This window comes from Hoplias malabaricus, chromosome Y (assembly GCF_029633855.1).
Source record: "Hoplias malabaricus isolate fHopMal1 chromosome Y, fHopMal1.hap1, whole genome shotgun sequence".
Lineage (NCBI taxonomy): Eukaryota > Metazoa > Chordata > Actinopteri > Characiformes > Erythrinidae > Hoplias > Hoplias malabaricus.
Window position 1 is genome coordinate 2367808 of NC_089820.1, and position 72089 is coordinate 2439896.

At 38.4% G+C, this 72089-nt stretch overlaps 1 protein-coding gene across 1 annotated transcript; it reads right to left on the minus strand.

Annotated features, from left to right (window-relative positions):
• Nucleotides 1-5245: 5245 nt before the first annotated feature.
• On the minus strand, nt 5246-50586 carry LOC136677835 (filamin A-interacting protein 1-like). The gene is made up of 5 exons (XM_066655501.1): nt 50266-50586; nt 43440-43613; nt 41632-41810; nt 12390-15192; nt 5246-5530 (listed from the first exon to the last, which is right to left on the minus strand). Exons 1-5 carry the CDS (start codon nt 50584-50586, stop codon nt 5348-5350), a joined length of 3660 nt encoding a protein of 1219 aa, XP_066511598.1. The 3' UTR covers nt 5246-5347.
• Between the last annotated feature and the right edge of the window lie 21503 nt (nt 50587-72089).

Sequence of the window (72089 nt, forward strand, 5' to 3'; positions counted from 1 at the left end):
CATCTCCTCATTTGCCTCTGGAGACACCTGAGGTAGCCCTTCATAAAACTATTGGAATAACGTTTGGTCCTTCATTTGCTCCCTGGGAGGGAGAGAGAGAGAGAGGGAGAGAGAGAGAGAGAGAGAGAGAGAGAGAGAGAGAGAGAGAGAGAGAGAGTTGAAGAGTTGTTGATATGGTTTGGAAAAACTGCACTGTCATATCACGCCTGATTTTTTATTTATTTATTTATTATTACTTTTTTTTTAAGTAGGCATGTAATTATAAGTTAAGTCTGAATAAGAGCATCATTCCATTGAGCCGTGTTATTTATTTTGGATGCAGAGGTTTGCCATCCATAAATATGACCTTCACACTCCCTTTGAAGTTTTCTTTGCTCCAGAATGTGCTTTGGCCATCTCCTCAGGAAAAGAGTAATAAAAGCAGGCTGTTTTATATTCAGGAAGGCACATTATATGTACTTCTTTTCTGTTGGAATCTCAACAGTTTGATAAATAAATGAGGTCCAATTGTTACTGTTTAATATGCAATAACTTCTCGTTTGCTCCAGGGGTCAAACAAGCCAGGTGCTCATGAATATTGAAAGAATTAAAGATGCGTGAAGTTATTAATTACAAGTTTGGAATCCTTTTTTTGTTTACAAGGTTATTGTGTGTTTTCAGTTTCCGCCTGGACAGACCTGTCACCACAGAGTTACTTTTGCCCTCCAGGTGGTTGAAAGCTGAGAATCTGTCTGTGTGAGTGTGTGTGTGTATCTGTTACAATGAGGCTTAATTATCTACTACTACCATATAGAGTGGTTGTGGTCACTTTGGTTCTTAAAATTTGCTATTAATTGAACAGTGACACAACAAAGCTCAACTCATCTTAATGGCGTTGATTTGTATCCTTGACCAAGCAGAGAACTTGAAGGGTGTTGTGTTGTGTTAATATTACACACCAAGCTACACAAACCACACACTTACCAGTTCTTCAGTATTCCCAGCCCGTCCAGTGAGTAGGAGTGTGTCCAATGTTAAGTTTGTTTCAAAACAAATTGAACCATTAATACTGAGCAAAACCACATTAACATTAACGTTAATATAGCCTGGCTATTTGTTTTAACTGCCCAGTAGATCATGTGACTTATTAATGAATACTCCTGGAGTTGTACAGAAAACCCTCCTCTGCTGTGCAGAAACAATGACAGAGCTAAACATGGCAAAAATCCACATTTAAATTCTATAAAAATATTTGGTCTCACAAACAGCTTAGAATTGTTATTAACTCATCAAATTTAGGTGCCCCATTCTCAACTGGAAAATACTGACTCTTTCTGGACTAAACTGTTGGGAAGACTTGAATGCTTAAAGAAATCAAATAGGAAAGGTATTACATACTAAAATATTTGATATATGTTTACTTCCTGTTTTTTTGAAAACTACATTTTTATTTACTTTGGCACGGCACTTTTATTATGTGCAGTTGACTGTCACCACCGTCACATTCCCGAGCACAGCACACAAAAGACACAAATACCACTCTCAGTATCACACAGGAACAGAAGTAAGCTTTTGATTGACAGCAGTGAGTGGCTAAAATCAAATTACTGGAAGCTGTTGTCAAACCCAGAGCTACATATGGCTGCCTGATTGCACAGCATGAACTGTGTCTCAGTCATCATGATCATTCATAGCATGCAATCATATACATCTCTCACTGCGATTGCCAGTTAAAGTTGAAATGTAGGTAAATGTTTGGTCTGTGGGACATCACATGATAAGCTATTTGAGCAGGGTAGTAAAAGTGGTTACATGAATTTCTGTCCTTGCAATCATCAGTCGCCTAAGCTGAAGCTGGAAATGTTTCTCTCTCTAAAAAGCAAGAAATCAGCTACTGTTCCTGGCTTCTCATTAGTAAGATCATCCTTAAATAGAAGAGAGAGCATTGCAGTGAACACATTCTCTACCATTTTAGGTGATTTCAGGAACATGGGGCCTGACCTCATTTTTTTTTTTAAGTAATTTTGGGGCATTTCTATTGGTCCATTCATCATGGAATTTTCACAAAATATGATAGACAGATGCTGTGTTCAAATGATGTAGTTAATTAAAAATCAACAAAATTGAAGATACATATTTATTATTGGACCGTGACAATATATATTCCATTCCAATAAAATTCCATTTGGTGAGCATGGGTCAGGTCTGTCAGCATTCTTTTACCCAAAATAAAAAACAGTTGAAAAAACATGCAAAAGTTCAGTGCACTTTCAGTAATGAGCAATGAAGCACAATAATGAATGGGGCATTTTAAGAGGCACAAATAAAAATTAATATAATTATATAAATCAGGACATTTGTAAATGTTTAAAGGGGACAATATCCAGGTGTACCTTTCTTGTGTTTTATTTCTATATTTTTAAATTATTATTACTAATTTATTTAAATTTAAATTATTATTATAAATAAGAATTCTGAAATGTGATGGTAAATGGATTTTGGATAATGAACTACAAATAAAGTGTAGCTCTACAGCAATGCTGCAGATAATCCTGTTCAGGGTTGCCAGAATATGCAAATAGTGCAAAGACTTCATAGAAGACAAATCAATCTCTTGAATGTTCCTGGATGTAGTAGAAAAGGATGTAATGGAAGAGCATTTAATTTCACAAAATTACAGTTCCTTTATCCACTCACTCTTGCATCAAAGTGTTTGGTAGGGAATGTATTAAATGATAGTTCTGTTATTGAACTTTGCTTGCAGCCATGGTTTGTTTTCAGCTGAATCCTGTTGCACCTGAACCTCTTACGTTAAATCTTGCATTGCAAGTTGCTTGAAGGAACCTGTTGGTGGACAGTGGAGGTACTTTTGACCTATTTTTTTTTTTGGCCTTTAAATAAAGCTGCATTATGATACAAGAGTTTATATTTCTGTCACATTTTAATGATTAAAGCTGGGTGTACTCACTATTGATATACAGTCTGTATAGTTATGTTGACTGACTTCTCATGGTCATTTTAGGATAATGATCGGATTATGTTAAAAGATGCTATAGTCTGTTTTAGTAAATGTGTGAGACCACCTAGGTACAGAGAGTGAATAAAGTGCTACTATACTGCATGTAGGCTGCCTGAGTAAAAATAACACATGGTGATATATGAGCCTAATAACATTTAATAAAATGTGAAAACTTCACTAGGATTTTACATTTTCAAATCTCTTCTAATTTTTATTCATAGTATAAATTAAAATATTAAGATGTACATGGACCATTCATACACCACTAGCACATGCTCTTGTTCATCTCTGCCATTGTGTCCTACTGTGCTTTTCTATGGAGTTTACTGAAACTGCAGGACAGACTATCTGTGTCCACAATGGGTGCCAAGAACTCTCAGATTATAAGGATCGTCTGAACACTTTTGGACATATAGGTTAGTTTTTCAAAGACCAGGGAGCCTGTAGTAATCTTGAACCCTCTGGGAAACCAGATATTCTAGTTCAATTATTAAACTTCCACATGGGCATTCTTTCTTGGAACCAAACACTGATCATTTAATTACATTTCAATATTCTTTTTTCGTCGACTACCACACCATCCTCTCCATAAACTGTGGTAAATGTCTAAGGAGCACAGAGTGCACTGGATGAGGCTGTCATTGAAATCATAAACTCAGAAGGAGCAACCAGAGTTACCAGAATGCCTGATGGACTAAAGGAGGATTTACTTTCAAAGCCAAAAAAACAAGACAATGGTCATCTTAGTCTTTGTATCATGTCACAGAATTAGGCTATTAGGCATAATTGGATTGTTAGGAGTCTCGGCCAAAAACACTTTTTGATATATCTTCCTGCCTGAGCCGGGAACTGAACTTCAGTCTGCCACATGTGGAAGGTGTATGAGCTGTATGGATAAAAATGCTTCAGAACTAAGTCTGTCTTTGGTTTGGGGAGCCAGAGGGTTATTTTTACATGCATGCTTAAATTCAGTAGTTGAACCCTCTAAAATGGGCATTACATAATTTAATGCTGACTCATAGACAGAGAGAGAAGCAGCATCCTATGAGGTTGTGTGGCAAGGACAGAACAAGTGGTGATGTGAAAAAACTAGAAGCAGCTAGTACACAGGGAATGAGAGAGAAAGCTGTGAACTAATAGCAAGCTAAATTAGATAACTGTAATACTACTAAGTACCTCATCATTTACTAATTAATAACTAATGCTTAATGAATATATAACACATTTATTAATAATGTAAGCAGTGACTCATAAAATAACAACTCATTCGTAACAAATCATTCATTAATTATTTGCCACTATTAAAGTGTTTACATAACTTTCAATATTACATTACTTCTATTAGAAATGGTTTTGTGATTATGTCTTCAACATCTTAAGGTAACACTAGCCTGCTGTGTATGTGTAAGTCTATGGGTTTTTGCCAATGGCAGTGTTTTCTACAGTCAATGGTGTTTGCAAATGAACTGACTAATGTGGTCCAGCATTGTCTTGGAAGACAAAAAAAATATCCACAAGATGGTGCTGTTCCCCTTCAATGTTCAAAAACTACATTTGATGTAGTTTTACAATCTTGGTCAAATTAAAATGTTTGTAGTTTTCTAAGGTGTTGGCAATTTAATGTTTGAAATAGTTAAACAGGCTAAATTCAGTTTGAACTTTTTTCAGTTTTGATTCAGTTCTTTAGAGGGTTTGCACTGGCAAGCACTGATCTTGGTCTCTCTCTCTCTTTCTCTCTCTCTCTCTCTCTCTCTCTCTCTCTCTCTCTCTCTCCAAAATTAAACAACAACAAAGCAAATATGCGGTTTCAAACTGTGTAAAGTATAAAAACAAATCATTTTATTAACAACTAAATGACAGATTTTCAACAAGATAAACAAAATATTTGAAAAGATATTAGCTGGGTCAAGTGTGCTGGCAAGCATACTGCTAAATGATGTAGGACTCTCTGTAATAGACTATATCTCTATATGCAAGACTACCTGACTAGCCTGCTAGGATCAATGACAGCTTAAAAGAAAAAGGTACAGTTTTAAGATTGTCATTGCACTACTATGTAAACTATTAGCATTTTATTTAGATGTATTATTAGCCTTATCTCACCAGTGTGCGAATATAGACACTGTGCCACACAGACAAACATTCACTGTAATATTGGAACAGAGAACCCATGTGAGACCTGTCTCAGTGGATTGCCTCCTAGAAAAAAAGTAGAATTTAAAGAAATACAAAGTTCACATGAGTGAATGGAAAATTGTGTGCACCCTCTATCAGAATTAGCACCAAAAAATAAAGACAACTAACTGATTCAAAAGATTTATCCTTTTCTCCCATCAAAACATTGTGTGTTCATGTTTTTGTAGCAACGTTCTCCATGTTCTCATTGCTTGACACAGTCTTCTCAGAGCTGAGGAGAGACTGGGCTCCTCCTTTCTCTGGTGTGGCTATGCCATTTGTCCCTTTTGCCATGCCGCAGCCTTTGGGTTTGGGGATCCTGGTGGGGCCAGACTGACGGAATGCTTCAAGAGGTATCTGTCAGGAAAGAAAACCAGAAAAAAAGGCAAATCAAAAATAATCTATTAAATGAATTTTCAGGGCTGGGTTTCCCAAAGGCTTCCTGGAAATATAAGACTATTGTTAAATGCTAAGTACTACTGCCTAAAGCTCCAGGGTCCTGGGATTATGGGTTTGATCCTCGCCTCAGGACACTATCTCTGAGGAGTTTAGTGCATTCTCCCTGTGCCTGCATGGGTTTACTTCAGGCATGCTTTGGTTGCCTTCCAAAAAAAAAAAAAAAAATGGACTCTGTGTGTTAAAGTGTCCATTGATGTGAGTGTGTTCAAGGTGTGTTCCTGCCTTGCATCCAGTGATTCCAAGTGGGCTCAGTATCAATGATAAAGGGAGCAGCACCACATTTAACACTCACTGTAACAGGTATCATGACATTAATACTAGATTTTTTGGGGGGCAAATGGGGCCTAATTCATTAGTTGTAAACTACATAAAGCTGAAGTATATGTGTGCAAAATACTTATTCAATAACTAAGCATTGTATAAGATTCATTCATTCGTTGTCGGTAAACGCTTATCCCGTTCAGGGTTGCGGTGGGTATGAGCTAACCTGGAATCAATGGGTGCAAGCCAGGAACACACCCTGGAGGGGGCGCTAGTTTTTCTCAGGGCGACACACACACCTAGGGACACATTTGAGTCGCCAATACACCTACCAAAATGTGTTTTTCTTTTACCGTGGGAGGAATTCAGATCACCTGGAGCAGGGCTCAATCCTACAACCCCTGGACTCAGGAGCTGTGGCTCTACCTGTTGTGCCACTGTGCTAACCCCTAATCAATGACTTTGTAAGATTTTGGGGGTTTTGCTTCTGAGGCTATACTTAATGTAATTCATATTTATAGCACTATACTGAAATCGATGGTGGAGGGAGGGAGGGAGGGAGGGGTTTCTACCCACCTCCAAAAGTTACAGAGTGCAGTTTCTGCAGTGCTGAGTAGCAAAGACTGAGGCGCTATTCTTCCTTTTACAGACTGGAGGAGCGTCACAAAATAGTGTCCTTTAATGTCTTATTAAATGATTATGTGCATCTATTAAATAAAGTGGTTCAAAAGGTTTAAACTGTAATTAAATACAGTGTAAATAGGCGATGACATAGTGATCTCACAAACTTCATGCAGTAGTGTCAGGTAATTTTAATCAGGCTGTATTTTGACGCATGTGGTTCAGCAATACACATAAATGTCCACAAGAGGGTGATGTTCCCCTTTAATATTAAACTCATACTAAAATATCTAGGGCATTAAACATAAGTGGAAATTTTTTGTGTTGTAAATAAATTTTTATTAACAACACATACTGATTTACTGATTTTCAAACATTTGGTTGGATTTTAAGACAGCAAATTACAAAATAAATAACCGAGAGAAAATTTTGCTTTAGAGAAAATACTACTACTCATTCACAGCAATAAAACCAACAAATAGAACAGGAACTCATTGGAAGTGTAATGGTTCACTCTAGTACATAAACAGCCTGACCGCCTGTGTCTTCTAGCTGGTATTTTTAATCCTAGGGCTTGATGAAGAGCGCGAGATGATGAAGACAAACTTGTGTTGGACTGTTTCAGCAGTAATATTTGAGGAGAGGTGCTAAATGACTCTCCCAAGGGTTGTTTGACAGTTCTGTTTACTGCACAATCAACTCAAACCGTCATCTAATCCCAGCCAGGGAATGATGTCATTGTAAAAGCACTGAGAGAGTATGTCATCACCCCTACATTCATTATCAAGCTAAGATCAGAAACCACAACCAGAAGTGCATCTAAAACCTCTAAAACAGTCCTGGGAACTGAACAGATGAGAACAAAGAAATCTCATAAAAATGTTCTAGATATTCAGCCAAATTATTCCATGTCCTGGATCTCCAAGCTTTAAATGTCTTTGGCAGTTTCTTGGTGTTATGAAAATCCACACAACACTGTTGACACTAAGGCTACTTTCACTGTTTCCAAACTGTAAGCATTATGTCCTGAGTACAAAAATATTCATGTAGAATATGGGTTATGCTTCTGGCAAAGGCAAGGCACCAGAAAACCAACAAGGGGCTTTACACATAATGGTCATTAATTAAAAGTGTCCATTTGGAGTTGTAAAGCTTTGAGTGAGCATGTCCTGTGGCAGGAATGACCTACCGACTGGCAGCGCTTCAGCTACTGTTGCCACGGCCAACCAAACACAGGGTTTGTTTGGGGTTTGGAGCATTGGATCTCCCAGGCCTTCAGGAATCATGGTAAATCACAAAGCAGTCAATGAGGACATTTTGTGCTTCAGTGGGGTTTTTTTTTTTTAAGGACCGCTTGCAACAGCACTAATGACCTAGTCTATTTTGGATATGTCTGTTTAAGGAAAGTTCACAACAGAAACAATGTCTGATGTACCGTTTCAAGACACGACAAATCACATGTGCTTATAACCTTATTCGTTTCCTTGTGATTATGTGGTCTTTGGATATGAATCTTGCATGTGACTCTTTTTGGAAAGGCATGGTTATTTACAGGAAATGGGTAACATTCTCAGTAGTGCTACTGTTAGGGAGAAGCCAGTCATGAAAATATACAACTAATGTTGGACATATTGCATCGGATTTCCAAGGCATGAATGTCTGGTAGAACTGAACATTTGAATAATTAGTCATGATATAGTAATGAGACAGTTCGGAAAGTGCTTTGCTTTTTCATGGACCATCACAGCTGTTCTCATCGCCTCAGTGAATGACAGCTCCTTTATCCAGACGCATTTTTGCCCTGAGTGTGCAGTTAAGTGGATATAGACTCCAGACTGTAAAAATTCCAGCCTGAATCAATTTAACACTTGATATACTCAGCATTGTACATTAATGGTGAGTCACAGTCTGTGTTCTCTCAGCTTTGGTGTAAGTGTGTGTGTGTGTCTGTTAGTGTGTGTGTGTGTGTGTGTATATACCTCTTTTTTCTGGCCCAGCATACAAGACCGTACCACCAGCTGCTGGCTTTATTTCACTCAAATCCTGCCATACTAATGCACTCTATATTTAAAACTTCATAAGAGTATGCGGAAGAACCACAGACAGTAAGAAAAGGGGATTTCCTCTTGGGTTTGACCAAGATTTCAGTAATAATGACGTCTGCTAATTATAAATAAAGATTGAAAATGAGTTTAAACATTAAACAGAAGCAGATGGAAACAAAGAAAACCAGTGATCATAGTAGAGACATCTCCCAGAAGTGTTTTATATCTGTATAAAACAACAGTGTTTGGGGCCAGTTGTGAAGATGCGTGAGAACAACTGCCCTAAATTTCAAGGCACTGCTTATTCCAATTTATAGTTATTCTAACATGAATTGAAGGGGTGAGGGTGAACAGAATGTCACAATTTAAAAATAGTATATTTATGCATTATCATACAAATGTCAGATATGTAACAATATAAAAACGACATTAGAAAAAAAGACATTTGAGCAAAAGTTGGAGAACATTTGGTGACACTTAAGGGTTAGTATCACTAATTTGGCTCTGGTCCTTCTGACAAGAACATTTTATTTGGCAACACTCATAGTCATTTTGCAAGCTAGAGAGCCACTCAACGGTGACTGAAACAATGCAACTGAAGATTGTTCTTTTGAAGACAATTATCCTTTTCTAGCCACTGCAAAAAAAGTCAGTCATTCCGAGAGCATGATTTCTACACTTCAATTTCAATAATGAATTCAACTCCAAAACAAACGCTGATCATCAATGTAATGTAATGTACAAGTGAACAGAATGGTAATTGGACTGTCAACAGGGAATCAGTTTACCACTGCAGCTGGAATTGCTCACTAATTCAGTGCTAATACGGCAAGGCTGTGTCTTGGCATACAGTGTCTGAGAGAATTCAGACTGAACTCTACCCTGAAGTAACCAAGCATCTTATGATAGGCTAGACTAACATTTGTTATGGACCATGTTGTGTGGATGAAAAATTAGTAGTATACATGAGAATGAATTCCATTTAATTAGGTCAGACTGACAATTATATTTGGTATCAACCTGGGTAAACACTGATCCCAAAGTGTTAATATGTCACTAAATTTTGGCAGAGGAAGTGTCATGATTTGGGGGATGCTTTCTAGTTGGACTTCTTATAAGTTATATGGCAAGGTGAATGCAAACATTGTCATTCTTGCAAAATATGGGTACTCCCATGAAGCCAGCAACTCTTATGCAAGGCAGAGGCTCTTTCAAAACCATTTCTTAAAGCAGTTAACATTGAGATATTGATTGATTGATTGATTCATGGCCTTATCTGAACCTGATCACTGATGTTAAAGTTACGACGAATAAAACCCTATAGTTACAGAAATATGGAAGAAAACTGGTACAAACAAAATGTCCTGGAGGTGCATATGTGCTCAAGTCATTCAGAGTGAGGGTCTTTACATTTCCTGCAAATTTTTGAAAGCTGTAACCATACAAATGGCTTTTGTTCTTTTCTTTTGGTATTTTTTTCTGCTAGAATTAATACTGTTCCTTAATTAGTTTTTAAACTCTGATTATATGATTTTTATTTACATTGTGAAATATGCTTCCCCTACTTCCATTCTATTCATGTTGGGGTAACTTTAAATAGGGATGAGCAATGACTATGAAATGTAACAAAATATAAGTTGTTCTCTAAATTTGTATTTGAATGAAGAAAATGTAATATACCCACGAAGAAAACATTCATGAAAAGAATGCAGGGAATAAAATAAATGTTCATTGTTCATTTATCCAAAGTACAGCCATGATTAAACTTCATCAAACTCTGAGCAGGCTTCCACTCTTTCATTGAAGATGACTGCCATTTCAGCCATGCACAGACTTCCTTGCAGATTATAGTGTTTTAGATAGAGGCAGAAACTGTGACATCAGCCTATGATTTTACCTCAGCCAAGCAAACGCTTCAGAAATTTCAACATTTTCCACCTGACTTGTAACATTGAACATTAACAAAGACCTCTCCATATGAATCTGCTCACAAATTGATTACATTCTGTACAATAGAACCACCTCCTTGTTCCAACATTCACTGAGTTTTCATTTTCTAAGCTCCACTGACCATATAGGTACAATTACTGACTGTAGTCCATATTTTGCTTTGCATACTTTATTCCACCCCCCCCCCCCCCCCCCCTTAATCTGTTCTTTAATGTTTAGGACCACCACAGAGCAGGTATTATTTGTGTGGTGGATCATTTTAAGAACATCAGTCATAGTTGATGTTAGTAGACGATAGTAGACGGGGCCCAACCCAAGTCAAACCACGTGGTGTGTGGGCCAGACATAGACCTTTGGTAAAGTTGAGGTGACCGGACTAACCCTGAGTCAGCAGTGTTATTCAGGGCCAAATGTGGGCCATAAGAGAACTACAGATGGGGGCAACATCTGAGCCAAACATTCATTGATATCAGGGATGTAGTGTGTGTGTGTGTGTCACTACTGAAAATGATTTCACAAACACCCAAATACTACCTGCGCACTGGTGGACCTGACAAGGGAAAAAGAAGGGCTTAAATTAATAAGGACCTAACAAAGAATGCAGAGCAACAGATGGACTAGAATCTGCAATTGTAAAACTACAAACTGCTCCTGAGTGCAACTTAAAAAAGGACAGTGAGTATAGAAACAAGAAGGTTGGTTTAATGTTTTGGCAGATCTGTGTATATCATTTCTTCAGTTGTGTGAATCAGATAATTACTGGAATGGATTTCATTTTTAAATTGTACCTTTATAATCAGTTTTAGTGATTAATACTTAGGATACAAAACTGGGAAACTTTACCTGAGTATTTTTTATTAAAATATCACAAGTGTAAAAGAGCACACACAGTCCAAACATAAAAAAATGTCATGCAGTTGAGCATTTCATGACTAAATCACACCTGCATGCTCATTGCATTAGAATGGCCTGAATGCAACATATCACACATGGTATGAATGAGAAACATGTTAAGGTTGATTCATTTTAATAATTATAAAACAAAATCATGTGGTAAATGACAAATACACAAAGAAATGCTAATGGTACATCAGTGAACAGTCATATTACAAGTTGGTTTGCCATTGAGTAAATACAGTAAGTGCACACATTAAAAGGTATGTTAAACCAAAAGTGAAAGTAAATTCAGCACTAGTGCTCTAATTATATATTTGTTATATTATTAGTCACTTTCCTGTTTTCAGTCATAGATCATGCACCCGAATATTGATAAAAACCCCAAATGAAACAGAAACCAATGTCCTTGCATTTTTCTGATGTTAGACACGAGACAAAACGTGCCAAAAACAAAATACAAAGATCAGATTTTATTAAGGTGTCTAGAGCAGTGGTACTCAAAAGTTGGACTCTGTTTTCAATTCATTTAAATTTAGTGTGATCTGTTTTTTGTTACTTGTTATCTGGTCAAAGAGTTTGTAAAACAGTGTTCATGAGAACAATGACATCACTCAGCACGCAGTTAACTATAAAACTTTGCTTGCCAATAACTGATTAGCAAATGTACCAAGGTAAGCTAATACCATGTCCAATAACATAAAAAGCAAATTAAAATTTACTCTGTATAAAGAAAAGGTAGACAGTGAAAACTTCTTGTTTAATGATGAATGAACTGAAGGTTATGGATATGTTTTGTTGTCTCACTAATTTGTTCTAAATGGACATTCAGCTCTGAGAAAATTTGGTAAATGGACCTCAAATATTGAGTACCCCTGTTCTAGAGCAAAGGATTACCACCGGTGGCCACCATTACTACAATGACCACTTGGTGAATGATAGACCAGCACACAAATCACTCTGGGTCACTCATATATACTACTTACTGTAATTTGTGAGGGTCGTGAAACTGGGGAGGATGTGGGCTTTATCAGGATGCTACTTGTGATTTTGTTGTTGCCCTTAACTGTAGAACCATTAGGAAAAACTGGAGTCCTTTGCTCCTGTCCAGGGGAATAGCAAGGGCTGACAGGTCGAGGACCACTGTTTATAGCTTGTATATATGCATTGCCTAAATGAATATGGATCTTGTTGTCTTCAGTGGTGATGACATTAGGGCCTGAGCTATTGGACCTCTGTAGTTGCCAGCTGTTTTGTCTCTCTGGGGTTACACGGAAGATAGTGTGACCAGCTGCGACTTCTACAGGCTCTATTGACTGTGGCCTATCAGGGGTTGCTGTTGTCACAGACACTATCTGAATGGGAGACATGGCTCTGTCTGGGCTCAGTGAACCAGAGAAGTCAGGGCTCATGGTTTGGGAATAAGTTGACATAGTAAGAGGTGACATTGCTTGGTCAGGTGTGCAAGGGCTTTCAGTAGAAGGACACCCCTTGGTTTTGTTTTGTGGAGAGATGGAAGCATTCTGGATTATGGTGATTCGTTGTTTTGGTGGACCTCCACTGGTTGGGATGACTGCTGTGCTGGTAAATGACTGGATGCTTTCTGCAGTAGGGCTTGTAATTGCAAGAGTGGCTGTGTTATGACCATGGTCTGGTGTCACCTTGATGTGAAGGGGTTGGCCTGGACTGCGTGCAAGGACCACATCACCTTGCTGAACATGAGTTCCATTCTGTTTTGGTAGCACTTTGCCATTAACTGGCTGCTGACTTTCTCTGTCCTTGAAAAAGGGACCTCTGACTCGTCTTATATTGTTCAAGTTGTTGACACTGTTTATTAGTGAGGGGTTGCATTTAGTAAAATTCATCTCATTATAAATGTGTTCTTCCTCCAGATCACTCTCCTCAAACAATTTCCCATTAACCACGACTCGTTCTAACGGACCAAGGCTCTTATAATTAGGAGGAAGGGTGTCTGTTGGATCTGTCTGGACCTCCTTTGAGGAGAAATGCAGATCTGAGAACCGCCTTCCATTCATGCCAGGGCGGAGACTTTTACTGAAGCGGCGGTATCTCTCGAGCTCTTTTGTTAAGGTGTCCATCTCTCTGGCCAGTTCTTTATTTTTGACTTCCTGCTGTGTAAGTTTTCTCTGCAAAGTTGCATGGTCTGTTTTCATGCGGCATATGGACTCCTCTGTGCCCATATACTCGTGTATCTTTTCCTTCAGTGCTTCAACTTCTCTTGTTAGATGACTTGATTTGGCCTCTTCCTCTTTCAACCGCTTGTACAGAATGTGTTCTTGGTTGGATTCTTCCTTTTCAGCAAGCTGATACTTGGAAAGCTCCTTCCTTGAGATCTCCAGTTCTTCCATCAGTACTTTTGCTCGTTCTTGTTCATTGGAATACCTCTTTTCCAAGGATTCAAACTCATCCCCTGTCTTCATCAAATCATCTTCAACCATCTTCATCTCCTTTAGTTTTCTCCTGAGCCATTCTACCTCCTGTGTCAAGTCCTTCACTTTGTTGTCCTCCTGCTGAAAGTGATTTGGGATGGATCCCTTTATATTTTCAGCTTTAGCTTTGTTCTTCAAATACTCCCTTTCAACAGTTTCCAGGGACTGAAGTCTTTTCTTCATCATGCTGATTTTGGATTGAAGGTCACAGTTTCTTTCCTCTTCAACTTTTAGTTTAGTCTTGAGCTCATCCCTTTCTTTGGTGGCGATACACATTCTTTCCTCTAGCTCTGCCTTGGATCTCAAGGCTTTCTTGCTCTCTTCAATCAACTTTTCAGTCACTGAGGTGACTTTGTCCTGTTCTGCCTGCAGTTTGCCAGTGCTGTTTTGCACCTTGTCTTCCATCTGTTTCAGTTTGTCTGCCAAGGTTTTCCTTTCATCCACAAGCATCACTGTCAGTGTTTTCAACTTTGTAAGATCTTCTTTCAGCATCAACTCTGTCTTTTGTAGCTGACACTCAGTACCTTCAAGCTCTTTGATCCTAACTCTTAGGGCATCAAGCTCATTGCACATGTGTTTAGTTACTGTCCGCTCCTTCTCTAGGTTGCATTTGAGGGAGCTACATTCCTGTTTGCTCTTCCCAAAAGCATCTTCTAATTTCTCAAGCTCCATAATTCTGTGGTTCAGTTTGTCCACTTCTGCTTTCAAGCTATGACTCTGAGTGGATTCCTTCTCCAGCTTTCTGTTGAGGTCTCTACACAAATCCTCCATCTTGATCAATTCTTCATCTTTTCCTTCCATTTCTAACACTCTTTTCCTTAACTGTTCAACTTCTGACACTAGACTGGAGTTGCCACACTCTCCATGACTTATTTTGTCCCTCAGCTCCTGCAGTTCTTCCTCTGCTCTACGGAGGGTCTTATTTGTCTCTTCAAGTTCATCCAGTTGACGACTAAGTGTGGACAGTTTTTGACGCAGCTGTCGGTTCTGGCTGTCCTCGTTGGTGAGTTTGGCAGTCATGATTTCCTGCTCCTGGTGGAACCGACTGGCTTGGTCACGCAATTCAGTCTCTAAACGCAGGACTTTGCTCTCCTCTTCTTGTGCCCGGATCTGAGCAGAACTTAGCTCTTCTTGAGCCTGTAGGGCAGAGGTCAGTAGCTCCTGAACCTTTGCTGTTTGCTGAGCCAGCTGCTCCGTGAGGCGCTGCTGTTCATCAACAACCAGCAAAGCAAATGACTTCAGCTTAGTCAACTCGTCCTTAAGACTGATGAATTTCTTATTATTCTCTTCTTCTCTTCGCTCTTGGCAGGTTTTTTCTTGATCAATAAGCAGCTTCAATCTAATGAGGGAAAAGGAGACAAAGTTTGGTTGGGGTGTATAATACATCAAAGGAATACATAAACCCTACATAAAATGCTCACAAACAAATATTTAAGCCTACTATGGCGTGTTTTGGACATTTACGTCAGGTACATTGTTATTCCACATACTTATGCTAATCACATTGTTAGGAGTTTGAAGTAGTGGGTGTTCCTTAGTTACTGAGCCAAAGGGGAAAACAGGGTCATGTTGGCTGGCAAATGTTTCATTGGTCTTAGGCCCGCCAGTGGAGGAGGGAATGTTTCAATTGCAGCATGCACAGCTGCCAGCATGTTTTACAAGTAACACATTGGCATAGAAAAATATCCTATTTTGGTGTTTCTCTCCTACATACCCACCAACCACCACCACCTCCCTCACTATTAGTAAATAAAAAGGAATTTTCTTTCTTTTAGATTCCTCAGTAGAGAGATTCTTTATTTCCACTTGAACATGTTTCACGTTGTGAACATTTTGTCAGAGGTCAGAGCATAAAGGCTAATCCCTTTCAGAAGTTCAAATGCTCCTGTGTGTTTATAGATAATATTCTGAAACAGAAAATAATCAAACATGAGAAAAAAATTTGGATAATCTACATACAATTTCGCTCACTGTTACAGTTTTACTCAAAAAGAAACTAACTGTAGTGTGTCTTAACTTTTGTGAAGCACTGTTAAGTGTGGGAAATGTGGAAAAACAATGGAACACTGCAGTTTTTGAGCATAATCTTTTCAATGTCATGAAAAAGCAAAGTTGTTATATAGGAGTACCTTTTGCCAATATTACTGTTATTTTATTCCTCATATCATACAGTTTGGATTCAGACCACTCAAGTTAACATCCACTACACACACATTTAAAGATTACGCAAGTGTAAGCGGAAACAACAGGGTTTCCTGTGGAAAGGATTAGGGGGAAATGGTCTTAAAGCGGTCCTCAGAGAATTTGTGCTTCGAGGAATATACAATGAGTGTTTTAGACAGCTCATAACATGATTTAAATCAGAAAAAACACATCTCATATCCTTCCACAGGAACCTGATGCTTTCTTTGTTTTCTGACCTCTGTATAGCTGGTAGAATAATTATCATTTCAAATGATGTTTCATGGAGCCAAGAATATGTCAGAGCAAATAATAATAATAATAATAATAATAATAATAATAATAATAAAGCAGTCAGGGATGGGTTGGGAAGCACTGATATTAAAGATACTGGAGAGCTACTCAAAAACAGACCTTTGGTCTTGAATTACATACATGACGTGTAAGTAATAACAGGTAATGTTACTGGTAGGCTACTTAATACCTGACTCCTAAAAAAAGAGAATTGAAATGATAAAGAACCTTGATCCAGGACAGCTGTGATTTGAAAGGCACTGCACTACAAAAACCAGATATTTGACAAAAAGAGGGGCTAATTTACCAAAACTTATCATCACTTTCAAATATGCTGCCTGATTATTATACATGAAGCCAGTGCAGGGGCCTAAATCGGCAGTTAATTGGCCACATTTACTGGAATATTCTCTTGTTCATGCATACTGACCCTGGCCAAAGAAAAATATGTATTTCCAAATAGTAACTTTATAGGTGAAGGATTTTTTTTCCTAATGGAATTCAATATAAAAAGATTTTGTCCCAAATGGACACAAATGAAAATATACAACTTGCAACTAGTTTTGTATGTGTTGTACACTATTTTTGTGTTAATGTCTCAAAGTAAAGGACACAATTTTTTTTGTAAAATATAATTTTGGGAAAGGGGAGAATGGTGTTGACTACGCAGAGAAGCACTACATGATTTAGAATCTTATATGTCAAGAGAAATATCGTCAGCTACATATGAAGTAAAATGGCTGCTAGTGTAATTTTTAAGTGAGCTTCAGCTTCAGCTTAGGAATTATAAAATGCTGTGATGGAAATATAATGTAAAGTAAAGAAATAGGACAGTAGTCCCTCCTTAGCCACAGTTTCAGTATCCAGATTTGTAGTTAAACATGGTGAAAAATTCTAGAAATTCCAGAAAATTCATAAGTTTGAAATTAAAGGCAGTTCTAAGAAATATAATGAAATTATCTCAGGACATGTATAATCTACTTGTCCGGCCTGTTGCATGCTGTACATTCTACCCATGAAGCTGTGGATTTAGTATATATTTATGGTTCTGTTTCTGGTATCAGCCGAAGGTTTCAAAACACATGCCCCACAAATGGGGGGTGGGGGGATTATTGTACTTGAGTAAATCTGGAGATATATTTTGTAACATATTACTTTATTAAATATATGTACATGATATATAGTCCTCATCTAAAGTGATTTCAAACCATTTTTGCAAAAGAAAAATATAATGTAAAATATCGTAGCTATAACATTTATATTATTTTAATCATATATCTAATTATTTTTTAACAAAATCTAAAATATTTAATTTTCAAAAGAATTCAGTTCTGTGTCTGTTGTGAACAACATTATTGTAAACGTTTTTGGACACCTACCAATATACTTTCTGGGTAGTGAGATATTATGTGTCCCCACTTGTTGCAGAAAAAAGTTTCTACTGTTCTGGGAACTATAGGATTGTTCTTATCATCAGGTACTGAGGTTGGCAGTTTAGTTCTGTTTCACAGTCACTCAGACTCGTCTCAGAGGCACTGGATAGATCTGTCACTCAAGACAACATAATTAAACTTCTCCACAGTCTAGAGACTTTGCCTGGGAACAGATATCACCCTTTATCTCTCCAGAGAATGCATGGTAGACAAATCAATGCTGTACGACCTCTTTAGCTGACACGTGGCATTGGGAATGGTGTCTTTAAGCTCATATGTAGCTGCTCCAGAAAGCATTTTATTTCATGTTTTTTATAGCAATTATACAAGCTGAGCACACACTGTGTCCACAATGGGTGTATCGTAAATTAACTAAACTGCTGATTTTAGGGGGACATAAATGTAACAATGGTATAACTCCCCATCCTGCAATCGCTCATAGGTGCAATTGGCCAAATACATCAATCAAATGACCCTTAGCTATTAGCTTGCTATGTTCACTGCATAGTTTTCCATTGTACTGGTAAGAATTAATCTTCAATAAATCCAACTGCTAAGCCTGAAATGGATGGTTGTTAGGAGAAATTTAGTAACAATTTGAAAATGCATCAATTTCTTTTGCACACTTTATATGTGCTTTAACAATCCGCATACTTTAAAGAAAAGACAGATGCTTGCCACAATACAATGACTCACATTTGTATTTGTTACACTAAGGGAAACCTATTTTGGCACCTGTTAGTTGCTGTAATGACTTTGCCGTTCATAATATATGAATGTACTATTTAAACGATGTTAAATGGCAGACTGTATTTGGACAATTAGGTGTTGTTGTTGTTTTTTTTTTTTTATTTCCTGATTCAAATAAATGTGCTGTACAGACACCGGCTTCTCTGGACAGAAACAGAAAGCTGGATATATTCTACTGAGAGTAAAAAATTGCAGAACGATGTGTCAACCTACGTAGTTCACAAGGGTGTGGGTCTGGAAACAATAAAACAACGACCCTTCCGTCCCATACCAGTTAAAAAAAAGCATCTTGTTTGACCTATGGGCCTGAACTCATCAGTATGAGGAGAGAAAAAACACTTTGTAGTCACAGTGGCAATGCAGGGAATCAACAGGCTTCTATTACAGTGGCAACTTTCTTTCACTTTCTCAAAAAAAAATCTTCTGCAAATTTCTGCAAACATCTGTTTAACCTCTGATTGATTGCTTTTGCCTGTGCTCAGCAGCTCAAAGATAAAAGTGGTAAAACAAGCTGTTCATAAAGGGCAATGCTGAATAAAGCCTTTACATGCTTGAAATAGGACTTGATCTTGAGCTCACATTTTCTAATCCTAGCTACTGGTCTGCAATTATAGATCTTCCAAAGCTGTGCTTGTCATGTAATTATAATTGGTGTTTTTTTTGGGTTTTTTTGCTATATTCTTCATTTTATTTTGGAGGTTTTGTACTTCTCATACTTCAGCTGTGCTCTATTCAACTGTTAATGTGATTCATTCACTCATTTAATCAGCTCTTAATAAATTACATCCACCTCTGTGTACAGCAACAAAAACAACAAAACACAAACTAATATTGTACTGCACATTGCTGCATAATTCAGACAAAGAATTCATATGAGAAAAACTTTCACCACAGAGACAGAGGGCACAACTGAAGATCTGTCAGGTCTGATTAACATTTAAGCACACGTCCATATAGTAGACTGAATAGACGGATAAGCTCATCTAAAGTTTAATTTACACTGAAGCCATAAAACTAATGCAGTCAACTAGTCAAAAAGTAGATAACATTCAAACATGTGTAAGCAAAGTGACTGTGTTGTAATAAGTTTTGACACCATTTGTGTATACGTGTGTGTGTGCATGTGTCTGTGTGTGTGAGAGAGAGAGAGAATGTGTTCCTACCTGAGACATAACAGAGTGCAGTGGTCTCTGTGTAAAGCTGCTGCTGAGATGAAGCACTCACGTCTGCAGTGTGAGTATTCCAACAGGGACAAACCAAACAGTGAGAGATGGCCTCACCGCATGCTCAGTGCCTATGGAGCATTACATCATTGCCCTGCCCTTATATGGAACTTTATGTTGCAGAGCCTCTCACTGCTCTCACAGGAGGAGTCCTGAGCTCATGAGTGAGGCACAGGCTTAGTGTGTTTTTTGTACCGTGAGAGAGAGAGAGAGAGAGAGAGAGAGAGAGAGAGAAGTATGTGTATAAGGATATATATTTGTGTGTATGAGTGACAGAAAGAAGGAATGGGGAAAAAGAAAAGAGACAGAAAAGTGTGTGTGTGTGTGTAAGGGCATGTATTTGTCTATGAAAAACAGAAAGAAAAAATGGGGAGAGAGAGAGGGAATAGAATGCATGTGTAATGTGAGAAATATCCTTTTGCTGTGTGTGTGTGTGTGTGTGTGTGTGTGTGTGTGTGTGTGGTTGTGCCTCTAGAAAAACATGAGCTCACAACATTTCCTTCTGGTTTTCCTCACTAAAAGCTATTAAGTCAGCTCAGAGCGGATCATTGATACTATATTACGGTGTTTCTAAAAATAGCTTGTATATCCACACAGAAAAATAAATTTTAATAATTTTATCTGAACCTTTTGCATTACACAAATACATATATACATACAGGTATTTAATTTGTGTGTGTGTCTGCATGTGTGTGTGTGCATGTGTGTGTGTGCGTTTGTGTGTAGCATAGCAACAGAATAAAAAGGGTTAAGGAAAGCATGGTCATGTGAACAAGCTTCATAATATGCAGCATGTTTCATGAACCAAGCAAACTGATGGGTACCATCCATCCCATTATGGTACTGGTTATGTCGCCAGATGGTAAAATAAGTTCATACCAGTTGAGAACACTGTAATTGACACTGGAGATGCCAAGCATGAAACTCTATATAGTTGTAACAGAACGGCACTGGAATTTGTATAAATCACTATTACACTAATCGGCCATTCCTGTTAACAAGGAATGAAATGACAGACTTTTTGAGACCTAAATAGGTTTCTTTATATGGGTAGGTAATCTAATGATAAAAAAAAATTATCAGACATTAATAGCAATCAACCCTACTTTTATGATTTCTAACTTCTTATTTTTTCTTTTATTAGAATGATGTAATGCACAGGGAAATTACAAAAATTTATGAACAAGGTGGCTAAGCTTTTACTAGGGGTTTCTTGGGGTATGCCCACCAGGGGGAAAAAATAGGTCCAAAATGTGTGTTTATATAATAGTTTTTTGTTTGTTTGTTTGTTTGTTTTATTGGCACTCCATACATTGTTATAGATGCACATGCAGTACAGGAGGAATTGAGGTAAAATTCCATTATTACCAAAAATTAACTTATTATAAGCAGATGTCTGTACAAATTATTCATCCACTTAGATTGTCCATTCCTGCATTAAGTGTGCAATGACTAAATAAAAGAAATTTTATAATGGCGACATATTATGAGGAAAAAAATCTATTTTCAATGCATTGCAATCATTTGAAGAGCTGGAGCACCTTCCAACCCACAATTGTGACATAAATCAACTCTGGATTCATTGCCATTTAAAGGAACAGACACTAAAACCAGTCATTATGGACAGGGTGAGAATAGTGCTGTGTTGTTTGATTTGTGTGGTGTTTTAATGAAATACATGTCAAAGATGTAAAATGCAATCACAACAAGAACCTGTGTTTTCTTAATTCTCTTAATTAGTTTTAAAATATTTTACTCAACTGACAAATGGACAAAGAAAAGAAAAAAAAATCTTAGTTGCATTTTGTAAATATAATCAGGTTTTGAATTTGGCACCTGGAACACACAACAAGAAAGTTGGGACAGAGGCATGTTTACTTCTGTGTTACATTATCTTTCCTTTTAATTATACTGTTTAATCATTTGGTAACTGAAGATATTAATTAATTAATTAATTAAAATTATTGCAAGTCTATAAATCCATGTTATTGCAGTGTGTATAGAATGAAGCTTGACATTGTTTTGACGAAAAACATAGGCTTCCCAGGAAAAAGATGAAAAAAATCCAGGCAGTTCTTTTTAAAATCCCAATGTTCACTTTCAAATCAGTGGAAACCTCTTATATTTGTATCCCCCACTATGCTGTGGTTACTGATGCACCCCCCAAACTATGAGTTAGAGTTGGCTTTTGCACCTGTCACTGATAACTGTCTGGATGGTCCATTTCACCATTAGCATGAAAAATATGATGTAAAACAGAAACGTGGTCTACTCAGACCACAGCATGCACTGGTATTCCTCCAGATTCCCTGAATCATTTCACAATATTAAAAATAGTAGATGATAAAACAATCTTGCATTGAAAAAATGTTCTGTTTGAAAAATTTGGAAGTTCTCTATGGCATTTGGCAGCAATTACCTATTTTTCCTTTCAAACACTGAGCCTTTGTTGATTACACCTTTTATACATACATACATCTTCTTTTCCGCTTTTCCATTTCAGGGTCGCGGTTACACCTTTTATGTTTTACCTTAAATATACTTGCTTATTGTGTAAGGATTAAAAACAGTGTGACATTTTGCTCTTATTTTCTATTTACAAATCACAATCAAGTTGTTTATTGAAAATGATGTATGTAAGTTAAATTAAGTTTAAAGTTTCTGGAAATGGGTTTTGTATATAAGTATTTCATTTGTCCAATACTTATGATCATTTTTTGGACTTTCCCTCTGTCCCTGATGGTGTGTCACTTGCTCTGGTAGCGAAGCTATGTAGTTCAGCCAACAGAAACTGAGATCATTGGATTTCCGGCCCTATGACGTACTGTCAAGTCCACAGGTCAAGAATGCCCATATATAATTTGTATAGCCAAGCTTCTAAGGGAGACAAATATGGACAAATATGTTTCTACTTAGCCAGCAAGTACTTTTATTCCATCAGTAAAAACCATGCCAGAACTATAAATAAACATCCTGCTGGACAAAAATCTACTAAAAATATTCAATCAGAGTTAAGTAAATAAAATCCTCTGACTCTTTTTTTTCTTATTTGTTTTGCTTCATATCTGAAAAGTGAGGCTTTCTGTGGGGAACCTAAAAATATGTGCCTTAATGGCACTTTTTGACCATTCCATGGGTGAGTCAATAAAGATTTCAACTTTAATAGTTCAGCTTCAGGAGCCCACCTGTGAGCAACACAGTCACAATGACATTAATTAATTTTATTTATTATTATTTTTTTAATTAAAGACATTTTTGGATATATATTAACTTTGTCAAACCTGAAGACTGTGTTTTTTCAAGAATGAAATACACTGAAGTATATAATATTTTAGGCAAGGTTATTAAAAGCCCTGCAAAATAAACCATTCCTTCTGTCTGACAGATATTAAGAACTGTGCTTCAGTGTAGTCAACATAATTTGTATTAAATTATTTACTAGGAGAGGGCGGCACGGTGGCGCAGCAGGTAGTGTCGCAGTCACACAGCTCCAGGGGCCTAAAGGTTGTGAGTTCGATTCCCGCTCCGGGTGACTGTCTGTGAGGAGTTGGTGTGTTCTCCCCATGTCCGCGTGGGTTTCCTCCGGGTGCTCCGGTTTCCTCCCACAGTCCAAAAACACACGTTGCAGGTGGATTGACGACTCGAAAGTGTCCGTAGGTGTGAGTGTGTGAGTGAATGTGTCTGTGTTGCCCTGTGAAGGACTGGCGTCCCCTCCAGGGTGTATTCCTGCCTTGCGCCCAATGATTCCAGGTGGGCTCTGGACCCCCTGCGACCCTAAATTGGATAAGCGGTTACAGATAATGGATGGATATTTACTAGGAGAAACTCCTGCTTATACCATCAAACACTCAATAAAGGCATTTACTCATTATCTATTGTGATAAAACACAGAAATATGCACTCATAAATACTGTCAGGTTTGAAGCCTCAGCGGTTAGAAACCTTAATCTTGGCATGGTTTATTAAGGGCTGTTAGCTTATATGCCATATATAACATTTAGGTTAGCCCCTCAAATTTTACAATAAAACAGTATCTAAATCTCCAATGACTTCATAATCAGCTGCTTTTTGCCCAGCTTACCCGGAATCACTGGGCGCAAGGCAGGAACACACCCTGGGGAGGCACCAGTCTTTCGCAGTGCAGCACAAACTCACACCTATGGACAATTTTTTTGAGTCGCCAATCCACATACCAACGTGTGTTTTGGACCGTGGGGGGAAACCAGAACACCCGGAGGAAACCCACACGAACACAGAGAGAACACACCAAACTCCTCACAGAGCGGGACTCGAACAACCCCAGGACCCTGAAGCTGTGTGACAGCGACAGTACCTGCTGTGCCACCGTGCCACTCCTGTACTAGTCTGTTGTAAAATCTATCAATTTTGACCTTGGAATTGTATTATATAATGAGCAGAGATCATCTGAGGTTCAGTTGAATACTGGTTTTGCATAATTTTAGCACCATGTATATATGGCCAGATTTGTGCTCAACCTGCAAAATATTTCATTCCAAGATACAGAGACCAACAACAAACATTTTCAAGCATAATAGTTGCTCTACACATGAAAGAAAACACCTTATGCACAAACTGTAGCAGGCCAACTTAGGACAGGGAATCTAGAAGCAATGTTTTTTCTGACCATGGCCGTCATAAATGCAGAGGAATCTGTTCCTTTTTTGGGCCAAATAAGCCAAACCTTTGCACTATGGACACTATATAAATTGTAGTCCCACTGACCTTAACACACCATAAGAACACATAGATTGTTAGAATTAACTTCATCTCAGCATTCAGTTCTAATATATAGCAATGTAGAATCTTGTTAGCAAAATTCATTCACTTGGCCTGAAGTGGGCTCTAAAGCTCATGAGCAACAAGCTCAGTTGCTAGACATCTCACTGCGTCACTCTCTGCAGCTCTCTGATGAGTTCTCTGGTGTAAAAGGTGCACACATTGACTGTGTCACAAAACATCAGAGCAATAATATCATTTTCAAGATAATTCTACGGATGTGGGGCTCATCTACAATGATCAGACAGCTAGAGTAGAAACAAGGAGTTCTAGTGCAAGGACAGCAAGTTCTATCCACATAAAGAAAATTAAGAGGAGAGGAATATGTATGTATGCATCCTACAGAAGCCTCATTGAGAGCCTTCTGATCTGTAGCATCACTGTCCAGCACAAAAACTTTTGAGGCAGGTAGTGAAAACTGCTGGTTCAAGCTGTTCTGCCATCAAGGAAGAACAGTGTAAAAAAGAAGGCTTGCATCATCAGGGAGGAAATGTCCCTGTCACACTTCATATGAACTGTTTACACCCCTCCCATCTGAAAGAAAACTTCAGAGCATCTAGGCCAAGTCTTCCAGACTGACGACCAGTTTCTTCCTAGAAGCAGCTGGAAGGCAGAACAAATCTGCCTGATGGAATTTTAAACATTCATTTTGATGTGAGGGCTCTCACTTTACTTCTCCCAGTCACTTTTCATGTGAAACAGCCTTATTTTTAGTGCACATACATTTAATTACACACTTTGTCTGTAGCTTGGCCAAAGCTTCTGGTTATAACTGCAATGGATTTAGAATAATGACCAGTGGCCTGATAATAATACACGTAAGTCATCGCTAGTCTATTCATGTCCTTAAAATCTTAAACTGTCTAGTGTTCATTGTCATAGGCTTACTGTTTGGAAGTATATGGCAAGTTTAATAAAATAATATTTAGTATTTATTTAGCTTTTTGTCTTTGAAATGTGCTGAATTGTGTAGCATCACCCCTGAGAACCCTGTTCCACATTTCCACAACCTAGTGTTGGTGGGAGGGGCTTTATACCCCTCTAGTTGACACAAGTGTTGGACAAGGGGACCATATGATTATGTGTGATTAAGGCTTTTCTACGGATATATTACAAACACTGTGGGTAAGTCTAAGTAAACAATGGGTGAACCTTGAAGGAACACTACATTTGATTTGGGTTTTTCGCTCCTGTGGCTCCTCCTAGTATAATCAGTTTTTACAGCACTGTACAGAATGGGTTAAGGGGAAAGGCAGTGGTTCCCTACCCTCCTCCAAAAGTTAAATAGTGCAGTCTCTGCAAAGCTGAGCCCAGAGTTGCAATGGCTGTGGCCCTATTCTCCCCAATACAGGTCAGTGGAGCATCACAATGATTTTGAATTTCTAATTTTAGAATCAAATATTACATAGTGTTAAGTAATAAGTAGATGACTTTAGTAATAAGGGGTTACAAAGTGCAAAGTGTGTTGAGAATTGACTTTGACATGTTTATATACTGTATATACACACCAACACACACTTGTACTGTGTTGTAATTCAATTATGTAATGGTGACAAAAAAAGCATGTGTAAGTTTGTTTATTGGTATGTATATGTACACAGAGACTATAGGGCTTATGAAAGTTATTTATGAGACAAGCTATGCTCTCAAGTTCTAAATCTGTTTTGAAAGCATTCAGGACGGCATAAACAGGCTTTCCAAACTGGCCAGGACAGAAGAGCAAGGCGCCAATTTTGAGCAACGTCTGGAATGTGGGTTACAAAAAGCAGATTTCTTTAATATAGAATCGCAATGAGCTTCACTAGTTCCAGCTCCAAACACATCTTGAGGAATGTGCGAAACAGATGTTTCAGCACCTCTCTCTCTCTCTCTTTCTCTCTCTCTGTCTCTGCCCCCTTCCTGTCATCTCTCTTTGACTTCAATTTTTTTGTCATCACACATTCTTCACTGCCACATGACACACAAGCTTTAGATCTCTTAAATCGATCCAGCATGAAAGGAGGAAAACAGTTATGTTACACAACTTTGAGTAATTCTTCAAGTGGGTTCACCTTGCTTGTAGTTTGAAGCATTTTTAGCTCTGATAGTGCTCAGTTTATTCAAAAAGAGACAGGGTTGTGCTTGACTTTCTGAATTATTATGAATTATTATGAATGCATGTCGTATTTTATGAGATTTGGAACTTGTAAATGTGAACGTGCAGGAGAGACAGAGAGCATGTAGAGTATAAAAAGGCACATGTTTGTACAATTCTATGTGCCTGGGGCCTGATTACCTGACAACGATGATGTCACTGGTCTGTAATCAAACCCACATGGCTCCCCTCTCCCCCTCTCCCTCTTTCTCTCCCTGTCCAAATGATCTCACTGTTTAAGACACAGCATGTGTGTATGTGCGTGTGTATGTTACTCACTGATTGAAAGGACAGATGAGGGCAGAGCTGAGGAAACTTAACTAGAACAAGGTGTGTTTGTGTTCTTCGACACAGTCTGTGGCTTTGGGCTTTGGTGTATGGAGCGAGTTCATTTTTGTATACTCATTACACACAAAGGTCACTGAGGGCCACTATAGTCAAAGATAAACAACATGCCATTCAGATTTTGACTCTGTTAAGATGAACAAATTTGCATCCATACTACTACTACTACCAAAAAAAAAAAAAAACGAATTTCTGGGATTTCTACTTCATATTTATGTTCTTTTCCCTTAATATCTCTGTACATTCTCCTTAGTATCTCCATGCAATCTCATACTGGGCTCAGATTGGCTGAGATAATAACAATGATGTTTCATCATTAATGAATGTTTAGAATTCATTAGGAATCTTCACATGATGCTTTAAAAGACTTTTTTTTTTGTCTACACACAATATGTTATGTCTCCTTTTTGTCTCATACTGTTTTTACTGAGGAGTTTCAGGAGAATTAGCATTAAGCCTCTGGAGACGTCAGTGGGCCAGTGTCAAAATGAATAGTAACACATTTGTCATTGCCTTCAATAAATTGGTTAGATGTTTGATAAGCTTTGTTTATTAAATAAAGATATGAGTATATACAAATGACTTAATGTAGCTTGAGCTCTTGAATCACATATACATTGGATGTATAAGTGTGTGTCATATTGAGTAGCAGCAAATCCAGCAAAGCAAATGTTCAGCTCATAAACATGGTCTGGCCTAACAAGTAATAAGTGAGCAACTCTTTGTTTCCAGACATAACATAAAATATATGAATATATGTCCAAAATTGTGCCGATATTTTTTATGATTAGTCGCTTCATCTATTTTGAGGGATATCCATGAAGGACAGTTTTGTTCAGCATAAAATGGCGAAGTTTAGAAGTCACCATGCTCACTGACAAGCATAGGTTAAGTGGTATAAAGCCCCGCATTGGATTATGTAGCAGTGGAATGGCATTCTCTGGAAGGATAATGGGAGATGTCTGTTTAAAAGCAAACCCTCTGTTTTGTAATTTTAGGAGCGGACATGACCTTTACCCTCAGGGCGGTAGCGAGTTTTCCTGCCCTTCCCTTCTGTTTTGCTTGATTGGCTGTCATCTGCCGCCCTGTGAGCCTTGTGTGCAATAAAAGTATGACATCATCTCCTCTTGTATTCCAGCTGATGAATTCCACTATCTTTACTTTCTCATTTTCCCTCTCTCTATCTCTCTGCTCAAAATCCCATTAAGGCATTTAGATGTGTCCTGGTGTTTTTTGTTTTTTTGTTTGCTCACTCGAAAAACATTTTCTCAGCTGTTATACAGGCCATGTTCTGAGTGCATAGAGAACACTGTACACATAAATAAACTAAGAATCAATTATATAAATATTTTTACCATTTTAAGCCAATTTTAGACTAAGAAGCTACTGAGTCTCCATGTAAGGTCAAATTCATATGCAAATAATAAAAAATAACATAAAAAATCTGTATTAATATTGCATTTTCTTTAAGAGAGAGTGTACATTTTATTGTTGCATTTGTTCAAGCAGGAGGTGTCAGTGTTGCAGCAACACAATGTCAAAGTTCTTAATCCCTTAATGATGAGATCAACAACAAAAGATCAACTGTGTCACTGATGTGGTGGGACCTCTGAGAAAACCTCATTGTTAGAAGACTAACACATTGTTAGAAGCAATACGTGCATGTAACTCAACTCTTAATATGGCCCTGAGGCTGTAACATGTTTAATAGTAGCTCACACAGGAGAACAATATTGTATTCGGTGATGGCTTGTCTTCTTTAAGTAACATGTCATAGTTATTTTGGCTTTGTTTGATATTTGCAGGTGCTTTACAGTAAAAAAAAAAAGAAATACAAATCCTAACCATGTATGACTTCTACAAGCTTTACACAGAGCACAGAGGAACTGACAAAAGAACAAAAGGGAAACCACAGGACTGAACTGACCCAGGCCAGAAAGGAGGCTTCTCAGCTGGACTTAGACAGAGCAGCCATTACCCTGCCTGTGAAAACCTGCCTGTGTTTGTTAAAGAGCTTACATTATGTGGTCTGGTTCACATGCAGGCTTTGCTAACATTGCTGGAGAACCCACACATCAAAGTAAGATAGGAAGCATTTAGGAATTCATGTGGTGCAAAGATGTTTGCAGTAGTTCAGAAATATTTAAAGGCACAGACTGAAAATTATATTAGAATCTTTTTAATCGTCATATTACAGAAGAGCCACTTTTGAGTAGATATACATAACAACCTTCATCAAAGGCAGGAAAAGATTTGCAGTCAAAACCTGCCACCTAATCTCCTGCCACCTGTTCCTTCCTTACCTGTCAGGTGTTCCTTTCCACCTTTGTTTTCATGCTTTGATCACCTTATCCTGAATTAAATATAGCGCATGTGGCCACGCCCCTACCCACACTATCCACTCAAACTAATAACCTGTGATTGCAATAGCTTTTAATAACTATTCATAGTGTTTAGGTAGCCATGCTTAATTATATATTTGGTCTAAAATATGCTATACTGCTCTGAAGTACTTGGATGCTTACACTGCAGTAGTGCCTAACCACAGCTGGGCTTAACTTTTTATATATTTTCTAGGTGATCTGAAACTATGGTGGCCTGATGAGTCATATCACAACAACATTTACGAAGCAAAACATGAAAACACAACAGCATTAAAACGCAACATAAACACACAGGTTCATACTTGTGATCTGGTGTTTGTAGTTCGATTCTAGCATTTGTAACTCTGGTCTGGCATTTGTAGTCCTATTCTTGCATTTACAGTTCTGTTCTAGCATTTGTATTTGTATGGGTTCTCCCTTAGTGCTGTTGTGTTCTCAGCTTTTGTTTGCTTCGTAAATGTTCTCGTGATATAACCCGGTGGGCCACCGTTTTGAACAAATATGGAACAATAGAAAAAATATGAAGGGCAAAAACATTTTCACAGCTTTGCAAGTCGTTCTCAGTGTCCACTACTCAGCTCAACCAAAGATATGCAGTCATGATCTAGTTATCAGATATTCTTGTTTGCATTCTGTATTTTATGTTTGTAAATTACATTACGTATGGTAAAAGTCCATGCTTTATTTGAACTAAATTACAGTGTGGTCCATTGTTCACAGTTAGGTATGTGTACTTTTATCAGTCATGAATGATTTACCCAAACCACATGTCTACACAAACATATTCTCTTAAGTTAATATCTCTCTGTAACTAATACTTTGAAAAATAACCTTGGAAATTGGAACTCAGCCACAATATGAGCTGATTTGCCTCTTGAAAAAAGAGAGAGAGGATTCCTGCATTCTTCCACACTGTCTTATGTTGAAAGTAGATTTTGTCACTGATTTCACAGAAAAAAATAGCCAACTAATTGACAAATCTGTGTCATATTTCCTTAAAAGATTTCCATTTTATTGTTTTACAAAAAGTAAAAAGATGACGAAGCCTACCTGAAATCAATGGGCACAAAACCTTGGACATGGCACCAGTTCATCAAAGGGCATCAAACTCACCCTGTGACAAATTGGCACAGCCAATCCACCTACCAGAGTGTGTTTTCAGATTGTGGGAGAAAACCCATGCAGACACAGAAGGAACACAACAAACTCTTCACATACAACATGTGGGAATAAAACCCACAACCTCTTGTGCCTGAAGCTTTGTGGCAGCGGCAATAATGGCATCTTGCTGCCTCTGGTATTTGGACAGTAAAAAAAATAAGAAAACAAATAAATTGAGCAATAAAAGTAAAGCTAAAGCAAAACAGGAAAACATAAATGTCTGCATAACAGGAGACAAACAGAGAGGAGGATAAAACCGTCATTACAAGAACTAGGAAGTTTGACCCAATCAGTCTGATGTTATCAACAATACACTGGCTGCCAGTCACATACCGCTTTGATTACAAAGTTCTGCTATTAACATAAAAGTCCAAATTAGCCTTGCCTTTAGTGATTTACTTCCCTATTATAAGGCTTTATGTATCACAGGTGCTTCGTACTGTGTCCCCCAGCTTTGGTATAACCTTATAGTCAGTGTCTCAAACACAGTCAGACAGTTTCATATTAGGCTAAAACAGGTTTAGTCATGCCCTCTGCAAATAGTTTTCTTCTTAGATAAAATATGCAAATCTGAGGGTTCTTGGGCATAGAGAATTTTGGAACCTGAGATGTTGATGCTGTCAACCTGCTATTCTCACCCAACATCTTGAGACCCAACTCAAACTTGCATTACCATAACTTGTCATGTCATGAATCAAATTCATGTCCTGGTTACTTAATCAAAATGAAATCCCAGTGATTCACATCTTAGTAACTGACGTGATTTAGATCTGCATTTCAGTTGCTATGTGGGTTGTTATACACTGTTGTATTCATATAATCAAATATTCCTAGCATCAGTAGTAGTAATAATAATAATAATAATAATAATAATAATAATAATGGCATATAGTAAATAATATGTGGTGAATATATAGTAGATTGTAAATAATATTCATGTACCTTCAGTGTAGTCTGTAGTAAAAGCAGGTTTAGTTGGGTTGTAGAATCTTTAGTTTAAAATTGCATGGGTAGAAATCCAATTTATTAAAGCAATAAGCCACAAGGCCATACACTACTACAAATTTATCACAGGAAAGATTTTTTTGGCACAACACAAAGCGGAGTGCCTAAAAATACCATCCCCATGATTTAAAAAAAATCTATCTTATGTATAGATTAACAGTGGGTTATTGCTTTTATAAAAATACAGTAGCAATATAAAATATACTAAAATACATCAATGTACAATTCATAGATTTATGTATTTACAAAATAAATCCATTCATTCATTATCTGTAACCGTGTATCCAATTCAGGGTCGCAGTTGGTCCGGAGCCTACCCAGAATCTCTGGGCGCACCCTGGAGGGGGTGCCAGTCCTTCACAGGGCAACACACAAACTCACACCTACGGACACTTTTGAGTCGCCAATCCACCTACCAACATGTGTTTTTCGATCGTGGGAGGAAACCGGAGCACCTGGAGGAAACCTACGCAGACACAGGGAGAACACACCAAACTCCTCACAGACAGTCACTTGGAGCGGGACTTGAACCCACAACCTCCAGGTCCCTGGAGCTGTGTGACTGTGACACACCGTGTCGCCCAAAATAAATATACTTTCACAATAAATATTTTTCTGCCTCAAAATGAGCGCTGTTGCTAGGCAGCATGCCACTGCATGAAACACAATCTGCTTATATGCATTCAAGGTTTATGAGTAGAAATGTACAGATGTTTGTGCTTTTTCTGAAGGGACTCTTACAGTAAAATTGGTTTAAACAAGCAGTGTAGTTTGACAATGTCCTATCCTGAAAACACCCCCTATAGGGAGACCTGAAAAAATTGACTAGGTTTAATACAGTAGTACATTTCAGATTTAGAGGGGTGGTCATAGGTGCCTATATTGTGCATTTATGGAATCATACATATATGCAAAAAAATATACACCGATCAACCATAACATTATGACCACCTTTTTTCTACACTCACTGTCTATTCTCTGAGCTGGTACGAGTGGACCAGACATAGCAGTGCTGCTCGAGATTTTAAAAAATGTTGTCTGATTCACTCGTATCTGTGCAACACACTCTAACACATCCACACCACCTCAATGTCACTGCAGCATTTAAACTGATCCACCACCCAAATCATACCTGCTCTGTGATGGTCCTGACCTTTGAAGAACAGGGTGGTAGGAGGCTAACAATTTATGCAGAGCAATCCATAGACTACAGTCTGTAATTGTAGATTTACAAAGTGCTCCTGCCTGGGCAGATGACCTGAGAGAATGAACAGTGAGTCTAGAAACAAAGTGGTGGTCATAATGTTATGGTTGATTGGTATACAAACATAGAGTTCACTCTGAGTGTTTTTTGCAAGACAGTCACCTCATAAAGAGGAAAAAAAGCACTCCCCAAGATTATAGGCCATGTGGTTTGAGCAACAGATTGTTGCATTCTGTTAGAGATATGTAATGACATTACGACATGCAGTGATGGGGCGCAAAGCCTAATTACCTCATTCAGCTATTAATGTTTCTTTTTCAGACTGCTGTGTACTCCAAAAAGCTCATGGCCAAAAACATGTCTTTGATGTGGATTTAGCTTTGATGTATACCTATAATCAGAATTAGACAATGTTCTAACTTGATAATAATGCAGATAATGTTCTCTCTAAACAGTGCTACCTAAAATAGACATACGCTAACATCGTAAAACCTGAAATGTCCCAGAAAAGGTCTTTGGGGCAGTGGAATAGGAGTTGGAGTGGTGAAGCACCATTCAGCACTCGGAATAATCAGCATTTCTTGGAGTAGTATTTGTGATCCACTATTAACCTTCTAACATCAGTAACTGACCTCACTTATGTAGACTTACACTTGTGTAAATAACAGATATATCTGAGTATGTATTGTATGTATTCCAGAAAAGGTTGAGACTTACTACAGCAAAGAAGAAATTTTGGATGAACAACACTCTCCCAACAACATTCTGCTGACCAACTATCAGATGCTTGTGCGGGGGGAGGCACGGATGGGGTGTGTTGGGGTGCTGCTGGCAAACTGTTGCACGTTAGCTCACACTCAGGAACCACACTCACTTTTTCCTAACAAACTCCAAAGCCACAAAGAATGACACAATGACAATGTCATGTGAGATGTGAGACGGAAAGGAGAAAGATAGTGGTTGCAAGGCAGTGAGAGAATGTAGTAGAAAAGGACTAAACATGAACTGGAATCAATTTTGCTTAATTTAACCATTATGCTGAAATAAATCTAAAAAAAAAAAAGGGAGCCTATTTTCACACATTACGGATGCCAGTGGTATTATTACCATGGGTCAGGGCAAAACTATTGCTCCTCACTAATATTCTCCATGATTAAAATAGCAACAGTGAGCTCTAATTCTACTAAGAGATATAATATCATCCTCAGTTTATTTTGGATCTTCCAGGGGTATTTTTAAGGACTTTGTAGGGCAACAAAAATGGAAACATCAGTAACTATATATTCTGCACCTAATTTAAGAAGATTATCATATGCCTACTATTCACATTAGTCATCATTTGCCATTTCACCTGTGACAAATACATATATATTCTGTATTCACAAAGCTCTCAGTACATGCACCCGTTTCACAAATATGATATTATTACAGAAAACCTCAATCCAGCTTTATGTTAAGTTATATACTGTTGCATTTTAAGTTTTTATACATGAAAGACACTGCAAATATGCATAATCCTTTAGGAATTATTCTAAACAATCCTATAAGTAATTAATCAAAATTCACTGAATCAAAGCGGTCATGTTAAAAATGAACCAATCATGCAACCCTGCATATCATGACAGGAAGAGGTAGCATAAGTTCCACAATACTCTCAGGCTCAAGCGTACCAGAATCACAGAGCAAGTGGTCCTGGGTCCAGAAAGAAACTAACTCAGCCCAGACTATTCTCAGCAAATTTCAACAAGAAGGATTCAGTTATGAAAGAATGTAGTATTAGCCAATACAATGACATCTTAATTGCTCAGACCCAGGTTTCCAAGTTCTCATCTCTTTTCCCAAAAAAGGCAAAGATTCTGGGGAGTATAAACACGCTGATGCATCTGTCACACACTGAACATGCTTATCATTTACGGCTGTATATCTGTTTATTTTTCCTGAAAACTGTCTATATAACTGGACTATATATGAAAGAGCGATAATAGTTTGAAAAGTGACACTTTGAAAGTATATAAAAAACCTCAATTAATTTTGTTCATTAGTAATGTAAACCTTTAAGACATTTCCCTTTGTAAACTATATATATATATATATATATATTTTATATGTGTTTACAAAGGGAAATGTCTTAAAGGTTTACATTTAATTTCATATATCAAAACCAAATTATTTTACAGTGGCAGGTCTGCAATAAATTGATTGATATACTTTTATAAAACTAGCATGTGATATGCTTTGCAAGTAAAAATATTCTTATTAGTTCATGTAGTTTCCTATAAAAAAAAATCTCTCATTATAAAAACCAGCATGTAAACAGACTGATCAGCCATAACATTATGACCACCTCCTTGTTTCTACACTCACTCTCCATTCACTCAGCCCCATTGTCCATAGAGGAGCACTTTGTAGCCCTCGGATTACAGGCTCAAGTTTGTCTGTTCCCCTTTGGTAAGAAGGAGTAGAAAGTGGTGACCATTTACATTCAGTCAATTCTTAATGATAACTGCAGTGTGTATGCTGTTCTCCGTAACATCTGGTAAAAGTCAGTAGGCTTTTCATACTGTATGCTGTGAGATCATCAAGCCTGGACACAACTCAGCAGGCAATTAATCAGCAGGGGCTGCAGACCCCAGATTAACATGCTTTTAGAGCTTTCCAACAAAGGTTCACCGAACAGAATGGGGGTGGGGAGAGAAAGAGAGAGGGAGATCTGGTGTCTTGTGCCCCCAGTCTTGCAACACATACTCCTCTGACTATGTAATCTCTTTCACTACTTGCCAGAGTCCAAAAAGGAAGTGATTACATGCAGCTACAATGCATCCTACAACAATAGATTAACAAGCATAAAATCAGAACCTTCTGTGCTTTAGATGAGTGACATCCCAAAGAATCTATAATTTCATTACAAAAGTTGGTTAGATTTGTTCTGTGGAATATTGTGTTTTGAGGGTTGTGTTAGGTGGTTTTGCATTTGGATGTACAATAACTTACAAACTTCAAAATAAAATTTTGTGTAAATAAAATCTCAATGCAATGATATGCACATTATTTAAGCCCTTTATTTAATTGAAACTTCATTATGTCAATACGTCAAAAATTGAACCTGAGAAACGTAGTTGTTTTTTTAAAAAAAAAATGCCGTTTTGAATTTGATGCCAGCAACATGTACCAAAAAACTTGGGATGGGTCAACAAAAGACATAGTTAAAGTGGGTAATTGGGTAATGCTACAATCAATCAATTAATTAATAAATGAGCATCTCAGAGAGTTGAATTAAGAAGTGAAAAGTGAAAGACTGCATGAGCAAATATTGAAACAATTCATTAATAATGTTTCTTAATATACATTAATGAAGGGCTTGGAGTTTTCATCATCTACAGTACATAATGTCATTAAAAGATTCACAGAAGAAGCCATATATAAACAGGATCCAGAAAAGGCATAGGTTTCTCTGGGCCTGAGTTCATTAAAAATAGACTGAGACAAAGGTCAAAAGTGTGCTGTGGTGTAACAAATCAAAATGATTTCCTTTTCAAAATTATGGACGCTGAATCCTCAAGGCTAAAGAGGAGAGGGGCCATCTGGCTTGTTGTAGGCAAATATCTCTAAAGCTATTATGCATGATGATATGGAGGAGCATTAGTTAACATGGCAAGGGTTAAGTGTACATCTGTTAAGCCACCATTAATGCTGATTTGGAGGAAAATGCTGCCATCCAGAAAACATATTTGCTTATTATTATTGCTTATTTCAGCAAGACAAGGCCAGTCCACAATCTGCATGGATTACAACAACATGGCTCCTTTTTAAAAGAGTCCAGGTGCTAAACGAGTCCAGACCTGTCACCCACTGAAAAGCAATTGGTGCTATTACGGAGACCAGAACTATTGGGCAGATGAAATTCTAAAAAGAATGGGAAAACATTTTAAAACTAGAGCAATAGGTCTCCTCAGTTCCCAAAGTTTAACAGACTTTTGTTGAAAAAAGAGGTGATCAACACAGTGGTAGACATGTCCCTATCCTTAATTTTTTTAGAGCATTTTGCTGGAATATAACAAAATATTATTAATTATTATTAAATATACATATAATGTTAAGGATGTTATACGGTCCTGTGAAGGGCTTGCGCCCCCTCCAAGGTGTGCCCCTGTCTTGCACCCAGTGATTCTGGGTAGGCTCCATTCATAAATTAATGTTATGTGGTTGACACTCAGTTTCAGTTCATAGTTTGCAGTAAAGTTCCAACCGAAGAAATCTTACGCAAAGAAGCACAGGGACAAGCAATTGTACACTGTGCAGAGAGGTTAAATTTATAACATTAAATTATTTGGTACAAATCACTTAGGGAAGGAACTCTGTCTCATTTTGTAAAATCTCTTTGTTTACTTCTGTAGATATTGAAGGAGATATTGAATGGCCTCAGCTGAAACACTGGCCCATTCACGAAACAAAGCCATAATGATGCTTGACCAGCCAGGGACAGTCTCAGCTGCCCACTCATACATCCCTGGTGATTAATCTCTTTCCTTGTGTTTCTCTTTCTCACATCTAAATATTTTGTTTGCACAGCAAATTCCATGAACTTGCACAATGGGGCTGTTTTTCATGGCCACCGCTCCTTCATAGCACGCACTACATGACTGAGCCCAGTCTTCTCACTACAAGCCAAATCAAACACAATGTAAGACTCAAATGCCTTCACAATTAGGCCATTGCAGATAGAGGGTGCTACCAAAGGTGCATTATGTCATCTGGGTTGTTCTACAGTGAGTGTCAGAGCCATGGAAATCACAGAGAGGAAGCATGGAGCATGAGATCTGTGTTAATCATATGACAGCACAGCCAAATCAAATAAGGTCTACTGCTTAATTTCCCTCTTGTTCTTCCAAGTCAGATGGGTTATGTTATAAACCACTAGTCACAGTATTAGCTTACACTGTCATGTAAAAATGTTTTGCCTTCACATTAAGAGAGACCTGGACAGCTTTACTTTGTAATGACTAATTTAAAAAACATTAGTATAAAACCAATAAATATTTTTCAAGGAGGACTCAAACTCTTTTATATAAGAAAACGTCAGACAGTAGTGTTATTAGATCCTGTTGTCATGAGCTAAGTCACTCCCTCTTGTGGACAAATTCAAACTGCAAAAATTCAGAGTACATGTCAAAGAGACGCTTGGCTTCTTATTATTTGCATAATATTTCATATATAGCTCCACATGGATTTGGCCATTTTGTTAAATCTGAGAAACATAATGTAATGTTTTATGTTTTTTAAGGTGTGTAGCACTAACCTTGTGTTTAATAACAACACAGCATCCCTACAACACACTGCAAATTAACTGACTAGAACTAGCTCCTCTAAGAATGTGACATGAACTATGAACAATGTAAATACTGACAGCAGTTTAACATAAGAGTATATTATACCTTCATCAGCTGTTCACATTGCACATTTTCTTATTTAATATACCAACACAAAGATAAGTCAGATTCATTTGGGTGGAGGCTTCCTATAGTTCAAAGCCAACCTGTCAACAGAGGTTTAATAAAGTTGTCATTGTGTAGATTACAAGCAACATCAACCTCTTATAATCCATTTTCAACTGCCAGAAAAAAGAAAGATCAGCTCGGCAGAAACTGCTAAAAATGTTTCATGCTAAAACCAGAGGCCTTCACCTCATTAGTACAGTGCAGGTATAACGCTATTTGAGAACCAAATTGTGACTATAACCAGAACAGCTCACTTCCTCAAAGAAGGCTGCGAGCCAAATCCAAGCAGAAGTAAATGTGCCCAAATGGCCTAACATTGTTTGCTTCTGCATTAGTGTTAACCTGCTAAATCAGTTTTTTTTAAAGAAGAAAAGAAAAAATGCTATATTTTTATATATTTGAATTGACCCATCTACTCTAAAATATGATTTCTCAATACAGTTTACACCAGTATATACAAACAAGGACAAAATATCTCTGATGCAAAGAACTGAAATGCACCTCCTTGTGGAGTAATTCCAAAGCGTAGTTGAGTGACACCACCTTGTGGAGAAATTTAGGTTGACTGTGGCTGTGAGAGAGTTACAAGCCAATTCCAGGAGGTGCTTTGCATCTATATATATATATTGATTCAATTTCTTTTATTAATACTCTGATGAATCAAATCATGGATAAAATGTATTGCATATTGAAGGATTGCTCATGCTCATTCTGATAGTTTAATGATGTATCTAACAATTTAAGGGCCAATGTGTAAAACTCTTAATGTACACTATATTGCCAAATGTATTTACTCACCCATCCAAATGATTGAATTCAGGTGTTCCAATCACTTCTATGGCCACTGTTGTATAAAACCAAGCAGCTAGACATGCAGACTGCTTCTGAAACATTTATAAAAGAATGGGTCTCTCTCAGGAGCTCACTAAATTCTAACGTGATACTGTGATAGGTTGTCACCTGTGCAACAAGTCCAGTCATAAAATGTCCTGCCTACTCCAGAGTTAATTGTCAGTGGTATTATAACAAAGTGGAAGTGATTGGGAATGACAGCAACTTAGCCATGAAGTGGTAGGCCACATAATGACAAACGGATAATGAGCGGGGCAAACGGATGCTGAGGCACATGAGCATGCAAAGGTCACAAATTTCCAAACTTCATCTGGCCTTCAGATTAACTCAAGAACAGTGTATAGAGACCTTCATGGAATGGGTTTCCATGGCCGAGCATCTGCATTCAAGCCTTATAACCCCAAGCAGAATGCAAAGCATTGGGTGCAGTGGTAAAGCATGCCAACACTGGGCCCTAGAGGAGTAGAGACAGGTTCTCTGCAGTGACAAATCATGCTTCTCTGTCTGGCAATCCAATGGATTAGTCTGGGTTTGGCGGTTGCTAGGAGAACGGTACTTGTTGGACTGCATTGTGCCAAGTGTAAAGTTTGGTGGATGGGTATCATGTTGTGGGTTTGCTTTTTAGGAGTTGGACTCTGCTCCGTAGTTCCAGAGAAAGGAACTCTTAATGCTTCAGCATACAAAGAGATTTTGGACAATTTCATGTTCCCAACTTTGTGGAAACAGTTTGGGGATGGTCCCTTACTGTTCCAACATGACTGAGCACCAGTGCACAAAGCAAGGTCCATAAAGACACGGATGAGCAAGTTTGCTGTGGAAGAACTTGACTGGCTTTGCTGTGGACTCCTGACCTCAACCCGACAGAACACCTTTGGAATGAACTAGAGTGAAGGCCAGGCCTTCTCGTCCAACATCAGTGTTTGACCTCACAAATGTGCTTCTGGAAGAATGGTTAAAATTCCAATAAACACATTTCTAAATCTTGTGCAAAGCCTTCCCAGAAGAACTGAAGCTATTATGGCTGCAAAGACTGGGCTGACATAATATTAAACCGTATGGATTAATAATGAGATATCACTCAAGTTCATATGCGTGTGAAGGCAGACATGAGCGTTTCATATTTTGAAGCTCTTACTGGTTGTACTTTAACTGTGTTTTATTAATTATATAAGCACTAAATAAGCAGAACTAAATCACGAGTATCCAGCAAGGTCTAGTCAGTGGTTGTGGATAAGAATGGCGGCATGGTGGCTTAGTGGTTAGCACGTTCGCCTCCCAGCGCTGGGATCTTGGGTTCAAGTCCCATCTGGGTGGAGTTTCCATGTTCTCCCCGTGTCTGCGTGGGTTTCCTCCGGGGGGTCTTCGGTTTCCTCCCACAGTCCAAAAAACATGGAGTATAGGTGAATTGGCTTCTGTCTAATAACTGTCCTGGTGTGTGAGTGAATGAGTGTGAGCCCAGATATGGATTGGCACTCTGTTCTGAGCAGTGTGGGTTGTAAAGCGTCCTTGGGTGTCTAGAAAGGCGCTATATAAGTGTAAAGATACATACATACAAGAAGAACACCGTTGGGGAAATGCACTCTAGAGGTGCTGTTGTGGTGGTTGGTGATGATCACATTGAACTGGTGGCACTGAGCATGCATTAATGGTGCCAGTGGGGCTAGGTATTGATGAAACACTGATGAGGAAAGGTGCCTACTTTATGACCCCTGTTAAGAATTAGTGATGCAGTAGGTAGTTTGGGTACTCATGTGATGGGCTCAATGAGTAACTGTAAATGATATGGATAGCTGGTTGCTGATCGGATCATAAACGGTCACAGTAACCTTAGGGTGTAGCTGTAGGATTGAAACAATAGAAAATGTGTTGCTGCCGGTACGAAGAGAGCATGAAGCTCTAGTTGGCATAGGATATTTTACATCTTACCTTGAGTATGATTATAATTATAAAATCCCACTTGAAACACCCCCTGGATTTCATAAGATTTCTGATAGGATGTCTAATGACTAATCTAGACTATTTATACAATTGAAAACACTGCGGAATGTATGGTACATTTATAGAAAAAAATGCATTTAAATGAAAATATGGATATTTTTTATATATTAGTGAGACATTAGTGATGTCATCACAGTTGGATGAATAGTTTAATTAATGTTGGGAGGTAGAGAATAGCTGCCAAACAGCTCCAGGTTCCTGGCATCTAAGGCTTGATTCTAGCCTCGTGTGACTGTCTGTGAGGAGGTGTGTGCATTGTGTGTGTGGGTTTTTTCCAGGTGCTCAGGTTTCCTCCCACAGTCCAAAAACACATGTTGTTAAGTGGATTGGCTGTGGAGATGTTAAGTGTGTGATGCCCTTTGATGGACTGGCACACAGTCCAGAGTGTGTTCCCAATAATTCTGTGACTCTAATCAGCATGAAGTGATTACAGAAAAGGAATGTAGAAATGAATATCGAATGGTGCACTATTTCTTTACATTCCTCGTTCTGTTGTGTGGTTTTATTTTTATACTGACTGACCTTTCCCTGTCCTGTTCCAGCAGGTTGGTGAACTCATCACTCTTCTTCATGAACTCTCCGTGATTGTGTTTCTCTTCCTCCAGTCTGCACAGAGCCTGTTTGTGCGCCTTTTCTACCAGAAGCAGCTGCTCCAGCATACGTCGGTATGTTTCCCTCTGCTTCTCCACAAGCTTGTCCAACTAACACACACACACACAAAAAGCAGTGAGAATATGGGCTGTATATTAACCTCATATGTATTGTTACACTATGCACTTATGTAAGTTATATAATTAATGCTGTGTTCATTTTGATATGGAATGAAGTTCTATAAACAACAATGAAGCTGCCTAATCCTAAAGTGCTACACTACATGGCCAGATTGTAGACACTCCTTCTTGCACACACTGTGGGCACAGATGTAAAGTAGTGCACATACAACTTCTTCAAGAAAAGCATGAAATGAAATGAGATGCACTGGAGCAGCTGCACCTGAGCTTAAGGTCATTATGCTCAATGACATATGTCAGCTAGGTTGGTATACAGCCTCCCAGTAGTGCTGGGCAATATGAGCGCAAATCAGTATCATGATTATTTGTACTGTACACTTTACCATGATTATGATTAATGAAAGATTATTTTGTTTTGTATGTTTTACCTCAGCGTTTACATTTGACTTCTTTTTGTTCGGTTTAGTCTAAAATAAAGTCAAAACACAGCACGTCCAAACCACAGATGCTGTGTTTTTCTTTGGTACTAGCTGTTCGTGTGGCAACTGGGGCAGAATACAGTGACTACAGCTTTGTAGTGTGGTTTTAAAGGGATAGTACATAAACACACAGTGGGGACATAACAGAATAAAAATAATTACTATAATTGATATAGACAAGATTAAGTTGATTAGAAGTTCTGAATGTCGATTTCAATTAATTTTCAATTAATTGCCCAGTCCTAACTCCTAGCATTGGCAATTATTGCGATGAAACTGTTTTTATGGTGATGAAACTTTGCAGATGTGCCTTTTCTGAAGGCTACAGTCTGTTACCAAATGAAAGCGAAACAAGCTCTGTATATGTCTAACTTAATCTCTATGTATGGATTTGTTTAAAGAAAATGTTGGATGAGCAGCTACCCACAAACATTTTACCACTTTTGTATGTATTTCACATTTAAATATTGTAATATTTTGATATCCAAATATTGTATGAAATGTAAGAGTTATCTATATTAAAAGGGTTTGCAATATTAAAATGAGATAAGTATTACTGGCAAATACACTACCAGTCCAAAAAATAAGACTATATTTGTTAGCCTCCTTTAACCCTGTTCTTGAATTGTCAGGACCCCCACAGGACCAAACAGAGCTGGTGGAATTTGTGTAGTAGATCATTCTCAGCATGTTACTCATGTATTACTGTGTGTGCTGATATTAGTGGATCAGATACAGCAGTGCTGCTGGAGTTTTTGAACACCTCTGTATAACTCCCAATTACATGCCACCTCTATGTCACAGTATGTCACTGAAAATGATTCACCACCCAAATTATACCGGCACTATGATGGTCCTTTGGGGGCCCTGACCATTAAATAACAGGGTGAAAGGGGGCTAACAACATCTGTAGAGCAACAGGCAGATTACAGTTTGTAATTGTAAAACTACAAAGTGCATCTATTTGGAAATTGGAGTTGATAAAATGGACAATGGGTGTTTGGAATATTAGTGTATATGACTTTTTTTGGACCATGCAGTTTTTTAGCATTTTTCAACTAAGCATGGGTCTATGTCTCCAATGGTTCCTTTACTCTTCACTGTCTTATTAATTTCTGACCTCTGCCATGGGTTTCTCATAGATGTCTTCCTGCCAGCCGCAGCCTTTGCCCTGAATGGCATCTCTCTGCAGAGCCTGAAGCACATTCTGAGGGGTGACAAAGCCATACTGGGCCTCCAGTAAAGCCAGGTCTATTTTGTCTGCTTTCAACACTGTGATCACTTCATCTCTGGCCTAAGAAGACAAGAAAAGAATGTTCTGTAGTGTTTAAACAGCTCAGATTATAAATAGATATTGGGCCCATGCATTCATTCATTTATTAATACATTCATTCATAAATGAATAAATAAAAATGCATTTATTTATATAAGAATCCTTCTAATACACAGAGGGATTTTAAAAAACACATAGAACAGAGGAGGAGAAAAGAAGTAGAGAGTAGAAGTCAGAAGATCAGAAACAACTTTGTGGTAAAGCGTTGCATAGCTTGGATGCATTATCACTGAATGACCTACAAACAGCAATAGTTAGGTGATATGTGCTGAATTTTGAGTTTTGGATGTACTAAAGGGAGCATATGGTTTTATTAGCAAGACCAATGAAAGTGGTGCAGTATTCTAAGGTGCAGTATTCTAAACGGGACAAGATGAACACATGAGTCAGAACTTTACATCTTTACATGACAGCATAGGACAAAAGTAAATTTAACACATGGATAAGAAAGAATGTTTGTTCAATGTCCTAGTAAGACCACTGAAAGGAAAGAATCAAATATCAATGTACACCCAAATTGCAAACCAATGGTGAATATTTTACAGCCATACCATCAAATGTAAATGTTGAGTTTCAGAAAGTTAGCGCGCATCCAGCATTTAAGGTCACAAATTCAGGATATGAGTGCAGAGGGTGACAGAGTGGAAGTACATTTGATGCTCACATAGATCTGTGTGTTATCAACATTACAGTGAAATTAAGACTGTGGCTGCTAATGACAGACCAGGATGTAGCATGCAAATAATGAACAGAAGATCTGGGGATCTCCTTGTGTAACAGCATTGGGAGAGGAATTGTGCTTGCCTAAAGTAAAATCTTATGGTAAATTAGGAAACAAACCATATAATAATGCCAGTAGCCTTATGTTGTGATTGACTACGTCAAATTCAACATTTAAATCTTAAAAGAGGAGGATACTGAGTGTACCTGAGTCAGCGGTAAATAGATCATTTAAAACTGGCCGAAAGAGCTGTTTCAGTACTGTGCACCGTATAAAAACATTGTGAAAAATCTCATAAACAGTGTTATTTATCAGGAATTACTGAATTTGAGTGGTCATGTCCCTTTCTAACAGCTTAGTTAAAATGGAAGTTCAGACCAGGTGACAGATACTGATGGGAACCTGTAGTGTTTTATTTTGTAAAATATAAAACCTATGAAAATAACTATTAAAAATGGTTCTGGGGGCAGCAGGCATGGAATTGGTTACCAGCCAATAGGCGGGTTATAAATGTGATTGGTTAAAATGAATCAAGCTTATATTTTCAAATACCATGCCATAAACCAGTAAAGCTACTCAGAGACACTCACGTTTGCCAGAAATGACTTTGGAAGAAATACATGTGCAATATACTGTAGACTTAGTTTACATTTATGGCATTTTAGCAAACACTCTTATCCAGAGCAACTTACAGGTAGGCACACACAGTGTCAGGAGTCTTGCCCAAGGACTCATTGATGTAACACAGATTGGTTGTTTAGACCTGGAATCGAACCCAGATCTCTCACATGGGAGTCAATGGTGTTACCACTGTACCACATTCTGTTTGGCTTAAATGGATTTAATGTAACTTATTTAATGGAACTTTAAGGCAGCAGAGCATTTCAATGATCCGAATCTTATTCTGAGGCAGCGAGTTAAAATTTACTTGAGATTTTTGCAGAACTTCCAACAAATTATGAAACAGAACTAAAGTCTACAATAACAAAAAAAACATTTATCCCCGAAACATTTCTTGCAGTCAGAGCAGGCAAACACAAGGGTCTAGGCAGAGCTTTACTGGTTTATGGCACTGTATTTGAAAATCTGTTTTCATCCACACCTGTTGGCTGGTAACCAATTATGTTTCTTCTGCCTCAAAGGCAGCACTGCCTCCAGAACCATGTTGTGTAGTGCTTTTTCACATGTGCTGCTCCAGATGCCTACAAGTTGTATTCAGAACTGGGAGTTCAGAAGTAATGTGAGGAGGGGCAACCAGCCGGATCCTGTCTATTCTTCAGGGGAGACACTTGGTCTAATATCTCAGAGACAGTGAGACAAAATGTCATCAGGACAGGACAGCTAAGAAATAAATGAAAGAGGAGAAAACTGACAAAGAACAAAGAAGGTCTGAGGATCAATAACTGATATTTTTTTATTTATTGCATCGGTGTGAGACCAAAATGTTAAATGTTGCTTCAACAAGACTGTGGTCAAAAACACCCACAAGGGAGCCAGATAAAGAGGTAACAGACGATGAACAGATCCAGAATGTGGCCATATGAATGTGGAAAAGACTGAAACTCACTAGCTAACCCCATTTTGTTCATATGGATGTTAAAATTTCCAAGCTCAATCATAGCTGGGGACACAGCATCAGCTGGCATACATCCAAGAAGAAATTTGAGGAAGCCTTTGGTAGACTATAAATTAACCAGAACAGCACAGGAGTTGAACTGACCACTCTCGGAGCTACAATTTGAAATGATATTACCTCATGAAATTCACAGAGATAGTAAGTGAACAACCCTTCCTCTGAGGTCTGGGCTTAACTAAGTATCTAAAACCACTAAGTGCCCACATTTAGGGTTGAAGTTGGTCTCCAGGTTGTTGCCATGTCTATGTGAGAAAAAACATACTGATGTTATTCTCGACCATTAGTTCAATTCTGAGCTGGCGGCGCGCGCGTCAACACGTGTGCAGCGGCCGCTCCGGAACCAAGCGGGTTTTTTGTTTGTTTAAAAAACGTTTTTTTTCATTTTATTTATAATATATGGACGCAGGAACACCTGCAGTACGTATATATCACCGCCAGACACTGCTTCAATATCGCAAACAGGAAATTTACAGTATCAGCGATGACCTCCAGGAGACGCTGCGGAACCTCCGCTTGCTTCGGAGGCCTAGCCCTGAAGCCTCGACGTTTCCTGATGCCGGCGGCCGGGGAAGGAGACGACGCAAGCGGTGTGAGAGGAGACAGAAGCGCGGCAAGCGAGGGGGGATCCGTGCTAGGCTAAGAGCTAACCCGAGCCAGCAAGCTATCCCTTCTCTCTTTCTCTCCAATGTCTGCTCGCTGGATAATAAACTGGACTATATCAAACTTCAGCGAACTACACGGCGAGAATACAGAGACTGCTGTGTTTTTGTTTTTACGGAGACATGGCTCAGCGACAGTATTCCCGACGCCGCCATTCAGCTAGATGGGCTAGCCGCATTTCGAGCCGACAGAGACCCAGCGCTATGTGGTAAGACTCGCGGTGGTGGTTTATGTGTCTATATTAACACTGAATGGTGTAAGAATTCTGTGCTAGTCTCTGCTTATTGTTCACCGTTAGTGGAGTTTGTGGCTGTGAGATGTAGACCTTTTTATTTACCTCGAGAATTCTCCGTTGTTTACTTAATCGCAACCTATATCCCTCCCGATTCAAATACAAAACAAGCGCTGTGGGAATTATACGAAGCCATAAGCGACTTCCAAAACACACACCCGGATGGTCTGTTTATTGTTGCTGGAGATTTTAATCATGCAAATCTCAAGAAAGTGTTCCCTAAATTCCACCAGTATGTGAACTTTGCTACGAGAGGAGCGAACACGCTGGATCTTGTTTACACAAACGTTCCAGACGCGTACAGAGCAGAGCCCCGCCCCCACCTCGGACACTCAGATCACATGTCTGTTATGCTAATTCCTGCATACAGACCCATCATCAGGCGATCGAAACCTATCCTGAAAGAGGTGAAAATCTGGCCATCAGAAGCAATCTCTACTCTGCAGGACTGTTTCGAGTGCACTGACTGGGACATGTTCAGAGAGGCTGCAACTTACAGCGACAAAATCAACCTGGAGGAGTACGCATCATCAGTGACCAGCTACTTAGAGAAGTGCATCGATGATGTGACCATCTCCAAGACCATCACCATCCGCTCCAACCAGAAGCCGTGGATGAATGCAGAGGTGCGTGTGCTGCTGAAGGCTAGAGACGTTGCTTTCAAATCAGGCGATAAGGCGGCCCTGAGAACAGCGAGGGCCAAACTCTCCAGAGCTATCAGAGAGGCAAAGCGTGCACACGGCCAGATCATCCACAGCCACTTCCAGAGCAGTAGAGACACTCGGCGCATGTGGCAGGGCATCCAAAGCATCACCAGCTACAAGACTACACCACCTGTTTGTGACGGAGATGCTTCCCTACCAGACGTGCTGAACCATTTCTACGCACGTTTGAGGCACAGAACAATGTAACGGCGAGAAAGTCCACCCCTTCTCCCAGCGACCAGGTGCTGTCTTTTACTGTAGCCGACGTGAGGAAAACTCTATGCAGAGTTGACCCGCGGAAAGCTGCTGGACCAGACAACATTCCTGGCAGAGTGCTCAGAGAATGTGCAGCCCAGCTTGCTGATGTCTTCACTGATATCTTCAATATCTCTCTTAGCAGCGCCGTTGTTCCAACATGCTTCAAGAACACCACCATCATCCCGGTGCCTAAGAATTCTTCTGTGTCCTGCCTCAATGACTATCGTCCCGTTGCACTCACACCGGTCATCACAAAGTGCTTCGAGAGGCTCGTCATGAGGCACATCAAAACCCTACTTCCCCCCACACTGGACCCTCTACAGTTCGCGTATCGTCCTAACCGTTCAACGGACGATGCCATATCCACCACGCTGCACCTGGCACTCACCCACTTGGACAAGAAAGACACATATGCCCGAATGCTGTTCATAGACTTCAGCTCAGCATTCAACACCATCATTCCTCAGCATCTGATCGGGAAGCTGAATATACTGGGCCTCAACACTTCTCTCTGCAACTGGATCCTGGACTTCCTGACTGGGAGACCTCAGTCAGTCCGGATCGGTAGGAACACCTCCAGCACCATCACACTGAACACTGGAGCCCCCCAGGGCTGCGTGCTCAGTCCACTGCTGTTCACATTGCTGACCCATGACTGTGCAGCGATGCACAGCTCAAATCATATCATCAAGTTCGCTGATGACACGACTGTGGTGGGTCTCATCAGTAAGAACGACGAGTCAGCATACAGAGAGGAGGTGCAGCGGCTAACTGACTGGTGTGAAGTGAACAACCTGTCTCTGAACGTGGACAAAACCAAAGAGATGGTTGTAGACTTCAGAAAAACAAGGGGTGAGCACTCGCCGCTGAACATCGACAACTCTGCTGTGGAGATTGTCAGGAATACCAAATTCCTTGGTGTTCACCTAGCGGATGATCTCACTTGGTCCACTAACACCAGTAACATCAAAAAGAAAGCCCAGCAACGCCTCTACTTCCTGCGAAGGCTGAAGAAGGTTCATCTCCCCCCTCCAATTCTCACCACTTTCTACAGAGGAGTCATCGAGAGCATCATGACCAGCTGCATCTCTGTCTGGTTTGGGAACTGCACTGTGGCAGATCGCAAGTCCCTCCAGCGGATCGTGAGGACAGCTGAGAAGATTATCGGTGTGTCTCTTCCCTCCATTACAGACATCTACACCACTCGCTGCACTCGCAAAGCACTCAGCATTGTGGGAGATCACACACACCCTTCACACACACTCTTCAACCTACTGCCGTCTGGAAAAAGGTATCGAAGCATTCGAGCCCTCACATCCAGACTCCGTAACAGCTTCTTCCCACATGCTATCAGACTCCTGAACACCTAGAGACTAAGACTGGACTGAAAGAAGCACACACACACACACACACACACACACACACTTCACACAAACACTGGTCTGTTGGACTGTAAATGTTTTCACATATCCGGTTTACATCATGTTTACATCCAGTTACCGTTTACAGCACAAATACACTTTAAATTGCAGTGTCTCTCTCCCTCATCCCCTCCGTACTTATGGTTTTTGCCTTGTCTTGTATTACATTGTATTGTATTGTAATGTAGGGACATTGTTTTGTATTTTTCTTAGCCATATCTTCTGCACTTTAATGTGTATGCACTGGTTTATGTTGCACTAGATTGTACTAGTTGCACTTTAATGTTGTGTATTGTTTTGTGTTCTATGTCCTTTGCACTTTAATGCGTGTGCACTGTTTCATGTTGCACTAGCTTTACACTAGTCGCACTTTAATGTTGTGTATTGTCTTATGTAGCACCTTGGTCCTGGAGGAACGCTATTTCGTTTCACTGTGTACTGTAAACACTATATACTGCTGAAATGACAATAAACTTCTTGAACTTGAACTTGAACAATTAGGCAGTGGTAGAGCTACAGTGACATAGCCCAAGTTTAAGTCCTCCTAACATGTTGGAGCAGTTCAGTGAGGGCAGTTAGACGGTGCAGGGCAGAAATCGAAGGATATCAAAGTTAAATGTGTAAGCTGTAAGGAGCTGTGAAGCACTGGTTCAGAATGTGTATGTAAAAATATTTTAGATAATTTTTGAGCATTTCTATTGGTCCGTTCATCATGAAATTTTCACACAATGTGAAGGACAGCTGCTGTATTCAAATGATGTGATAAAAATCTACAAAAAATTGGTGATACAGGTTTTTAATTGGATAGCGATAATATGGTCTGTGTTTTTTATACAATTATATTTTAAAGATGTGTCTTGAAATTATTTCATGAGCTGAGGCTCAGGTTCTCTTACTTTGTGTGATTTGTTCCTTACCCACCTGCAACTCTCCCTCCAGCATGCTAAGGAGAAAGAGGAGGTCATCACGGGACAGATCCCGAGCCTTCCCAGGTTCTGTTGTCCTGTGTCTGTGTCTACTGCTGCTGCTGCTGCTGCTGCTGCTGCTACTGCTACTGCTGCTCTTGCTGTTATGTTTTCCCCTGCCTTTGTTGTCCAGGGATTCCCTCTGAAGTGATCGGTCAACCCTTCGGCTGCTGGACAAGGGCTCTTCATACTCTGCTGTTCGCCTGCGTGACCTTGCTTGCACCTGAGATGACTTCACCTCTGCTACATTCTCCAGACTGTTGCTACGGGAACGCATAGCTGTTTGCCTGCATGGAGACAACAAAGATGGTGTGTCAAGTGTGTGTGTGTGTGTGTGTGAGAAAGAGAAAGAAATTGTTATGTAAGGTAGTTTAAGCTTTACAGTATACTCATACAGTAATAATAACAGGTTAAATAGACAGGAAGACAATTCATTCATATTTTATAGAACAGAACAAAGCAGAAGCGGTAGTGAATAAGGGAGAAAAGAGAGTACTAAATAATTTTTCAGTACATATTTATGTGTATTTTTAAGTACCAGAATAATGTCCCACAAAATGACTCTGAGTATTGCGCTGACATTCCATATAAAACACATACTCACTCACTCTTTCTCACTCTCTCACACACACACACACACATACACTAAGCAAATGATTCATCCATGATGTCACTTATTCCTTTCTACTTCTCATCATCCATCATCTCTTCTCTGATGACTAACACACCACAGCACAAAGGCGATTTGCACAACTGCTTTTCCACTGTAAACTAACATAATAATAACAGGCTGTCTACTGACCTGCTACAGCTCAACATTTCAACATACTGTCTAAGTTCCCACAGCTAACAATGACTTCAGTCTCAAAAGGGTTAATCCTTAATATAAATAGAATAAAATGCATATATATCATCAAGGTTCTTTATTGACATGTGCACAGTGCAGTGAAATGCTACTACCCTCAGAATGTAACAATAAACACATTCATTCATTCATTCATTGTCTAAAACCAGTTATCCAATTCAGGGTCGCTGTGGGTCCAGAGCCTACTCGGAATTACTGGCCACAAGACAGGAACACACCCTCACACATTCACACCTACGGTGGCTTTTGAGTCACCAATCCCCCTACCAATGTGCGTTTTTGGACCGTGCAAGGAAACTGCAATACAACAAGACAAGACAGAACAGAATTATATGCATATAAACATATATTAAACAGTATCAAATGTAAGTATATGACATTGTAAACAGCAAAATGTGGAACCATATACTCCTAATATACTAAGCAACATGATTTGTAATACCACTGGGTGGGGATTTTTTTTAAAAAGAACTAACAACCCAGTGTCAGTATTTGATCTCACTAAATTTTAGGTCTCTGAATGTGAACGATCTAGTGCAAATCCTTCAGGCTGTTACACTAGCAAAGGGTGGACAAACTTCCTGTTAATAACCATGATTTCAAAACAAACATTGGAAGAGTGGGTGTCTACAAACATTCTGTCATATAGTGTAAGTATATAGGATCTACTCTGGAGAACCAAACACAGTCATTACCTTTAAGCATTTCCAAAGAAAATCTATTGGCTTGCAAATGCACACTTGTTTTTCAGGTTTCCCCACTGCCTGGCTCACTGCATGTAAGCCACAAAACAACATGCCAGCTAAATTTAAGGAGGCATTTAGTAAGTCAGGCAATTACCGACAACATCAATTCTACAACAAGCAGACTCTGCAGCATATTCTGAACATTTTTCTACCCCCTGTATATCACATCCACCTGTTCTACACACACTTTTAAACAACATTGCAAAAATCTGCATAACAAATATAAGACGTTTTGCTTATTTCACTTAATAAAGTTGTGTCAGGAGGGGAAGCTTTAAACTCTGCCTACAAGCAACCACTGTCTCACAACCATCAGGATTCCTTCTTTTTGTTGGCTCACATCTTTAAAATACTGCATGAATTAGTGTGCTGTTATCATGCATTTTGTTCCTTTTTTCACTGTCAAGAAACCTGTACTGTACTAGAGTAAAGCACATGTGCTTCCATCTCTGTAGTGCAAATGGAGTGGTACTTGTGATCCAGAACTGTCCAACATCATTACCTGCCACCTCAAATATTTACTTGACTGAATGCTTTCAAATCCTCACAGCAAAGGTAGTTATTAAAATATGGCAGACAATCCGTTAATATCATTTCAGAAGAATCACTGGGCAATAGCGGGTCAACAAACTTTTGGCCTTAAAGCATACTTTATGGTAGTACATAATGTTAAAAGCTCTGTATAAGCTTTGCATAGTCACCTCTGTCTTCAAGATAGGAAGACACCTAGTTTCACAATGGCTGCCAAACAAAACCCTCATTGTATGATATATAAAATGTATCATATAAAAATTATAAAAACATATCATTGTATGATATATAAGAAAAATGGAAAAAAAGTGTCTTTCATATTTAACCAATCCATGGCCGTGAACACACACACACACACACAGACATGCACACACATTTGTTGTTAGGTGAACCAGTTATGTATAGGGACTCTTATTATGACATAAGTCAGATGACACAGTTTGTTGTTGTTGTTGTGGGGCACACCTAATAGAGCCATAACATGGTGTCAGAAGTAGTCCTTTGGCCTACATATGTACTGTAGAATTTTTAGGTCCTTTTTCTTCCACTCGCCTGGATGTCGTAAAGTGAGCTTGCTATCTGAATTAGCCTGAATAGCAATGGCTGCTAGCAACGTTCCACTGCTCATGTTGATGAAACTCAGGGGATGTGAGTGCGAATTGGGAGATATTTCATGACAAGTTGGAGGACTATGCTTTAACTACTAAACTATCTGAGAAACTAAGGGCGGTGGAAGCTGCATCCCTGAGCTTTGTAATGGTCAAAGAGTGTCACTATATTTATAAGCACAACCTGATGGTGGAACAACCCAAGGACACAAATTCTACCCCCCTCGAGAAAAATTTCACGCCAACGAAAAATTTAATCTATGAACGATACGTCTTTGGTGATTGCAAGCAGGAGGAAGGTGAGCCAACACAATGCAAAAAGACAGCTACATGTGAATATGGTGATCTCAAAGAAAAGTTAATTAGAGACAAAATGGTGCTGGACATTCCAGATGAAAATACAAGGAGGTGGCTGTTAAAAGAGCGTCAGCTGATGTGAAATGGCACTGTTGAGACGTGCAGACTGCCAAGAGACAGAATATGGTTCTGGAAGGACCACCCATAGACTGTGCAAATGCAGTGCCGCATCAACCTACCAGACCACCCGCAGCCACAGATATCCCAAGTGTTCAGTGCCGTTACTGTGGTGTCATCCACAAGGCTTGGAAGAAAAGCTGTACAGTAATTGGCAAACAATGTAAGGTTTGTGGCACTAGCAACCACTTTGCAAGAGTCTGCCTGAAAAGTAAACAGAGGCAGTTAGAGGACAAATTGGATACAGTTGGAGACACTAAACTGGAGTTAAATGACGCTTGGCGCAAGGAACAGTATATCACAGAGAATACTGGCTCTATGCGAGCAAAGGTTAAAAAGTGGTGTGTTAATTTAGTAATCCAGCTTAGGACTCAGCAGTGTCAGCTAGACAGTGGTGCTACATGTGATGCGATTAGCCTCAAAGATAAAATGAGACTAGCACCCAAAGCTCCATTACACCAAGTTACACCAAGCTGAAGTTGTATTCTGGTCAGTTTATGCCCTTTTTAGTGGCATGTGTTGTGCATGAAATAATTGAAACAGACCAACTGCCACTCCTCTCAAGGTCCACATATGAGTGCGTAGGTCTCTTTCTGTTCTCAGTCCCAGCTACTTAAAATGATTTGTCTCTATACTGCAGATTCCGGCAATGCCCTGCTGCTCTCTGTTTCCCAGTTGAGTCAGTCCCTGTGATGTGCACTTTCAACTTGAGTTCATAAAGCTGATGCAATGCATACCTAGAAATGTGCTAGTGGCAATGCAGGCTACTGTTCAAGTACAACTTGATCAATATCAGGCAGATTGCTCAGGTGACAGAGCCCACTGACTGGATTAGCAACATTGTTATACTTAAGAAACCAGGCAAGTGTCTTTGCATTGAACCTAAGCATTTCAACAAGGCCCTTAAGCATTCACTTTACATCATGCCCGTCCTCAAAGATGTCCTATACAAATTCCTTAAGTCAAAAGTCTTCAATTGGCTGGATGCGAGGGATGCATTCCTCCAGTGCAGACTTGATGAGGACAGCAACCACATGACCAACTTCTGGATTCCTTGGGGGTCAATGCAATGGCTCAAATTCTCATTCGGACTTTCTGTTGCCCCAGAGGAACATACTAGAGGAATCGTCATGAGATGTTGGCAGATCTCGAGGGCATGGAACCCATAGCAGCTGATATTCTAGTTATCGGGTGTGGTGATTCTGCACCAGATGTGGCTCGGGATCAAGATGCCAAGCTCCTCTTACTCATGGACCACTGCTGAGAGGTTAAACTTAGGCTTGGTGTAAAAAAGCTTTAGTGCAAGGTAGCAGCTTTCTGCTTTCATGTTCACATCCTGTCGGTGGAGGGTTTGAGCCCAGGCCCAGAGAAAGTTTGGGAATTGATGGACATGCCCACTCTCTCAGATGCCAAAGCAGTGCAGCGGTTTGTAGGATTTGTCACTTACCTTGCCAGATTCTTGCCTAGGCTGTCAGAGCTCTGTGAGCTGTTGAGAAGGCAAATGGACAAAGACGCAGGCTGCCACTGGCTTCCAAAACATGACAGAGCAGTACAGGAAATGAAGTGCCTCGTCACATCAGCACCAGTCCTGCAATATTGTGACATGTCCAGGTCTCAGGTACTACCTCATGCAAGATGGCCAGCCAGTTGTATAGACGTCCTGGGCCCTTTCCATATCCAGACAGAACTACGCTCAAGTTGAAAAGGAATGCCTTATCATTGTATTCGCCTGCCAACAATTGCCTTCATTACCTGAATGGCTGCTCTAAGGTTGCGGCGGAAACGGATAAGAGGTCACTAATAGCCATCTTCAGCAAACCGCTTTTACTAGCACTAAAGTGCCTCCACAGCATTTCCTTGAACCTGCAAAATTACAACAATATATGTGGTATGCAAACCAAGACCGGAAACGTCTGAGTGACACACTGAGTAGGGACGTTGTGCCAGACACTCAGCCTGTGCCAGCAAGTGATATGCAGACTGTCTGTACTATGGAGCAAGAGCAGCATGATCTGTAATTCATCATACAAACTGAGTACCTTAATGTGACTGATTAGTGACTTTGCAGCATCAAGATCCAGACAGATCAAGCTATGAAGATGCAATGAATGCAAACTGCTGTTCTAAATGGCTGGCATGTAAAGACACAAGTTTAAACATAAGAAAGTTTTGATCATGCAAAGATTAGCTCATTGTACAGGACAGCATACTGTTCTGTTGCCAGTTGGTTATCATTCCGAGGTCTCTCAGAGACTTCCCAGATCAATTTGACACACATAGGGGCATAGTATAACCAGGCATGCACAGCGCAAACAAGGACTATGTCAGCAACTGCAGCACCTGTAATGAATATGCCATTAGACAGCAGAGAGAGACCATGATTTCTCATGAGCCCCCCACTAGGCCCTGGCAGATTATAAGCATGGACTTATTTCAGTATGGGGCAAGAGGTTACTGCTCCTGGTCCACCACTACTCTGACTTCTGGGAGATTGACCTATTGTCGGACCTCTCAGCTGAAACAGCAATCAAATGCTGCAAGGCACAATTCACTTGTTACGTTTTCTGTCCCCAAGTTCACTATAAATTGATATTTGGTTTCTTCATAACAGGAAGGTAACAGAAAGAGCGTCATGCTACATAAACATCACAGTTCTGCTGGGGTTTCGCAAACTTACTTATATTAGCTTTAGAACACCCTCTCTGGACACCAATGTCCCTAACATGCATAGAAATCTCAGCATATGTTGCCTCGTCTTTGACCATATTTCTAATTAAATAGTGAAATGGGTCAAGTATGTTCATCATTAATCTACCAGCAGAATAAGTTCCTCTGTTTCAAAATATATGGCACTATTAGCTTTAAAAACATCCAGTTCTGGCTAAAATCTGCAGCCCAACCCATAATTGGCTACAAGCAGGAATTTAAAAACTCGTTATTTTAATTTATATTTGTTCATATTCATTTTTTGTGTTTAGATGTATTTAGGTTCATTATGTTGTAGAAGTCAGCTTGTTTTCCTTAAATCAATGATATTAAAGTTTACAATTTATATCAGATCAGCCAAACTATTAAAATGATTGCTTATTTCTACACTCATTGTCCATTTGAACAGCTCCATTTACCATATAGCTGTACTTGTAGTTCTACAATTACAGACTGTAGTGGGTTGGATTTGGGAAGTGGTGGAGACAAGTTGTATAGGGAGTCTGGGGTTTCTACCCTAGATTATGAAAGAGTTTTTCATTGTGTTTCCTGATTTTTTTCAAAATATACTCACGGGTACAGAAATAAATTCTGGGCCCTGTGAAAGGAAACTGCCACACCCCTAGCCCACACAAAATTATTACTAATTTTGAAGTCTACTACAGTAAATCTTTGCTTTAGCTATGCAGAAGGGATATGAAATAAGAGAAAGCAGAAAGCAAACTTGCACTACTGGATAACTAAGCAAAAGCTAACACAAAAAGAAATAACAGTGAAAATGTTTAGCACAAAATCATAGCATATCCAGCCCCACAAACATTTAAATTGAAATTTTTAGTGCAGCACGAGTTGTGAACTGGCCGAGTTGTGATGTAAACACAATTTGTAACATAGTGGAACAGTCCATCAACAGTAAAATATCATATAATAATGTACAATTTGTACTTAATTCTAATAGTAATGTCCTTTTTAAATATTTATAATTACAGTTCCTGATCTGTATGTCCAGGACAGCTGACCAGGTATCCCTTAGCACTGGATAATCCATGTTATGTGTTTCATTTGATATTGCAACATTATAATATCATAATATTATGCTCACAGAAGAAAATGTGCCAGAGAAAGACAGCCTACTCTAACTCTATCCTGTATAACTACTGTGCTGACTGCTCCAGCAATTACATACCTACATGTTAATGCATGAACAAAGCGAACAAACTCAAAAAGAAAATCTTTTTTTTTTCCAGTGTTAGCATGGTGTTAACCCTTTGCAGATACATGGAAATTACAGTATTTGAGCAACATTAAAAATAGATATTTAATTGAAACATATATGTTATTAATAGACTATTAAAATAGAACTGTAGGCAATTTTAAATATTCCTAAATAAAATGTCCATATCCCTAACATAAATTATGCCTGTGTCATGGTCACTGAACAGGGTGAAAAACACACAAAAAAATATGTGCAAGATATGGACCACAGTCTGTGATTGTTTTTTTTTGTTTGTTTGTTTGTTTTTTTTAAGTAATATGTAGTTAAATTTGGGTGTGGTTAGGTTTGTGTTCTGATATTTTGCTTACAGCTGGGTGTGGAGTTTCTGATTTAAGTCATGCTATGATTCTTACATTGTGAATTACCCACTAAAAGTAATTTTTTAAAAAATTATTAAGATCTTTACAGCTTAAATATCTTAAATATTTTAAATATCGTAAAATGTGTCTTTATCTTGTAATCAAAATCTTTTATCTTCTGAGTTTATCTGGGTATATTTTTATCTCCATTATTCCAGATTGTTGAACTTACTGCCTTGTCTGACTGGTCATTGTAATTTTGTCTGCCCTTTCTTTTTTTTATTTACACTCCATTAATCAATCTCTCTCTCTCTCTGACTGTTGATAACCTTCATTCATTAATTGATCAGTAAATTACCTTTTATTCCACAGCCTTCGTCTTGCTGGTTTTGCAGTACTTGGTTAGCTAATAGCCTATATTTAGCTTATCTGGAATGCTCTTGTAGGTTGTCTGATGTAAAGATAACCACACATTGACCAAAACTAGTAACTAGTAATTTCATATTTTGTAAAATTGCCAATATTTCAATGTTTAGAAGTATATTTGTTTTATTTAGAATAATAAAATAAAATTATCCAAGCAGGATACATCTGTTCATGGTGTGGTTATTGCACAAGCTTGTTGTTGGGAGACTGAAGGGACATGAGTCAAGGTGAAGCTAATTTAACATAATTTATTGTTCATATTCAGTGGCAGGCAGAGTGGACATAAATTCAGATTAGAGTTTAGAAGTGAATCCAAAGACACTAATATTCTCAGTTTTATGCTTTGTTGTGCTATTTTACTTTAAAGCCTCTGGCAAGAGCCATTTGTTTTCCTCCAAAAAGGACGGAAATATGTTGCCAGCTAGCTAAAGTTCCCAGGTGTGCTGATCTGTTGTATTGTTTTACGACCCCTGAGCTGCCTTAATATAACCTTATGAATGACAAGTCCTGTTTCAGGAAAAATGATGACAGACATTTTTCCCCATTTTGATTTCATTTTTTGTTTTATAAACAAATAAATACATTTTACAACTGTATATGTTATTTCTGTCAATGAAAATGAAAAAGAATTCATTCTTATTATTGGTTCTGTTTGGATTTTAATACTAACATCAGACAACCATGCGTATTTGATTATCAATCATTTAAGTCACTTTTAGCGGTTCCTTTTCTAATGTTGACTAAACAAAACTAACTGAGACACTGACAAAGTGTTTATGACTAAGCCTTTTAAAACGTTTAATTTCACTGACACCTGGTGGTGAAAACACAAAGAGCAACTTTTACATTGCTCCCTCCAAACAAGAACAAGATCCCAAATGTAGCCAAAAGTTTCTGGACATCCAACATTTCTCAAATCAAAAAGATTAACAGGTAGTGTGTGCCCCCTTCTTCTACAGTAACAGTTTCTGGTAAGCCAGGCTACATTTTGTAACATTACTGGGAGAATGTGATGGCATTCAGCAATGAGAACATAAGAGAGGTTGAGTTTGATGTTGGATTATTGATTCTGGATCAAAAAACACTCTAATTCATTCTAAAGATTCTGGCTGGGTGGCGCACTATCACTCCAGACTTCCCCCGGCAAACGCCCCCCCGCACCCCGGGTTGGGGAGCTTTAGACATTTTTAGACCACACTAGTTCAGCACGCTAAGCAAATGTTCCTTTTGACTTTCAAAGAAAAAAACTAATATCAGCCAAACCTCTTTGTAATACGTTTCCTTGTTTAAAAAGAAATTGATTCTTTCATTTGCATGCATCCATATCAAACATAAAGGCTGTCACAGTCTTTATACATTAAATCCTTAAGTAAAGCTCAATCTTGTTTTAAAAACATGCTAAAAGTATGGTAGCCTCTGAGGTGGACCCGCTCAGTGGAGCATAAACTGGTTCATTCAGGGACTAAAAATGTGATTCTTCATCTCATGAAAGCTGTACTTTACAGATAAACAGATCACTTTGATTTTTAAAAAATTGTGATATAAAGATTACTGTTTTTTTTAGGACAGGTCAAAAGCTCATGAACTGGCCCAGGGTGTCTAAAAAATATTTCATGAGCTCCACAAACCCCTTCCCAGTCCAAACACATTCTCCATGCTGTACCACAAAAAGCAGCACATATACCTTGATTGTTATAATTTACAGAATTACCCGTCAATATAGTAAATATTAAATTTATACTAAAGACTTTTAATCACTACCTTAACTATTTTTCCCTCTTGCCACTATAAAAGACAGCTGCATCAGACTAAAGCTTTCTTAGATAAAGTTTCTTGACCATGCTTAGTCTACACTCTGGTCTGTTTGGTACGGTTGGTCACATGACATCCAACTCCACATAGGCTGCTACACAAAAGGTCATGCTAATAAGATTCCTGTTTGAGGACAGAGAAAAGACAAAATAAAGTAAAAATAAACGTAATGCCTGTGTCACGACTTAAGCTAGACATGATAGCTCTCGCCCCTCGCTGCCGTTTTATGCTTAGCTGAACCTAGGTGTGCTTTTAGGTCCTTTACACCTTTATTTGCTACACAAAACATGGAAATTTCTTTTTTAATTCATGCGAGAACTTACATTTACAGTTACATTTAAATTTACATTTAGGTTTCGGCATAGCTGCTCGAGATGAGGGTATGTACAAGAGCTTAAATGTTTACAGAGAAGGTTATCGACCAATAACGGTAGCTCTAAAGTCAGACCGTGCAATCCGAATAAGAACCCTTGGACAAACCTTGTATCCCTTTTTTCTCTCCTACTTTGTTACTCTCAATTTAATCATGCAAACATATGCATATTCACAAATGAATTCATAGAAATCATAGATCTATATATATATATATATATATATATATATATATATATATATATATATATATATATATATATATCAAACTACAAACTAAGCAAACAGTGATTCAATGCAAACAATTACAAATTATTCTTCATAAACAACTACCAAAATTCAACAAAACCTGTGTGAGTCACATATTATTCAGACCCCCAAATGCATTTCTTTTTTGGTTCAGTATTGAAGAGAACAGTTGGGAACAGTGTTTCAGCACAGTCTGAACCACTGTTTCAAGTTAGTTACCATTGCTGAATGATACATTCATCATGCTATTTGAAAATTAACGTTAGACACTAGCTGTCCAAGTTTTGACTTGTCACTGAACTGGATTAAGCTTATAATATGAATGATAAAAAACAAGAGTCTGTCCCAATTATTTTAGTCTTGCCCAATAGGTCTGCGTATTACAGAGCAAAGTGTGGACTTTGAGGAGGGCAACAAGGCTTATATTGCAGCATCACTGTTAAGTTATGCTGCACCCTATTTGTGACAGTATAAAATTCAGCTTACAGAGCTGTTCATATGGCTAGCTACTGCAAACTTGACCTTGAATGTTTCTACGTGTGAATTCTTTCAATCTAGAATCATTTTGTCTCACAGAGAGCTGAAAGGTTCATTGGAATGTCAGGTTGTCACAGGATTTTTGCAAAACTTTGCCTCGGTTGCTCCTCCCTTCAGTATGCTCAGCCTAATGTTGTCAGCTGAGATTTGACAGTCTCAATGCTGTAGTGAAACTGCTACTCCATTTCTGGCTGCTCTTGACCTGGTTAGACCTTTGGAGTTAGCAACGGATGATAGTAATTCTGCAGGGAGCCTGGATTATTTCAAGAACAGTCAAAAAATGTCAGGACCTACAACCTACTCTACTCTTTTGGCTGTGCCACAATGGACATTAACAAGTTTTTCAAAACAACCAGTTTCAATTGGAAATGTGTGACACTGAGGTTGCATGACTGCATGTAGTCTCTGCATTGTACAACTCTAGAAGAAGTTTGTGTATGAGAGCCAGAACCACCTGTATTAAAATCGTCTATATACTGTTGACCAAAGAAACTACATTTCTTAACTAGATTTCTTACATAAAGTTACATCTAAATATGTAATGTCATGAAGTAGTTAATATCTGTTCATAATTTAATTCATTCATTCATTATTTGTAACCGCTTATCCAGTTCAGTGTCACGGTGGGTCCAGAGCCTACCTGGAATCATTGGGCGCAAGGCAGGAAAACACCCTGGAGGGGGCACTAGTCCTTCACAGGGCAACACACACACACACACATTCACTCACACACTCACACCTACGGACACTTTTGAGTCACCAATCCACCTCCCAACATGTGTTTTTGGACCGTGGGAGGAAATCGGAGCAGGACTTGAACCCACAACCTCCAGGTCCCTGGAACTGTGTGACTGTGACACTACCTGCTACTCCACCATGCCACCCCACCTTTAATTAATGGTTAATAAATCAATATATAAATAAAAATATTTCATGATCAAGTATGATTCAATAGAGCACTCTTTGAACAGCAAATAATGAGCTTCTGTCGCATACCATCCTTGTGTAAGTTGTCAGTGATTGTCCTTTGGACAACTGTCAAGTCAGCATTCTTCCCCATGGTTATGGTTGAGTGTGCTAAAGTAGCAGAGATACGCAGTATTTATTCTGTTTGAATATTAATTTACTCATAATGAAATATTCTAATTTGAAATACTGAATTTCTGATTTTCATGAGCTATAAGCCATGCTGATCAAAAGAGAAACCAAAAAAGGCTTGAAATCTTGGAATTTAAGTAAAATAAATATAAAATATAGGACAGTTTACATTTCTGCAATAAATTATGATCACAAATCTTGATAAAAATATTTTATGATAAAAATCTTTCACAATACTCTTTTTTGTTTGTTTATGGAGGTGTTGATTTTTTTTTCTTTAGGAGGTGTTGATTATGAAACTGGAAGAAATGTGTCTTCAGCATGTTTTGGTGCATGCATTCTGTTTGACACTAAATCATCTTAGATATTGTGTGCATTGGGGATTTCTAAAAGAATATCAGCAGGGGAGGTGATATTTAGCTGCATGATAGCTTGCCTGGAACATTAGCCACTGATCAATATAAATAGAGTCTTTTTCCTAGAGCCTACTCAGTGGCATTCAGCCAGGAAACTAGATCCGTGATCTAAAACAGAATTCCACTTCCCCATGAGGAAAGGCATGCGGACTATACTTGCACTTGATGCCCTTGCTCCACTCTAACTAACAGGGCTAGAAAAAGTACAGAGTAACTATATTGGGTCAAATTCTTATGCAATAACAAAAAGGCAGAAATGAGGACACATTTTAATATACCTAAAGTAAACTGCTGCTGTTGAAACAAAACCATTTACGTAGAATAATGTAGATTTTCTTAGTAGAAAATAAATATCCTTAAACTCAAATAAAAGTTAATAGAATTGTGTTTTTTACCAAGTCATTACTATTTCAATTTCACCCATTCATGATAAAATCAAATTGTAAATAATGATTAACATTTATGCAGCTAAACATTTAAAATGTGACAAATATGAAGATACAAGTTTCACTGACATGAATAATACAAAAGATACTCTATGACCCATACTAATAAGACCTGTCTGGGGCTCTATTTTCCAAAGCAGCCCCACCCTCAGTCCTGAGTTCTCAATGACCCTGCTGTGTGTTTCCCACCTTTCCTCAACATTTTCGTTATTCCATGCAGATACTGGCACATATATATTCAGGGGCTGTTGCTTAAATGTGAAAAAAGTGCACTGTTAGCTTCTTCCATACAGCTGTCTTTATATTTGCCAAATAGCTGAGAAGAATGAAGCATAAAATAAGGCAATGTTGCATGACATTATCCAAGCACAAAAGCTGCCCACTGTTTTAAAAGATTTGTGAAAGTTTTTATTTTAAGGGAATAACTCTGGTACCATGCCTAATAAGAGAAATCTAAAAATGTGCTCCAAATATGCTGCAAAAGTCATAACACAAAACAAACACCCTGTATTAGCCCGTGTATGAAACGTTGTTCATGCAAATGTGTTCTTCGGATTGCTTAATATATCTTGCCGAGATCTAATGCACCAAGAGTATACTTGTAATAAAGAATGTGTTAAAACTAGTGTATATTGATTAAAAGTTTTTATCAAGTTAATCACAGTGACAGCGTGCAGCTCACAGCTCAGACAATAAAACACCTCCATATTCTATCTGCAGCAACTTATATGTTAAATAAATGTTTTAATGAAGCTATTAATTAGTGTTTTAATAAATATTTGATACAATTATTTTGTGTTAAAATGTATGCAATGCAATGAAAGCTAGAATGTGATGTTTTATATTCTTTTTCATTTTTATTTAACACACAAAACACAAAGACGAGATTTATTGTATTTTGTAAGTAACTCTTTCCTAGTTGCGTGTTATGAAACTCTTGTTTTTGTAATGTGGAGGACTGAGATTTTATAATTCTGCCAATTGCGGTTTGGTTTAATAAAAACATTTTCAAATAACTTCACTATATTCAAAATGCTTCTGGTACCTACTGCATTATTTTCAAACATGGTGAATGTAGAAATTTGGGAATTTTAAACACAATAAAGTAAAACAAAATGCTTAAAAAGCACAAGATGAAAGGTAACTTTTCTCAAAAATACTGGAGTTGTTAGATAACAAATTTATATTGAAATAAATAGCCTTTTGCAGAATTTGAATAATTTTGCTACATTCCCACTGTAAAAAGAACATTTCAGATTTTTTGTTCTATACAGATTTTTGGTGCACTAGATATCTATATATATATAGTCATATAGTCGTGATTAATTAAGCAGTAGTATTAATTTTTTTACGATTAGCAATATCTGCACTAAAACACAAGCAGCCTTTCCCCCAACACAATTTCACAAATGGACTAAAACAACATGTAGCCATATACTTAAAATCTTAGATAGCACTTTTTCTGAGTACTCATGGTGTGAGTGCGCTTGTAACGTGTGTGAATATGGACTGAGAAAATCATCCACCCTGTTCTGTTGTAGTTACTGTTGCTAGGATGGCAACGTTCTTTTTATGTCCATGGTTTTTTTATCTTTCAGAGGCAACTGCAGATTGGCCTTGTGCATGTGCTTGATTTCAAATGCCCCAACTGTTTTGGATGATTTGTATCATTGTGAAAATATAATAAATGACCTCTGCTATAATGATGGAAAATGTGTTGAAAGCTTATGGACCACACTCATCTGTTCACTCATGTTTAGCTTGTTGAAATTTCCTCTGTGAGGAAGTGATATAAACACTCAAGTAGCTTTTGTGGGCCTGAAAGCCTGGATGTTGGTGCAATTTGGTGATTTCCTTGCTCAAACACACGCAATTAAACTCCTCACTTTATTGCCAGGTTTAGTAGAGTGTGTAACAGCAAGGAAATCAACTGTGCTGCCAGCAAACTGTGCTGGCCTCTGGTGTTCTATTCCTCACAGAATGAATTGATGTGCAGTGGTGCATTCTATAGAAATGTCATATGCACAGTGCAATACAGTTTATTTGCAGTTCAAAACGAGTAGTGTTTAATCATAATAAAGGTAAAATAGTGGCTTATTCAAAAATGTTTTCTTTGGGGACTATTTGGTTCTTCCCACCATGAATATACATGATAAATACAAAATATGAAAACAACAGCAAAATATTTTTCTCAGGCTTCAGGCAGCCTATTCATTACTAATGCAAACTTTCTTGGAGGTAGCTTTTAGAGGCATTAAAAGCTTCATATATTTGGTTTCTATCACTACCATATGAAGTTGTTTAACTGCTTTTCTGCACTTTACAAGTAGAAGCTGAGAACAGCAAAAAAAAAAAAACAGCAGTTAACCATCAATCATCCTCAGAAGAAACAAACACATAACTTGCACTATTGTTTTCATGAGAAATACAAGAACAACTGGAAAACTCCAAAAAGCTAATGTGTTAAATGAAATACAGGAGGAGATACTTAAAGGCAAACTCTGTGATTGTGGGGAAACACTGTTAACTCATTTGTTTACATTCAGAAGCTCTGCATCATTTAATGTGCAACGATATGTTTGAGGGAAGAAAAGGACAGTTGTTTGTATATGGCTGCAGTGTAACTGGCCTGTAAGTTTTAATTCACTGTTTGCATTACCACAGAATCTCATTTGTAAGTCACTTTCAGTCTGTGTTTACTTTCATGTAGTTAGCACTCTCTTGAATTTGGAGTCAGTTCCATCTACAGCAAAAATAATTTAATATTACTCAGAAATAGAGCAATACCCTCATCTTGGTTTATGCTTGTCAACATTTGGAGGTCCAGATGTTTGCCTGCCATGAGCAGAGATAGAGAAAGGCTAGCATACTGGACCAAGACCCTTTGTTGTTGTTGTTTTCAGCACATAAACTGGAGATTTAGCAAATGGCGAGGAAATTCAGAATTTTCACAAGTCTTTTATTATTAAAATCAAGAATGTTGTGTTTAAGCCATTTTAAGTAGAACTTCAGAGGAAATTATATATAAACCAAATTTTAAAAAATTACAAAAAAAATTACAGCACTACAAAAGGTTCTTTGAAACCATTTTAGTTTAAGAAATGTGTGTGAGAAGAACCTTCCAAAGGTTTAATCAATCATCACTCTATCTTAAGTTTCTATACCAATTTAAACATATAAGCAAAAATTGTTCTTTATGGAACCAAAATGGTACTTTTATGGCATCATTCAAAGAAACTTTTGTAGCAGCTTTATTTTAAGAGTGAGGGACTACAGAAAAGAATTGGCAGAAAAAAAATCAAGAGAATTTGTATTTGCTGTCTCATGTGCTAGGACATACACCAGCAAATAAATTGACTGATGCATTGCAATCTGAAATCGCAATGCGACAGTAAAGATGCAAATAGTCAGCTTAGATATCTCTGATATTGATAAGTGAAAAACACTTTTAAAAAGTTAATGCTAACTTATCTAAGCAACTAACAATTTGATTCCCAGTTCTAGAAATATTGGGACATTTTTACAACCCCAATTCCAATGAAGTTGGGACGTTAAGGGACGCTAATTGTTGAAGCTTTTTATGTGGAATTCTTTCCCATTCTTGCTTGATGTACAACTTCAGTTGCTCAACAGTCCGGGGTCTCCGTTGTCGTATTCTGTGTTTCATAATGCACCACACATTTTCAACGGGAGACAGGTCTATACTGCAGGCAGGCCAGTCTAGTATCCGCCTTCTTTTACTACGAAGCCACACAGTTGTAACATGTGCAGAATGTGGCTTGACATTGTCTTGCTGAAATAAGCAGGGATGTCCCTGAAAAGGATGTTGCTTGGATTGCAGCATATGTTGCTCCAAAATCTTTATATACCTTTCAGCATTAATGGTGCCTTCACAGATATGCAAGTTACCCATGCCATGGGCACTAACACACCCCAATACCATCAGAGATGCTTGCTTTTGAACTTTGCACTGATAACAATCCAGACAGTCTTTTTCCTCTTTAGCCCGGAAGACACAACGTCCATGATTTCCAAAAACAATCTGAAATGTGGACTCATCAGACCACAGGACACTTTTGCACTTTGCGTCAGTCCATCTCAGATGAGCTCTGGCCCAGAGAATCCGGCTGCAATTCTGGATGTTGTTAATATATGGTTTTAACTTGTACTAGTAGATGGAGCGACAAATGGTGTTCACTGACAATGGTTTTCCGAAGTGTTCCTGAGCCCATGTGGTAATATCCGTCACAGAATGATGTCATTTGTGAATGCAATGCTGCTTGAATGATCAAACATCACAGGCATAAAATGTTGGCTTACGGCCTTGCCATTACTTGCAGAGATTTCTCCAGATTCTCTGAATCTTTTGATGATATTATGGACTGTAGATGATGAAATCGTTTTTTTTAAACAGTTGGACAATTTGCTCACGCAGTTGTTCACAAAGTGGTGAACCTTGTCCTTTGCTTGTGAATGACTGAGCTCTTCAGGGTTGCTCGCTTTATACCCAGTTATGACACTCACCTGTTTCCAATTTACCTGTTCACCTGTGGAATGTTCCAAACAGTTGTTTTTTGAGCATTCCTTAACTTTCCCAGTCTTTTGTTGCCCCGTCCCAACTGTTTTGGAATGAGTTGTAGGCCTCAAATTCAAAATGAGTGAATATTTGCAAATAAACAATAAAGTTTATCTGTTTGAACATTAAATATCTTGTCTTTGTAGTATATTCAATTGAATATAGGTTGAAAAGTATTTGCAAATCATCATACTCTGGTTTTATTTATGTTTTACAGAACTTCCCAACTTCATATGCAGTGAAAACTGTAAAGTATAAAATGAAATGTTTTTTTTTTAATTATCTCTTATTTTTCAGCTTTCTCTGTCATACCCTGGCTGAATCACCTTTGCCCCTGCACATCTCACCGTCAATGAGCAGGACATTAACATGCTTTTCAGCAGACAGAAGGTGAGAAAAGCTCTAAGACGTGATTCAATCTCTCCATTCGCACTAAATTTCTACTGTACACCAAGAAATCACTGGAACTACATTCTTTCCACATGCTTCAAAACATCTACTCTCCTTCCAGTCCCAAAATAATCTAATATTACTGGACTAAATTACTACAGACAAGTAGGCTTTACCTCTGTAATCATAGAGGTCTTTGAATGCCTGGTCCTAGCACACCTGAAGGCCATTACAAATCTCCTGCTTGATCCCGCCTTGTACTTCACTCTACAGCACCTCAACACTGCTGTAACCTATGCTATGTTCTGTTTGTATACTTTAGCTCAGCTTGCAACATCATATTGCAATATAGAGCTACTGCAGGTCAGACTGTCCCATCTGCTGGTTGACCAAGGATTAACTGACAAACAGGAGACAGCAGGTGCAGCTAGGAAAACACTTGTCAGTCCCCCAGACCCTTAATACTGGAGTACTAAAGTTTTGAGTGCTGTCATCCCCATCTCTTCAGTCTTTACACAAATAATTATATCTCTATTGTTTCTCTCCCCCCTGAAATACAGCTAGTGATGTGGCAACACACCATTGCTAATGTGAATCAGAGGCTTTGGGGAAAAACAAAAAAGCCTTGCTTACTCATTCTGTACTCACATGTTGTTGGTTTTTTGGTACTGAACACAGCTGGGTATCAGTTTAGAGAGACCACTTTGTATTCCATGTTGTACTGTTCAGCTCTCACTAGATTCTTAATACAGCCACCCAACAGCAAAAAAATGTGTAGAGTCAATTAGACTAGTGTAGGTACCAAGCACCTACCATATCAGGGACCTGAAGTAAGAGTGGAAGACTCTTGTCTCTATTGCCAAGAAAGCACAAAAAAGAAAGCTGAAGAAATTCCTGCCTTAGAGTCTGATGATCCAGTTAATGATCTATCATCCATAACCATTTGGTTTGGTTCCTCCACCTCATAATAACAAGCCAAACCTCAGTTTAGCCATAACACTTCAATGTAGATGCCACACTTCAGGTAATTTACAACAGCATTCCTTATTAGACTATAGCAACTCCCCCGTAGCATAATGCTTATTGCCACATCTGTCTAGTATTTAAATATTTACAAATTATTTTTACAAGATTCTTTAATATTATTCTGGATATTATCATTTCTACAGCATAGTTTACATATTTCCCTTAGTCAAACTTAGTTAGTGTAATGTGTATGTTTTTTGTGTATTACATGTTATAAATATGTGCATTCACCAAGATAATTTCCTTACAGCATACTTGGTGGAAGAAAGTGATTCTGAGTCTAATCAAGATTTCATGACAGTCATTTCATGACAGTTGCTAGAACAGGCATTGAGCATTGTTGTTAATTTTTGCTTAATAGGGACATCTATGAATGTTGGGAAATGCTATTCTGTCTGGTTTGTTTACATTCAGAAGCTCTGAATCGTTTAAATGGGAATGGAGTATTTAAGAAGAAACCGTTTTTTGTACGTGGCTAAATTTGAACTTTTATGTAAGGTTGTATTTGCTGCTTGAATTACCACAGAACTTTGGTACTAAAGTTAAGTTTTGTAGTACTGTAGGTCTATTACTTACTTTCTTAATTACTTACTTTCATGCAGTTAGTGCTCTATGAAATATAGAGTCAGTTCCATCTACAAAAAAAATCTGTCAAAATTACCCACCTATGGAGCAGGAATAGAGCAATATTCTCATCTCGGTTCATGCTTGTCAACATTTGGAGGTCTATTTGTTGCCTAAAAACTCCAGTTAAAGTTTACCAGCCTTGTGCAAAGATTGGGAAAAGCTACCATATCCTAGACCTTTTTTGTTTGTTTGTTTTTTACCCATTTACAGACATTGGGGCTTAATAAACACCATAGCTTTGTTTTACAGGATATTGCACTAAGAGACAAGTAATTGTTTTCAGCTTATTGCAAGAGTAATCCTCAGAATGGATGGCTGGCTCCATTTATGAGGAAGTTAATTGTAATCTTTGCATTACATCAAGCAAAGTAATATAGATTAGCACAAATGCGCTTTCTTTCTTTGTTTCTTTCTTTCTTTTTTGGACTTTGTTTGTATGTGTGTATCCATCTATTCATCATTAACAGCCACAATGTTTGCCCTAATGCCTATGGGTATCACTGATCCTGGTTAGGGGCAAAAATAATATAATCTTTTATGTTTTAAAGCTTATATACATACTATATTAGAACTGTGTAAGATTTCGTTATTAGGCATACTTAGTGCTGTGAAAAATAATGTCCCCCTTCTAATATACTCTATTTATATACATTTTGTGTGCTACACAGAATCAGAGCCTCCCTATAAAACCTTCTAACAACTGATTGTGCCAAATTTAGCAGCATAAACTGCAGTCCAAAGCTTCATATAAATGGATATCTGTTTTTAGCCTTGTGGTGACCCAGAATTGTTTGAATTCAGCAATACTGGGTGGCTTTTAATCATGAATTGCCCTTCAAGACCCTGTGTCGGTTTTTAGTGAGGATTTTAGCTAGGCAACTTTTTTTCTTGAGGCATTCAGAGTTAAGCTTGCTCTTGTGTTTCAGTGGGTTGCCTTGCAGCATAACGTAACTGTGTCTGAGTTTCAGATTACGGACTGGTGACTGGCCGTTCTAATATAGATTTTCTGTTAAAGAGCAGAATGCTTTTTGATTTGTATTATGCCAGTGGATCAGGACCTGAAGAAGCTAAACACATTTATGGAAGACATCCATCTTCCCTAAAGTCTCCCCCTTTCACTCTTCAGTTCATAGCTCATTATTCCAAAAAAGGCTTGTACATTTAGCATAGTGATAACGGTTAGCCTCAGGCTTGCCCTGGTGTGACGCATCTAATCCTGAATTTATGGAAATGTTATTGCTTTAAGGCTGTAGGATCAAAATTTGTAGATACCTGTTAACTTAAAGTTTCTTCTGAAAATAATTTGTAGCCCTTTGCTGCATCAGTATATTCTTCTCTAATGTAAAAGAGAAATTGAAACATTGCTCTGAGGATTTGTTTGCATTCAGGTATGTAAACATTTATGAGATCATATTAATTAGTTCATTAGAGCATTTTCACTGCTCTAGAGCCCACTGAGGGAGAAATGTATACCCCCAAGCCCACACTTGGCTCTGGGCATACAGATGTTTTTATGAATACTGTAAAATCTCTGCAAAAAAAAACTACATGTATTTTTTGTAAATAGCACAGAAGCAGAGTAATGTTTATTCTTGTATTACGATCATTCTATACGATCATTCTCACGGTGGCGCAGCAGGTAGTGTCTCAGTCACACAGCTCCAGGGGCCTGGAGGTTGTGGGTTCGATTCCCGCTCCGGGTGACTGTTTGTGAGCAGTTGGTGTGTTCTCCCCGTGTCCTTGTGGGTTTCCTCCCACAGTCCAAAAACACACATTGGTAGGTGGATTGGTGACTCAAAAGTGTGTGTGTGTGTCTGTATTGCCCTGTGAAGGACTGGCGCCCCCTCCAGGGTGTATTCCCGCCTTGCGCCCAATGATTCCAGGTAGGCTCTGGATCCACCGTGACCCTGAACTGGACAAGCGGTTACAGATAATGAATGAATGAATGAATTATATTTTGGTGCTTACTTGAAAGTATCTGTTTCAATCTTGGGGTTTCCTTGTTGGTTTCCATTAAGCAGTTTTATTAATGATGTTTCCAGGGCAAACATGCTGTTTTGCTTTGATCTGGGTTTTACTTAGTGATCACCATGTTTTGAAATGACTAGCAAATGTCTTTTCACTTAACCCATGATATGCCTAAGGGAGCCCTGTGTTTCTTATTTTTATTAGGTTCACAACTTTTGGATAAACACCACACTGACGGATTACTGGGTTGTGGCTTACCAGCCTGAGATTATTGCTTAAATCTGGCCTGAAATTCAAATAGAGCCCAAGAATTGGCTGTATTTAAATGAGGA

What these genes read in the sequence shown, in the direction of transcription:
- LOC136677835 (XM_066655501.1), bottom strand. Translation starts at nt 50,586, where the DNA reads ATGCGTTCCCGTAGCAACAGTCTGGAGAATGTAGCAGAGGTGAAGTCA. An exon ending in ATGAGAAACCCATGGCAGAG is followed by an intron (nt 41,811 to 43,439) that starts GTCAGAAATTAA and finishes TGTGTGTGTTAG; the next exon opens with TTGGACAAGCTTGTGGAGAA. An exon ending in CTGGAACAGGACAGGGAAAG is followed by an intron (nt 15,193 to 41,631) that starts GTCAGTCAGTAT and finishes TTCCCTCATTAG; the next exon opens with ATTGAAGCTGCTTATTGATC.